The sequence below is a fragment of the Papaver somniferum genome, chromosome 2 (assembly GCF_003573695.1).
Source record: "Papaver somniferum cultivar HN1 chromosome 2, ASM357369v1, whole genome shotgun sequence".
NCBI classification, from domain to species: Eukaryota; Viridiplantae; Streptophyta; class Magnoliopsida; order Ranunculales; family Papaveraceae; genus Papaver; species Papaver somniferum.
The window spans coordinates 49,810,883-49,880,350 of NC_039359.1; the positions used below are offsets into that span (position 1 = coordinate 49,810,883).

Consider the following 69,468-nt stretch of genomic DNA (forward strand, 5'->3'; position numbering starts at 1 on the left):
TTTGGTTTGCTGGGGTGGAGATGAAACCCATAATCTTCTGCTAATTTGATTCATGTTCATGGAAGTGTTCTTGATGTGCTTAATTTCTTAAGGGTAGATTTAATCTTTGTACTACAACATATTACTTTCACCTTGTTTGTTATATGCAACCTAGGTAGTTGGAATACTTCTATGTTGATGTGCTGCAATTCAAGCTTAAATGAATAGATTTATTATTTGATTAGTTGTGCTTTAATCAGACAATTAATGCTTAGGATAAACACTTCAATTGTGATTATTTATCCATCTTCAGATCACCCTGGATAAATGGCAGACTTGTATCTTGTCCAACATCCATTACAAGGGACAAGAACATCACCATAACTGAATTACTTAGCTAAGATTAGGTGGTGGATTCAAAAACCCTAGTAGTGTTCCCACAACTGTTTACTTTCATCTTCTTTTATTCACTACACTAGTTCACTGCCTTTGGCTCAATGCCATTGTTTCACAGTTATTCCTTGGTTCACTATCTCACTGCCACTTAGTTACTTGTTTAGATAACTTTAGCTTAGGAAGATTTCAACACACACCCTAGTCCCTGTGGAATGACCCGTATTTGCACACACATACTACAATCGACACCGTGCACTTGCGGTATAACCGCAGGCCCTGCCATCTTTATCTTTGCTCTTCATTTTATACACCAATCCGGGCCTGCCAGTAAGTTACTGAAAACTTATTTGAGGTGACTAAAGATCAATACTAAAATATTTTTAAACTTACTTTATGATGCTAAAGTCATAATAAGTTTGAATTAATAAATTTGAGGTGAAACTTATTAGAAGATTCTCATATCTCGATTCCTTTGTTAGATTTAATCAATTTGATCATTGGAAAATCTTTAACCAAAAATTCACTTTATTTAAACAAGTACCCCTTCTATTCTTTCTTTTTAAGCTAGTGACCAGTTATGCTTTCGTGGTTCTTCGATTAAAATCGTGTTCCAAAGACACATACATTTCTTATGTTAAAATATTTATAATTTATGATTGGAAAAAACTCAAAATATCAATAGTGAAACTCAAGGTTTTTCAATGTTAATGCAAGACCCTTAACTCGTTGTCTAATTAAAAAAATTCCAACTGAAAAAGAACATTAATTATCAGTTTGAAACACCTTTAAAAATGTTTAAAGTAGAAGATGAAAGAATATAATGGCATTTTTATTGTAAGGCATCGCTCGGTCGAACTTACAAGTTTTAGTATATCAAGCTTGATGTCAAATTTAGTTGATCAAAACTATATCTTCATTTATAGTCTACTAAGGTAAGTCTCTGACTTAGAATATAGCATGGTAATTGATTATCAGAATTCACCAATCGACCTTGAAGATTGAATACCGAAGAACAACGGAGACGTCCACATCAACAAAGGTATATGTAAATAGTGACTATCCTATTTACTCATATTATCTATTATTTTATCTATTGAGACATACCGTATGACTTTATTATTATGATGAACATTGCAAAGAAGAATGCAAGCAGTATAGAAATTGTTGCATAATTTACTGAAAAATGCATTGCTCGAAATATCGCATTTGCATAAAAATTCATAAAGACTCGTCAAGTTAGTTTTTATGTTCACAAACTGGTTTTCTCAGTTCGGAAAGTTGAACTTGTAAATAATAAAAACTTGATGAATTACATCTCAATTAACTCGTGTACATGAACTAATTTCTCCAGTTCGTAAATTGGTCGATTTTAAGATGCTACTGGATACTTTTTGTATATCTAGTTAATTTTAAGAGTTCACTGCAGCATTTTTGTTATTTATGTAAAAGATCAGTTTTGGAAAGTTCGAGTACTTATTCGTATAAAAAGATCATGAAGTTACGAGACTCATAATTATTCATGAACTGTTTTGGGCAGTTCACAAACTGTTTCGGTCTTGTGATATTATACTCGAACTTATGCTTGTCGGTTACAGAACAACTTGAATATTGTTCTCTGGATAACCACTTGGTGCACAACGTGTATTTCAACTAATATACGGTTGCACATTTCTTCTTTGTGATTCAAGACAAAATTTTCACATGCTTACATGAACAACCTATATGGAGAAGTTAAGCTTGCTTAGTGACAAAGTAATTCGTAAACATGAAAAATACTTCACGATCTTAACTTTGTTTCTAAGCTACCAAGTCATATTCATCAACATAAATAAATGATGGCAATTTTTATAAAGTACCCTCGTTTGAAAAGTATAATTTATAAAGTACCTCCGTTTTTTTACAAATTTTATAAAGTACCCTTTTTTTGACCGTTTTTTTCATGTAACACTTTCCATCCGGTTAAATGCTAGGTGGCAGTTATCTCACCTATTGAAAGTCATATTTACCCCTGAACACATCTCCTTAGTAGGGAGGGTAAATGATTTGACGATCCTGAACCAGGCTCGACGAACCTGAAAGTGGTGTAACGACCCTAAACCGGGCTCGACTAAACTGAAAAATGTTGTAGAAGATTGATTCTCCACCAACCAAAAACCCCAAGACACATGGGAATGATGAACCCTTTTGGGAAACGATGAAACGAACTTGAAAATGATGACACGATCTTGAACTGAGCTCGGAAAATTGGAAAAATGATGTAGAATGTTAACGTACTAACAAGTAAAGGGTAGATAAGTAAACTAGTGTTGACTAACTAGGATGGAAAACTAAATTGTTGGGGCACTTTAGAAAATTTGTAAAAAAAAGGGGGTATAAAAATAACAAGGCCAAAAAAACGGGGGTACTTTATAAATTATCCCATAAATGATTCTCTACAAACTTAAATCTCAATCCTGCCACTTCTGGAAAATTGTATTAGATTACGACTTTTAAAATATTCACTAAAGGATTCGTGAAGCCCGATCAGACTATCTTTTACATGATAGATCTTTGTTATCCGGATCTTGTTCTTATTGATTATTAGAGTTTTCGAACTATAGATGAGGAACAAGATAGATAAAATTATAAAGTACTCTTCATCTCATAATTTTTTATTCCATAAGATGGATATCTAAAACACTTCTGTTTGACTCGTTTAGATTATTCTTCCGAGATATGATCGATTAGGAATTTCTACTACTTTTGAAGAGAGTAAGTTATCATAATTGTTTTGAGTTTTCCTTGATATATTCTTTGACTTGACGATCTCTCACAAGCAAACACATTTTCATTACCTTGATTGAATATCTCTTTAAAGAAAATCAAATAGGGTATTTGTTAGATGCAAATTAATTAAATCTTCACTTAGGTTGAAACATACTTTTGGGCGCATAGGAATCATATTGCGTAGGGTCTTGCGAAAACCAAAAGATTTAAGGAGTATAACCGAAGCTAAATTTATCGTAGGGTCGATTCAGTCTCAATTACATTCCATTCCGAAGTACGATAGTATACTAGCGTCTGTAGCGGCTTAATACAGTGTGGTAAAACATGTAACACTTTAATCTTGAGTCACAAATGTGATCAAACATGTCTAAGTAGTGTTTTTAGAGAGTTGTTCAAATATCGATTATCTCATAGAAATAATTCTGATGCATCTAAAAATATTCAACATGGTAAGTACGAGTACTGTAATCCTGTTCGTGACTATTTTTTTCATGGTACATGTACCGAGTTTGTATACTTTTAAGACAAAAACGGGTTTAAGAATCCATGGATCTTTTCTGGTTTGCATACTGGGTATGCATACCTTTTCGATTTGGAAACCAACAAATGTTTTTCGGTTTGCTTACTAGGTTTGTGTACCTTTCCTGTTCATACTTTTTATGGTATGGATACCGGGTATGTGTACCAAAAATTTGTTGGCGAACTATAGCCACGCCGGTACGTGTACTGGGTACATGTACTACGGGTCTGGACTTATAACAGTTACCTGATCGAATTTTAGATAGTGGTAAATAGAGTTGTCGTTCACTCGGACTTGATGAGATTGATTTTAAGTTTTAATAAAAGAAAATACTAAAAATAAGGAAAATATATACAAAAATGTTGATAAGATGAAGAGATGACCGGGACTCGGGATTCCACTGCTTTTCATGTTCATGGGTTCATAAATTAATCCTAGACATTTATATCTCAAAACAAAAGAATTAATAACTCTATCCTTTGCCAAAGTAGATTTCGTAAAACATTAGTTGTCAGTTGTGGTGAGCATGACGCATCAAAAGTAATTAAAACCAAGCATCCGACGTCAAACAAAATAACAAATAATTAATAAAAATCATACAACCATTAAATTCTATACAAATAGTTATAAAAGAATTATTTTAATTACCACATGAACGAAAAACAGCCTCCCCCGTCGCCCCAGTGATGGATTTAGCACCTCATGTTGTAGACACTCTCAAAAGATTATTTTTATGGATCGAAAAATGCTTACAATGGTGAAAATGAAGAGAAATAGCAAAAGCAGCGAGTTTCTTTTCTCTCCCCAAAACTCCCCCCAAATGTGCTCTCTAGCTCTCTATTTATACACACAAATACACATCACTCAAATATAATCTTCCATAACTCCAAAGTCTTCTTCTTTTTAATTAAAAATATCTTCAGGATTTTTTCCTTCTCTTTATTCTATGTATGTCTTTACTAAACCCATATCTTCTTTAATTCGCAGAATAAAATCCAAGATAAAATCTTCTAAGGATATCTTTCTTGTTTAATACAAGATAACTTCCTTTTTCTTCAAAACTTCATGTTTGTAAGGCAAGAAGATATTCTTATCTTAAAGATAATAAATCCTTTACCGTTGAAACCAAATTTCCCGCCAATTTTTCTTTTCAAATCAAGGAAGAAGATGGAGCCTCCTTAACCAGTAATGGGGTGCGACTAGCAGTTGGCTCCCTGGGATGCCCCTTATCTAAAACTGAGAGTCCGAATAACATGTGTCCTCCGGGTGCCTATACCAACTTTTCGAGCCGAATTTTCCAAAAATACCTACAAACACATAAAACACCATAATAAGTAGAAAATCGAGTACCAACAATGCTGAAAATTGAGGACAATTCGGTCACAAAAATGTGTATATCAAATACCCCCAAACTTATTATTTGCTAGTCCTCGAGAAAATCTAATCTAGAAAAATAAAAATGACTACAGTTAGCACGTGCAGCAAGCCGTTAAACCGCTAGGTGGCCCTAGCGGCGGAGTGTTGTCTCCGGAGGGTTTACTAGAGGTGTACCCACAAAAACTTTACTCCAGACCCTAGCTATCTACGCAGAACCTTGGAAGGCACTAAAGAATCTCCTTGTTGGCATACAAATATTGACTATGGGAGGAAGTACCCTGATGCGAAATTCCAATTGATGTACATGAGTTTGCACTCAACATACTATAATTCATATATAAGTGACAGATCTCTACTCAGATAGTTTCTAGACATCATAACCGGAGTCAACCAATCACATGGAAAGATTAAGAAGATGGATAAAGTGAAAAAATAGATGGTTTAAAGTGAACGGTGTTTCCCATATCTGTCTGAAGGCCTCTGCCAAGATGAACCTATCCTAATGGACTGAGATACCGGTCTAACTAATATCAACACAACTGGCAAATATAAGGGAACCAGTGGTCGATAAACCTAACTCTAGGTCAACATAACTGGCATATACAAGGGCACCAGTGGTCGATTTTATTTATTCCGGTTGGTCTGATGGTCTGGTCTCAATTTTTATTATTTATTTATTTATTTATTTGGTTCTCAATCATTATATTTCACCCTAGAAATGGTAACAACTTGAATCGTGTGCCCCACCAAATCACTTAAAAAAAATAAATACAGAAGGATTAGGATTCAACGAGATATGGCGAAACTACCATGTTTTTTTTAATTCTAACACCTAAGCTCTGTGCTTTTATAAATAGACTCTTTAGATGTTTCCATCTAATCAGATTGGTTCCTCAACTCCTATAACCAAGATGTTCCCATCCACTTAGATTGGTTAGTTCAAACCTTAATAAACATAAATTTCTAGGCTTTGGAGTTTATTTATTGCAACTAAAAAGTTTCTCCCATACCCCCAAACTTAAATCTAACATTGTCCTCATGTTCTAAAGATAAAATTAAAAGCATGAACAAGGAGAAACTGTTACCACTCGAAGAAAAAGAGTTAAGGAAAGATATTACCGTGTTGCATGAGATTGGGTTACATCCGAAGAAGTGCTAAGTTTAAAGTCTTCATCCAGACATCGGAAGGAATTAATCACCTCAAATAATCATAAAGCAGTATCCGGAATAACTGTAGGTCATCTGGATCAAAAAGTGTTAACCACAAGAAGAGGAAACTACAACAATCCAAGAAGACATCGAACATACCCTTGTTTAAGACAACTACATCTAGTTGTGGTTCAGGTTCAGGCTCTATAAAAGGGTCTAAATAAAAAGATTTCATCGGTTGGATTTCCTCAAAGGTATTCTGAAGATCAGGCTGAAGAGTCTGGAAATACTCAACTAAGAACTTAGAAGCGCATAACAAAAGCCTGAATAATTGGGGATCCTCTGAGTCAATCAGATTTGACTCACACAGCTGACCACAATGAAAGAGGTGGTCTTCCTTAAGAAAATGTGTCGACCCTATTTTCCTAAAGTAATTAGGTTTAGTCTCAAAACTTAATAACCGACACATCTGAAAATCATATGTTCCCACAAAAGTTCTTGGTGGGAAAACAAAGTCAATCTTGGTATCATAACCTAGGTTAACCACATCAACCAGAGGATGGGTTTCTAACAACCGATCTCTCTTATGGACACAACTAGGTTCAGGAAAAAGTGTATGAAGATAATCTTGTAAGATGGTTTAGGCACAAATGTCAAGTCCTACACGAGGGAACTTTCTAAGAGTTAAAGGTAAGGCACCAGGAAAGTGATAATTACCCTCAAACTTAGAGTTTTCAGTATCTCTAGGTAGACTAGTCACAATTTCCCTAATTTATAAATCATTAGATTCCTGAAAATGGTCAATTGATTCTTCTAAGTTGTAATCAGGTGCATCCTCACTCATTTTTACGAGTTCACTTTCTTTGTCTAAGACTGTTGTTTCTAAATCGCTAGACTCAAAATAAACTCGTTCCTCTAAACCATCATCACAATCATATAAAGGGTTATCAGATAAAGTTTCTAGTAAAGGATCATTAACTAAGGTGTTAATCAAAGTTACTTCCTCCGATTCACTGATAGGCACATATAATAGTGGATTATCCAACACACTGCATGCTAAAGGATCATGAACTAAAACGGTGGTATCCCTAGTCAAATCCTCATCCTTTTGAATAGGTGAATAATTATTAAAATTATTTGGATTTGTGCTAGAAACAAAACTATCATTACAAAGCTCAATCGGAGTAACAAATTCCTGATCACTATGCCTACATATTTCATGTTCTTCATCAATACTATCCTCATCATAATCATCATTATAATAACATGAAAATGATCGAACCTAATCTAAACAAGTAATGTTACCAATTCTAACCTCTTCATTTTGATTATTATAAAAATTATCCTCATTTTCACGGGTGATATAGGAAAGAATGTATTGGCAATCACGAGTAATTCGAGCTTCTCTTTCTTCCGTGTCTAATTCAAGCCTACGTGTTGACTCAGCAAACTCACGTGTTGACTCAGTTAACTTACATGTTGACTCAGCTAACTTCCTGAGGTTATCTTCTAAAGAAGCTTCACTCATTGTTACAGTTCTTTCTTCTATAACTAAGTCATCTGTGTCCGCTGACTTATGTGTCGACTCATGTAACTTACGCGTTGACTCAGGTATCTTACGTGCCTCATCTAGAGAAGAGGAATTATAGGAATTTTGCTCGTATGACCGGTGGGCATGTGGATAGTAATTGGGCTCACCATGGTTGATAGGTTGGGAAACCTACAATAAATATACTGCAAGTGCACAATGTCTAACTAGTAGAACAATGACAAGTACAGGTCGTTCCCACGAGGATTGCGAAATACTCTACCAACCAATACCAAAAGCTAAGTAATCAACAAGATGATGTTTAATGATTTTTCAGAAATTCGGAACAAAATGAAATAATAAATAAATTTAACGATAAAAAAAATTGGAATGGGTTATTAGGGTTTTTGGTTTCCACCAATTAACTATGAAAAATCTACTAATCTTTAAAAATATATTTCATGCATTTTTAAATATTGTTTCTCCGCAGTAATTTTCTTCGCTTCATGAATAGTGATTCTAAAGTATTACTTATCAATCCTAAAGCATATCACGTCAAAGAATTTAACCCAAGCACGCCATATCAATTGAAAAGCATAAATAATCAAGAAAATCACATGAGAAATTAAATACCAAGCTATATGAAGAAAAACTACTAATCAATCAACTCATTATTAAGCATATAAATGTAGAGTTTTCACAATAAAATTGGTTTCTACCTAAACCCTAATATGGCTCTAGCTAGACATGGCTTTCCCAAAAACCATAAACATATACCAATAAAACGAGCTAAGCAAAAAGGGATGAGAAGTAAAACTCCAAACCCTAGTCTTCTCCCTGTACGGCTCTCAGCCGCAGCTCCGGCTTTTTTTTTTTTTTTCGTTTCTTTCCCTTCGGAAAATATAGGTATTGTTGAAGAATTTTATCTGGACCTTACACAGGTGCTCAAGGCCCAATCATACACCATCTTTAGCCTCTATTAAGGCCAGTACCAAGTCCACTGATATCCGAGTCCCGTCTCTTGCAACAGCCAACCACTGGCACCGCCTTTGATCTCCGACCGTCTGGCCACTTCCCTGCCATATCCCTCCATTTTACTGCCAACAGTTACTTTGACTCATCCATTCTCCACTGGAGAATACCCATCTACAGTACCGTCCTTTGCCAGCACCTTAAGGAAGAACTCCATAGACGTTGCTGCTGTTCTGTCCATTCGGCTGCCTGCACTTCAACACAACAACACAATTCGAGTAATGACTCAGTGCAGTTTGAAGCTTGCACGAAACCAAGAGCTCGTAATTTAAACCAGCCACCACTACCGACAAAAACCCATTCAGTCGGCACTCAACAAACATTTTAGCTGATTTTTCTCTCAAAACGAATCCATTACCACAAGCAACCAACGAACGTATGAGAATATAAACTCCACCCTTCCAACACTTCAGCCATCTATCTTCTCCGAATGAACCAACTTCCGAACACTGCCTGACTCCAACATTTACTAGTTCTGTCGGTCTTCGAAATCGCAGCTTAAAATTCTTGTACACAACTTAAAACCAGTAGCTTCATACTAGTCGAAAGCACCACATTTCGTGGCCATCACGAACAGTTCTATTTAATCAGCAGCCATCATACAGTCCTTCTCAACACCCAACTCCACTTGTTTGAACTCCAGGTTCGGGTCCATCTGACCATCAACAACCACCAACCCGAGCTTCTTCCATCAGCAAACTTGCTGCTCAAAACATCATCACCCGGAAGTCCAGCCCGACTCCATTCTTCTCTGCAATGCAACCATCGACCAAACATAACCCATATGAATCTCGGACCAGCAACCATGTACCCTGAACTTTCTAAATATCCGAACACAGGTCCAGCTTTCCCTGAACTTCTTAATCAGTGTCAGCATCTTCTCACTTAGCCAAACTCCATTGTAGAACTCGTAAACCACCATCTGCACAACTCACTGCCTCGAGATAATACCGTCATTGCATATAAACGAGAACAACTACAACTGCAATCATTACCCTTCTGTTTCCTGTCCGTCTGGATATCAACCACAAACCCTTTCATACGACTCAAATTAATGACAGAGAACTATCTCAGTCACCTCCAAGCTCGATCAAACCCATTGTTGTTGCTGTTGTAAACTGCCGGCAGAAGTGATAAAATCCTTGTTTCCTCAGAAATTAAATTCAGGCCAAGCTAGCCAGACTCGAGCATATACCCCATACACTCATCATGTTCTTCCCTTCTCCAACCAGTTAGCTTCGAAACTCCATTTTCGTCTACGATCACACCCACCACTGACTGTATCTATGAAAATTTCCATTCGATCAAACAGCCAACTCAGTTCTTTGCTACTGCATTTCAGATTCACCACTGAACATGCCTTTTACTCTCCTCTCTACCCGCTGCTGTTTCCGCGACATTTCTATTAACACCCTCTGCCTAGTTTAGCCTGCAGCTGCTTGAACTGGGAAATGCAACTCTATTTTGATTTCATTTGATAAAGAAAAGAGTGCTAAATTCTTTTACTTTCCACTGAGAATGAGATAAAGATGAAGAGCAGGACACGTGGCTGTTAATCTCTTCGTGAATTACACGTACATAGAGGGAAATTTCTTCGGCTCACTCCATCATTCTCTAGTCGCGTATGTACCAAGCAGGTGGTGTCGAGCTGGCTTATTTGCTGCTGATATATAGAAAATACCATGCCAGCTACATTTTGTCAGTATAGTTGCTGATATATAGAAATACCAGGCCAACCCCATTTCATCATCGTGGTTACTGATACATGGAAATATCAGGCCAACCCATTTCATCATCGTGGTTGCTGATATATGGAAATACCAGACCAACCCGGCTGTTGATACATGGAAATACCAGACCAGCATAATAAGTGTTGCTGATATATAGAAATACCAGGCCAACATATTTGATCATTGTGGTTGCTGATATACATGGAAATACCAGGCCAACCATATTTCATCATTGTGGTTGCTGATATATGGAAGTAACAGGCCAACCACATTTTGCCATTTTCGTCCCAGAAACCATTAAGTCTCGTATTTTGTTGTTTATTCGCTGGATGATCGAATTCACTTGTACTTTCTACAAAAGCACTAACATAGTATTAGTAACTAAAATATTGTCTCCTAGCTAATATAAATATGGGTATAAAATGTAGCATTTACATGCTTATCAATGGTATGACCCATAACCTTCAAAAGTTTGGTGTTCCCAACCACTATTCACACTATGGTCATAAAAATAATAATGTTCATGTTGCTCAGTCGAATAATCATTGTATTGGCTATACCAGTTCGACATCCTAACTGCAAGGGAATTCTAAGCAAACACAAAGAAAGCTGACTCGACCACAACAAGCCTATTTTATCTAGCAAACAAAAAGCATGATGGCTCCCTTAGATTGTTTCTAGACCATCTTTTATTCTTTCAAAAAGGAATTCGTTACAATCTGAGCAAACCTCTCTGGAATCAATCCGAGTTAAAGTAAGTTGAATAGAGATGAGGGAAGCTCAGTGGATCTTTGATACCCAAGACCTCATCGGCGTTACAAGGCGGCGTATTCAACTCACAGAAACCATCATGAACTTCAAAGTATGCTCAAAAGAGTAACCAATATTTTCCGAACGACTTCCTAATAAGCTCGTTACCCTATAGGTCTCGTTCTAGTCAAAATTTTAGGCTTAAGTTCGCTTTTGGTTTCGTTTTCCTAAGGCGGGCAAGAAGAGAACGGTGATGAAATCCGAACCCTTATATTGTATGGCCAGTCCTGGCCCTTTACTAGGAAATTAAAGCAGCCGTTTTCAATTCCTCATCATATATGCAAACGAATGAATACAGTAACTCGCTGACAGGGGATTCGCGAGTGTTTCGAAAAACTTACATCCCGTACCAGACGAGGGATGAACCGCTGAAGTCGACTCGGGCCACGACTCCTATGTCATGTACGAACCCGAGGGGCCGAGGAAATATCGTAATCGTCGTCCTTCTCTGCAAACAGTTTATTTAAAACTACCCTTCCGTAGGGTTTTAAAAATAAAGTCCAATGTTCAACGTCCAAAAGAAAAGAAGAAGAAAAAAAAAATGTCCAAAAATAAAATATTATAAAAATAAAAACCTTAATTACAGTTTCTAAAAAAATAAAAATAAAATTATTTACAAAATCTTCTTCTTCACTCCTTTTGGATTTCTCTTTTCTTTTGGGCTTTTCCTTTCTTTTCAGCACTTTCTCTTTTCCTTTAGCTTAGCTCCAAATCTGAAAGCAAACAAAAATACCAAAACGCGTAAAAAAGAACAAATAAAATAAAACCTAAAAACAAATCTATAAACAAATCCGCGTCGGCGGCGCCAAAAATTGATCGAATTTTAGATAGTGGTAAATAGAGTTCTCGTTCACTCAGACTTGATGAGATTGATTTTAAATTTTAATAAAAGAAAATACTAAAAATAAGGAAGTATATACAGAAATGGTGATAAGATGAAGAGATGACCGGGACTCGGGATTCCACTGCTTTTCATGTTCATGGGTTCATAAATTAATCCTAGACATTTATAGCTCAAAACAAAAGAAACAATAACTCTATCCTTTGCCAAAGTAGATTTCGTAAAACATTAGTTGTAAGTTGTGAGCATGGAGCATCAAAAATAATTAAGACCAAGCATGCGACATCAAACAAAATAACAAATAATTAATAGAAATCATAAAACCATTAAATTCTATGCAAATAGTTATAAAAGAATTATTTTAATTACCACATGAACGAAAAATCGCCTCCTCCGTCGCCCTAGTGATGGATTTAACACCTCATGTTGTAGACACTCTCAAAAGATTATTTTTATGGCTCGAAAAGTGCTTACAATGTTGAAAATGAAGAGAAATAACAAAAGCAGCGAGTTTCTTTTCTCTCCCCAAAACTCCCCCCAAATGTGCTCTCTAGCTCTCTATTTATACACACAAATACACATCACTCAAATATATTCTTCCATAACTCCAAAATATTCTTCTTTTTAATTAAAAATATCTTCAGGAATTTTTCCTTCTCTTTATTCTATATATGTCTTTACTAAACCCATATCTTCTTTACTTCGCAGAATAAAATCCAAGATAAAATCTTCTAAGGGTAGCTTTCTTGTTTATACAAGATAACTTCCTTTTTCTTCAAAACTTCATGTTTGTAAGGCAAGAAGATATTCTTATCTTAAAGATAATAAATCCTTTACCGTTGAAACCAAATTTCCCGCCAATTTTTCTTTTCAAATCAAGGAAGAATATGGAGCCCCCTTAACCAGTAATGGGGTGCGATTAGTAGTTGGCTCCCTGGGATGCCCCTTATCAAAAACTGAGAGTCCGAATAACATGTGTCCCCCGGGTGCCTATACCAACTTTTCGAGCCGAATTTTCCAAAAATGTTTATTTTCCAAAGATAACTACAAACACATAAAACACCATAATAAGTAGAAAATCGAGTACCAACAATACTTAAAATTGAGGACAATTCGGTCACAAAAATGTGTCTATCATTACCCAGTATGTGGACTGTATCCATACTTTCATGTATCCAGATTTACAGTAGTTCTATATCTCTCTAATAATCAATTTGAAACATTCCCGAATATCATGAATGACACATAACACTGTTTAAGGATACTTTCAAATGATTAAATCTTGAATCATAATTTAGGTCATAAACAATAAATTGTTCTTAACAAAATTCATCAAGTATGAACAAATGTACTGAAGCTAAGCATATTTCGAGAACGATTGATCAAGATAAACTTGACTTGACTCGAAATTTCTGTTACGCATGTAATGTCTAAGTTAGTCATGCGAGATTGTCTCATAGATAGAAAGGTGAAAACTTGAGTAATAGTGGTTCAATCTTCACTTACCTTTTGTTAATGAAGTTCTCCAAAAGCTCCGATTGATCTAATCTTCAAACGGTAGAACGCAGTGATGTCTGGTACTCAACTACACACTTCTATCCTAATCCGAGACTTGACTAAATGTAGACTAGAAATAAAGATATAGTTTTGAAAACTAAATTTGACAAAAAGCTTGAGATAGCAACACTTGTGAGTTCGGACGAGTAATAGACACATTTTTGTGTTTAAATTGTCCTCATTTATCTGTATTGTTGGTACTCGATTTTGTACTTATTATGCAGTTTTGTGTGTTTATAGGAATTTTTGGAAAATAAACTTTGGTGGAAAAATCGGCTCGGAAAGTTAAAGGCACCCCCGGAAGACGAATGCTAAACGGATCCCCATTTTGGATAAGGGGCACACCAGCTGTTGGATAAGGGGAAACCCTTTCTTCTCCGTTTAAACTCATATTTTGGCGGGAAATTGGATCTTGAAAACCCGAGAATTTGCAGTGAAGTGTTCAACAAGTTTGAAGGAGATTAAACAGCTGGAATTGGAATCAAATATCTTGTTTTGACTGAACAGGGTTGGTACTTACATCAGAATCATCTAAATTTGGCTGCAATCACGCGTGGGAGAAAACAGGGAGTCCGTGTATGGTAGGATAGTCTCCATTAAACTGGAGAAGATTTGGTGAGATTTTATTGCCTTATTTGTTCGATATCCAGCTGTGACGGTGAACAGAAGGTGGTAATTGCTTCAGGATCGATAATCGTGAGATGATTCTTCGGTTGGAAAAAAACAGGGGAAGAATATTTACTCGAGGATATCACGGGATTTCTGGTTATGTTTGGGAAGAGTTCTTGTGGCCTGAGCGTGTTTGATACATGCTGGGATGTGTGGAAGAGTGTTTGGATAGAGGTTGACTACAACAGACGCATGAAGAAGACAAGAATGGGAAGAAAACTTCTCGGGAATATTTTCATTGACTGCCGAGTAATGGGAAGATTTCTTGTATTAATGAGGAGTTATTCTTGGTCCCAAGGTGTATAAATAGGTTGTTGAGGTCGAGCAGAAGGGATATGGAGTGATAGGGGAGCGAACAGGGGGTTGAGTATGGAGAAAAATCAAGTTGCAGAGATGAACCAGTTCTGTTGGTGAAGAAGAACACGAAGAACATTAGACCATAGAAGACAGTCGTTTTGCTACAGTGCCAGCGACACTTCATATTTATCGTTCTCTGTAACAGTTTGGTTTGTAACAAATATAATTGTTACAAACCCGGTTATATTTGTTACAAACCCGGTTTTAATTATTTCTTACATTTTCCATCATTTGTAAATACCTTTTTGAGCAATGAAAAATTCCTTTGAGTGTGTTTTCATCATGCTGAGCTAGACCCATCACTGGAACGACGGAGGAGGCTGTGTTTCGTTCATGTGATAATTAAAATAATTCTTTTATAACTATTTGCATAGAATTTAATTGTTTTATGATTTCTATTAATTATTTGTTATTTTGTTTGATGTCGCGTGCTTGGTTTTAATTACTTTTGATGCGTCATTCTCACAACTTACAACTAATGTTTTATGAAATCTACTTTGGCAAAGAATAGAGTTATTGTTTCTTTTGTTTTGAGCTATAAATGTCTAGGATTAATTTATGAACCCCATGAACATGAAAAGCAGTGGAATCCCGAGTCCCAGTAAATTCTTTATCCCGTGACATATTTTGTATATAATTTCTTATTTTTAGTATTTTTGTATTTTAGCCTAGAATCAATTCAACAAAGTCCGAGTGAACGACAACCTTATTTACCACTATCTAAAATTCGATCAATTTTTGGCGCCGCCGATGCGGACTTGTGTATAGATTTGTCTTTAGGTTTTATTTTTATTTTTATCATTTTTGTTCTTTTTTACGCGTTTTAGTATTTCTTGTTTTCTTTCAGATTTGGAAGTAAGCTAAAGAAAAAGAGAGAAAGTGCTGAAAAGAAAAGCGAAGCCAAAAAAGGAAGGAAAAGAGGAATCCAAAAAGAGTGAAGAAGAATATTTTGTATATAATTATTTTATTTTTAGAAATTGTAAATAGGATTTTATTTTTGTAATTTTTCTTTTTATTTTTGGACTTTATTTTTTGGGACATTCTTTTGGACATTAATTTTAAAACCCTAAGGAAGGGTTAATTTAAATAAAACTGCTGCAGGGAAGGACGACAGTTACGATATTGTCTCGCCCCTCAGGTTCGTACACTGGCATCGGAGTCGGTGGCCTAAGTCGACTTCAACGGTTCATCGCCCGTCTGGTACGGGAGGTAAGACTCTATCCACCCAAGAATCCCTGTCTGTGGGTTTATTTTGTTTTGAGAATGTCGAACTGGTATTACAATAGCTAAATATCCGACTAATTTTCAAAATGGACATTACTTTGACCATAATGTGAATAGTGTTTGGGAACATCAACCTTTTGAAGGTTATGGCTCATACCATATTGAGCCCAATTACTATCCACACACCCACCGGTCATACGAGCAAAATTCTGATAATTCCTCTTTACTAGAGTCAACACGTAAGTTAGAAGAAATAAATAACTTAGTCTTGGACGAAAGCAATGCAATGTGTGAACCTTCTTTCCTAGATAAAATCAGGAAGTCATGTGAGTCGACTCAGAAAATTTTGATAGAGGCCTAGAAAAGAACTGCTCGAAATAATCTAAATTTCCAATATAGTGTTTCCGATAGTACCCTTGAAAATGAAGATAGATATTCACATAATCAAGATGACGAGGTTATAATTGGTAACACTACTTGTTTAGATGAGGTTCAACCATTTTCATGTTATTATAATGAAGATTTTGATGAGGATAGTGTTGATGAAGAATCAGACACATATAGGCATAGTGATCAGAAATTTGTTAATCCAATTGAGCTTTACAATGATAATATTATTTCTAGTTCAAATCCAAATAATTTTAAATAATTATTCACCTATTCAAAAGTACGAGGATTTGACTAGAAGTATCCTCATTTTAGACGACGTAGTATTTCCTTATTACAAAGCCAATGATGGTTTAGAGGAACGAGTATATTTTGAGTCTAGCGATTTAGAAACAATAGACTTAGAAAAACAATATGAACCCGTCGATATGAGTGAGGCTGTACCTGACTTAGAAGAATCAATTGACCATTTTCAGGAATCTGATGACCTTGAAACTAGGGAAGTTGTGACTAGTCTTTCTAGAGACATTAAAAACTCTAAGTTTGGGGGTGATTATCATTCTCCATGTGCTTTAACCCTTATAAAGGTCCCTCACTTGGGACTTGATATATGTTCCTCAACCATTGTGCCAGATTACCTTCATACTAGATCTCCCGAACCTAATAATGTCCAGGAAGAAGTTCGGTTGTTAAAAACCCATCCTCTGGTTGATGTGGTTAGCCAGGCTACGATACCTCGATTGACTTTGTTTTCCCACCAAAAACTTTTTCTCCAATTGTGGGAACTTATGAAATTCAAATGTGTCAGATATTAAGTTTTGAGAATAAACCTAAAAACTTTAGGGGGTTATAATCGACACATTTGCTTATGATTGACCACCACTTTCATCGTGGTCAATTGTGTGAGTCAAAACTGATTGACTTTAAGGATCCGCAGTTATTTAGGTTATTATTATGTGCTTCTAAGTTTTTACTTGAGTTTATCCAGACTCTAATACCTGAATCGGATCTTAGCTATGAGGAAATGCAGTCCATGAAAATATTTTATCTAGACCCTTTCATAGAACCTGAACCTGAACCACAGCTAGATGTAGTTGTCTTAAACAGGAAACTAGACAAGGGTGTGCTTTATTTGTTAATTTTCTTGGCATGTTGCAGATTCCTTTTACTTGTGATGTCCCTATTTGGTTTTGGTAATCCGCAGTTATTCCGTCTATTACTTTAGGGTGATGCAACATGGTAATATCTTTCCTTAACTTTTTTCTTCAAGTGGTAACAATTTCTCCTTGTTCATGCTTTTAATTTCATCTTTAGAACATTGAGGACAATGTTAGATTTAAGTTTGGGGGTATGGGAGAAAATTTTTAGTTGCAGTATAAATAAATAAACTCTAGAGCCTAGAAATTTATGCCTATTAAGGATAGAACCAACCAATCTAAGTGGATGGAAGCATCTTGGTTGTAGGAGTTGAGGAACCAATCTGATTAGATGGAAACATCTAAAGAGTATATTCATAAAAGCACAAAGCTCAGGTGTTAGAAGAAAAAAACATGGTAGTTTCGCCATATCTCGTTGGATCCTTTTCACTTCTGTTTTTATTTTCCTTTCTTTTACATATGTTTCTAAGTGATTTGGTGGGACACACGATTCAAGTTGTTACCATTGCTAGGGTGAAATAGAGTGATTGAGACACACACACACAAAAAAATGAAAAAAAATAGAAAAGAAAAAGAAATTGAGACCAGACCATCAGACCAACCGGAATAAATTCAATAAAGTCGACCACTGGTGCCCTTGTATATGCCAGTTGTGTTGACCTAGAGTTAGGATTATCACCCGCTGGTCCCCTTGTATATGCCAGATGTGTTGATATTAGTCAGACTGGTATCTCAGACATTAAGATAGGTTCATCCTAGTAGTGGACTTCAGACAGATATGGGAAACACCGTTCACCTTAGTCAACATCAAAACCATCTACATTTTTATCTACATCCATCTTCTTAATCTTTCCATGTGATTGGTTGACTCCGGTTATGATGTCCAGAAACTATCTGAGTAGAGCTCTGTCACTTATATATGAATTTTAGCATGCTTGAGTGCAAACTCGTGTACAAGAATTGGAATTTCGCATCAGGGTACTTCCTCCTGTAGTCAATGAGAGTATGCCAACCAAGGATATTCTTTAGTGCTATTCCAAGGTTCTGCGTAGATAACTAGGGTCTGGAGTAAAGGTTTTGTGCGTACACCTTTGTTAAACCCTCCCGAGACAACACTCGGCCGCTAGGGCCACCAAGCGGTTTAATGGCTTGTTGCACGTGCTAAGTGTAGATTTTATTTTCTAGATTAGATTTTCCCGAGGACTAGCAAATAATAAGTTTTGGGATATTTGATAGACACATTTTTGTGTCTAAATTGTCCCCATTTATCTGTATTGTTGGTACTCGATTTTGTACTTATTATGGTGTTTTGTGTGTTTATAGGTATTTTTGGAAAATAAACTTTGGTGGAAAAATCGGCTCGGAAAGTTGATAAAGGCACCCCCGGAGGACGAATGCTAAACGGACCCCCATTTTGGATAAGGGGCACCCACCTGCTAAGGGCACCCCAGTTGTTGGATAAGGGGCAACCTTTTCTTCTCCGTTTGAACTCATTTTTTGGCGGGAAATTGGATCTTGAAAACCCGAGAATTTGCAGTGAAGTGTTCAACGAGTTTGAAGGAGATTAAACAGCTGGAATTGGAATCAAATATCCTGTTTTGACTGAACAGGGTTGGTACTTACGTCAGAATCATCTAACTTTGGCTGCAATCACGCGTGGGAGAAAATAGGGACTCCGTCTATGGTAGGATATTCTCCATTAAACCGGAGCAGATTTAGTGAGATTTTATTGTCGTGTTTGTTTGATATCGAGCTGTCACGGTGAACAGAAGGTGGTAATTGCTTCAGGTTCGATAATCGTGAGATGATTCTTCGGTTGGAACAAAACAGGGGAAGAACATTTACTCGAGGATATCACGGGGTTTCTGGTTATGTTTGGGAAGAGTTCTTGTGGCCTGAGCGTGTTTGATACATGCTGGGATGTGTGGAAGAATGTTTCGATGGAGGTTGACTACAACAGACGCATGAAGAAGACAAGAATGGGAAGAAAACTTCTCGGGAATATTTTCATTGACTGCCGAGTAATGGGAAGATTTCTTGGATTAATGAGGAGTTATTCTTGGTCCAAAGGTGTATAAATAGGTTGCTGGAGTCGAGCAGAAGGGATATGGAGTGATAGGGGTGCGAACAGAGGGTTGAGGATGGATAAAAATTAAGTTGCAGAGATGAACCAGTTCTGCTGGTGAAGAATAACACGAAGAACATTAGACCATATAAGACAGTCCTATTGCTACAGTGCCAGCGACACTTCATATTTATCGTTCTCTGTAACAGTTTGGTTTGTAACAAATATAATTGTTACAAACCCGGTTTTAATTGTTTCTCACCTTTTCCATCATTTGTAAACACCTTTTTGAGCAATGAAAAATTCCTTTGAGTGTGTTTTCACCATGCGGAACTAGACCCATCACTGGGACGACGGAGGAGGCTGTGTTTCGTTCATGTGGTAATTAAAATAATTCTTTTATAACTATTTGCGTAGAATTTAATTGTTTTATGATTTCTATTAATTATTTGCTATTTTGTTTGATGCCGCATGCTTAGTTTTAATTACTTTTGATGCATCATGCTCACAACTTACAACTAATGTTTTATGAAATCTACTTTGGCAAAGAATAGAGTTATTGTTTCTTTTGTTTTGAGCTATTAATGTCTAGGATTAATTTATGACCCTATGAACATGAAAAGCAGTGGAATCTCGAGTCCCAGTAATTCTTCATCCCGTGACATATTTTGTATATAATTTCTTATTTTTATTATTTTTATATTTAAGCCTAGAATCAATTCAACAAAGTCCGAGTGAACGACAACCTTATTTACCACTATCTAAAATTCGATCAACGAGCAATGCTCTAACAAGTACTATGGGCAAAGAGAAAATGGATGGTCTATAATTGAGCTGAAGGGAGACATCTTGAATGTTATTTCTACGCTAAATGGAAATGTGGGTGCTATGAAATGGACAACTTATAACACAGTTAATGATGCTCGTAGTATTTTAGATTCAGCAGAGTTTTGGAGTTGCAAATATGTGCATAGAGATGCAAATCACTTGGCAGATTCTCTTGTCAAGTTTGCAATACCTTAACTATTATGTTTTAATTGGTCAAATAATGGTCCTACATGGAATGAAGTCCTCATACAGCAAGACAAACTCACCATGTGGTTTTTGAGCATCTAATGAATTCGTTTCCTATTAAAAAAAATACCTCTCACATCCACTGATTATTTTTTTTATAACCCACCTTTGTATCAATTGATATCCCGATTTGATGAATGAAGAATACCAACCCAGATTCAACATACGTATGTCATCATATCCAACAATATTGTGTTGTTGTTCCTAAATTTTTCGAACATTTTTTTATGTTTTGATGATTAGTTAACACTAGTGAGTTTCACATCTAACACAGTTAATTAAAAACTAACACGATATTAATAATTGTTAATCAGGCGCACGTTAGTCATAATAAATGGTTTTTACAATTACTTCAAAATGACCCAACTTACAAAATGGGCATCAAAATGAGTATGCCTCAAATTAGCAATGTTTGCAAAAGCCCAGTGATCCCGGTAGCATAAACACAACTAAATACCAATCCATTAAGATCAACAGTGGGATATGATTGTCTTCCCCATAATTTTTCAGAATGAAAAATGTAACTGAGCATAGAGATGGATGAACCGGTTACCCTTCGATTCACGATTTAAAAACCTTGTTGTAAGGTATTGGTTTGACAAATAGTTGACTTTAACCCCTCTCTATCATTCTCATCAGAAAACTTTCAAACCAGCAGATAACAAATATGCTAAAGTGACAGAATGGTTTAAACTGGGTGATGAAATATAAAGCTACAAAAACAACCTAATGTTGTTGAGGTTGGGGATTTTAACTGCTCAACCTTCTAGGGGATCTACCTAACTTGGAAGATGAAGAAGATTCACTCAAGCACAACTCTGGTTCCAGCAATTCAAACAAAAGGTATCAGTGGTATGTAAGCAACAGTGGGTGAAACATGTGCCTCTAAAGTGTGGGTGTTTGTTTGGTGGATGTTGCAAAATGTTGTGCTAACAATGAACAACCTAATTATAAGAGGTTACGATATCATATCTACCACGACTTACAACATATGCAACAACAGATATGAAGATCTGGATCATCCGTTCTCCAGATTGTATATTTTCATGAGACATGGAGCTACTTATCTCAAGATTTAACATTGCATGGCTCTCACAAGGCAAATGTTAAGGAACTAGTTTGAAAACAACATGAAGAAGATAAGAAGGAAGGTCAGGCCTATCTCTGGTAGAAAAGAAACAACAGGGTCATAGTAAAAAAAAAGATGGCAAAGACAAGCAAACAATAAGTATTTAGGCCTAGTAATATATATCAGATTCAGGTTGATTCTGGTACTTCTATTTTCACTTTAATAAAATTGAACAGAAAATAGAACGAAACATGTGTAAGAGATAACAATATTAACCATGTTAAATGTCATGTCTTTTATAATAAGATTGAGATAACAATATTAACCATGTTAAATGTCATGTCTTTTACTCAAAATATGTAATTATTTTTTTTTGAACCTTGAATCAAAATTAGAGGTATAAGAAGCACATATTAGAGTTACTATAAAAGATCCTTGTTAACTTGTGATAAATATTGTTCATGTATTCTTGCGCGGTTCTTTTCCCGCCATAGTCTAACATGCATTTATCCAAACTTTTCTAGGCTGCACAGACAACAAATAAAAAAACAAAGTTAGCAGACCTATTGAACTTAAATAATGATTCGACCATAACTCGAGTTTGGTCAAGATTCAAAGATATAAAACAACTTTTTTATAACAAGGAATCGACTAAAGTCTGTGGGTTTGTTGTCTTGATATGACCATCTACTGTGACCAGATTGTATCATGATTTGGGACCCAGATCCTGAACAGGATTGGTCTTCTGAACCTTTATTAATTTATGTTTTTATGTTTACAGCTGTTTTGCCAAATTCTCAGTGAAATCTTATGTTTACAGTTGTTTTGTTGTAACTTGTGGAAGTTACTTATACATTGAATTTGTCGAGTGGGTCAAGATCTATGACAATGATACCCCTAAACTGCACCTAAATATTAATGTATATCCAGGGTTTGCAGCTCAACTTTGTGGAACTGTTTTGTCTTAGTATGACCATAATATTGTTATTACATTGCATCAATATTTGGGATCTATCGTAACAAAGACCCAGATCTTGAACATGATCGTCTTCTAAATGCTTTTACTATAAATTATTCATAAAAAATTTATGATTTAAAATTCTCAGTGAAATTTTATATTTATAGCAATTTTGTTTTTTAAAAAATAATAAAAAAAAAGAGGAAGTCTCCGAAAAGGTTATTATTTTATAATTACTTTATAATTTTAGGCTTTACACAACTAACTCAACTGGGAAAAAGATGGATAAGTTAATGTTAAAAAAAATCGTATTTTGAATCATTAGGGAAGGTATATTGCAAACTTAGTTGGGGTGAAAGCAAAGTATAACTCTAAAACCCAATTACCACATATTAAAAGTCAACATAAGCTTTCAACACATACGTTAACAACATATTAACAACGTGTTTGTTTTTGAAATGAAACGTCTAGTAATCCGATTACAATGTAATTAGACTAATTCTCCCGACCAAACACAAGCTAAAATCTCGTAACTTGATTTTATAGAAATTGGATTACCTTCAAAAGCCCAATTTGGATTGCATTATTCGTCAGACGCAAAGGAACCCTATTAGAGAGAAAACAATAATAAAAAACTCATATACCCTTTAGAACCCATTTTCATTAGAAAATACGATATCTTCTTCAAAGTTTTACCAAAACAATTTGCACTGTGCTTGCATATGAGGAAACCTTAGCTCTTTCATATTTTTTTACAAAAAATCATAAAAGAATAAATTGAGATCCTTTGTGATTTTGTTTTTGTAACTGATTCAATATGGGGTTCATGAATGTATTGATAATTATAAATTAGGGTTTGAGAAGACCAGGAAATATAGGGCTTGATAAATATTCGTTTTAACTTGCGAGTTGTACCAGTCGGTTAAGATTGAAGAATAATAAGCTACTACTGAAACTTATTTGAGGTGATTATAGATCAATACCAAAAGATTTTCAAACTTATTTTATGATGTTAAAGTCTTAATACGTTTGAACTAATAAATTTGAGGTGAAACTTATTTGAAGATTCTCATATCTTGATTCATTTGTTAGAATTAATAAAATTGATAATCAGGAAATCTTTAACCAAAAATTCACTTTATTTAAACAAGTACAACTTTTGTTATTATTTTTTTTGAGTCCAGTAGCCAGTTATGTTTCCATGTTTCTTTGATTGATCTCATGTTCCCAAGATATAAAGTTCTTATGTTAAAAGATTTATAATTTATGATTCAACCTCGATGCACATGTTTCACCTACTGTCGCTTGCATATTAGTGATACCATTCTTTGGTTGAATAGCTGGAACCAGACTAGTTGAGTGAATCTTCTTCATCATCCAAGTTAGGTGGATCTCCTACAAGGTTGATTAGGCTTGTAAAATCCCGTCCCAACCTCACAGCACTAGGTTGTTGCAAAACGTTGTGCGGTTATACGTAACTGTGTGTTATAGTTTTAAAAGTGGTAGTAAAAGTTCGTTGCTCGGACTTGTAAAGATTTAAAAATAAAAATATATGCACAATATTTGTCACAATGGGCGAGAGGTACTGGGACTAGGATTCCGCCAATTTCATTTCTTAAGGTTCAAATAATAATTCTTTTATCAATAATAGTTCGAAAAATATATTAAATATATCGACTCTAATTTATTGCCAAGATTGATTCTCAAAATATTAGGTGTAAATGTTAAGCATGGGACATCAAATCATCTAAGCTAAGCATGACCCATCAAATCAAATCACAACTAATTAATTTAAATCATAATTTCAATTAAAATTAATGCAAAAGTCATGAAAAGAATTAAATATAATTACCCAAGTGTGAAATAAGGCTTCCTCCTTCATCCCAGTATTGGGGTTTCGCTATTTATATCAAACACACACTCAAAATAATAATTCAAGCTCACAAGGTGTTCAAAAGATTGAAAAAGGATAAAAACAGTGGATCTACGACCAACTCTGAGCGTCCAGAAAACAACGACAATAATTTGATGTTGTAAACAATGACACATGCCTAGTGTTGTTGGTGCTGCTGAAAATAAGACTGTCCTGGATAGTCTGTTCTTCGTGTTCTTCAAGCTCTTTAATGGCAGAAGCAGCAGCAGAACCCGTTCCTGGATATCGATTGTTTCTGCTCCTCAGAGGCTCTGCTCGACCCCCAACTCTCGACAACCCTTCTACTCGACCCAAGGAGTTAATTTATACCCAACATCAGCATTTAATCCCTCGCAATAACTCCATATAATCCTTCATTATTCGGTTTAAAGAAAAATATTCTAAAAATATTTTCTTCCCTGTTTTGTTTGATCACGCGTCTGCAGCTGAAAAATCACCTTAATTGTCTTCTAAATGGTCCAAAAGTGTGCTAGAGTCCTCCATGCATCATCATAACACGTCCGAATCCCTCAAAAATCCTCTCAAACCCGTGACTGCCCTGTTCTCTGATGATGACTTGTTTAGCCGATTCTAGCCAAATTAGATCGACCAGAACGCTTGCAATAGGTTTATATATATCCTAGGAACAATCTCACCAAGTTTCAGCCATTTAATCACCCTAAAACACCTTCAGTTGAAAGGAAGCTTTTCCCGCCAATTTTGATTTTTCAAATAAAGAAGATGACCTCCCCCTAATCCTGTACGGGTGTCCCTTTAGCAATTTGGGCTGAAATAGTAATTCTTGGGTGGAAATAGTAATTTTTCTGGGTTCCTCCGGGACATTTCTGGGACGTTTCCGGTGCATTTCTGGGGTGCCTTTAATACTTTATCCTGGGGTGTAAATCATCACTTTTTGAGCAACTCTTTCCATACAAGGGTATTTTCTCCAAAAACACCTAAACAAACATAAAAACACAATATTAGTACAAAAATAGAGTTCCAACAATACAGACATTGAGGACAAATTAGACACAAAAATGTGTCTATCAAATACCCCCAAACTTATTATTTGCTAGTCATCGAGCAAATTTATTCTTGAAAAGTGACCGAGTTAATCTCGGGTGGGTTTATCAGAGGTGTACCCACAAAAACCAATACTCCAGACCCTAGCTATCTACGAAAAATCTTGGAAAGCACTAAAGAACCTCCTTGGTTGGCATAGTTATTAATTACAGGAGGAAGTACCCTGACGCGAAATTCCAATTGTTGTATATGAGTTTGCACTCAAGCATACTAAAATTCATATAAGTGAGAGAGCTCTACTAAGATAGTTTCACGATGGACATCATACTCGGAGTCAGACTAATCACATGAAAAGATTAAGAAGATGGAAAAAGAAAAATGTAGATGGTTGAAAAGTGAACGGTGTTTCCCATATCTGTCTGAAGGCCTCTGCCAAGGTGAACCTATCCTAAATGACTGAGTTACCGGTCTGACTAATATCAACACACTGGAATATACAAGGGAACCAGTGGTCAATAGTCCTAACTCTAGGTCAACACAACTGGCATATACAAGGGTACCAGCGGTCAACTTTATTGAATTTTATTCCGTTTGGTCTAGTGGTCTGGTCTCAATTTTTTTTTTTTATAACATTTTTTCTTTTTCTTTTTTCTCTTTTTTTTTTTCATAACTTTGTTTTTTTTTTTATTTTTTTATGGGTATCTCAATCACTCTATTTCACCCTAGCAATGGTAACAACTTGAATCGTGTGCCCCACCAAATCACTTGAAACAAAAGAAAACTAAAAATAGAAAGTGAAAAGGACTCGACGAGATATGGCGAAACTATCATGTTATTTCTAACACCTGAGCTCTGTGCTTTTATGAATAGACTCTATAGATGTTTCCATCTAGTCAGATTGGTTCCTCAGCTCCTAAAACAAAAATGTTTCCATCCACTTAGATTGGTTAGTGCTATCCTTAATAGGCGTAAATTTCTAGGCTTTGGAGTTTATTTATTGCAACTAAAAAGTTTCTCCCATACCCCCAAACTTAAATTTAACATTGTCCTCAATGTTCTAAAGATGAAACTAAAAGCATGAACAAGGAGAAACTGTTACCACTTGAAGCAAAAGAGATAAGGAAGGATATTACCGTTTCGCAAGAATATTGGGTTACCTCCCAAGAAGTGCTAAGTTTAAAGTCTTCAGCCAGACTTAGGAAAGGATTAGTCAACTCGAACCATAAAGTAACAGTCGAAATAACTGTGGGTCTTCAAAACGAAAAAGAGCTGACCAAAGGAAACTACAATAACCCAAGAAAGTGAACAAGAATAACATGCCCTTATCTAGTTTCCTGATTAAGATATTTATATCTAATTGTGGTTCAGGTTCAGGTTCTATGAAAGGGTCTAAATAAAATATTTTCCTCGGATGCATTTCCTCATAGGTTGGATCCAAATTATTAGGTCCTGGAGTTTGGAAAAACTCGAATAAGAACTTAGAATCACAAAATAATAATAACCTAAATAACTGAGGATCCTCTAAGTCAATCAGGTTTGACTTACATAATTGACCACAGTGAGAGTAGTGGTCATTCTTAAACAAATGTGTCGATTCTAATTTCCTAAAGCATTTAGGTTTAGTCTCAAAACTTAATAATTGACACATCTGAAATTTATATGTTCCCACAATTGGTAGAAAAGTTTTTGGTGGGAAAACAAAGTCAATCTTGGTATTACTTCCTGGGCTAACCTCATCAACCAGAGGATGGGTTTCTAACAACTGAGCTTCTTTCTGGACATCATTAGGTTCGGGAAAACGAGTACGAAGATAGTCTCGTAAGATGGGTGAGGCATTGATGTCAAGTCCCAAGTGAGGGATATTTTTAAGAGTTAAAGAACATGGAGAATAATAATCACCCCCAAACTTAGAGTTTTCGGCGTCTCTAGGTAGACTGGTCATAATCTCCCTAATTTCTAGGTCATCAGATTCCTGAAAGTGGGCGATTGATTTTTCTAAGTCAGGTTCATCCCCGCTAATCTCTACGAGTTATTCTAAGACTATTGTTTCTAAATCGTTTGACTCGAAAACAGTACTCTCAAGATAAACTGGTTCCTCTAAACCATCATCGGTTTCGTAATCATCGTCTAAAACGGGGGTATTTCTAGTCAAATTCTCGTCCTTTTGAATAGGTAAATAATTATTAAAATTATTTGGATTTGAATTAGAAATATCATTATAATCATCATCACCATCCTCCTCCTCATCATCATCACAATATAATTTTTGATATTCACGAATTCTCAAGCTTTTTTCCCAACTACATGGTCTATGTTTATAATATTTCTCATAGATCGTTAGAGGTGATTCCTTAATAAAAGTTGGAGTATCCATATATCGCTGCCCACGCATATATTCACCAAGAGTCATTTCCGAAGACGTCTCTTGATAACGAGAATTTCTAGACATATATTCTCGCAACGTCATCGCAGGTGGCGTCTCCTCAAAAGGATTCATCACCGAAGAAATATAAACTACAGAGGGATTCTATACAATCACAAACAAGGCCGACTCGACTCCACCAAAGCAAACCTAAATATTTCTAGCAAACAAAAAGCATGATGGCTCCACTTAGATTGTTTCTAGACCAGCTTCTATCTTTCGAAAGGGAATTCGTTTCAATTTGAGCAAACCCCTCTGGAATCAATCCGAGTCAACGTAAGTTGAATTGAGGCGAGGGAAGCTCAGTGGAGATTTGATACCCAAGGCCTCACCGCTATCACAAGGCAGCGCAGTCACACATTCAACTCACAGAAACCATCATGAACTTTGGAGTGTGCTTAAAGAGCAACCAATATTTTTCGAACGTGTTTCCTATTAAGCTCGTTACCCTATCGGTCTCGTTCTATTCCAAATTTTAAGCTTGGGTTCGCGTTAGGTTTCGTTTTCCTAAGGCGGGCAAGAAGGGAACGATGATGAAATCCGAACCCTTATCTTGTTTAGGCCAGGCCTTGCCCTTTACTAGGAAAATAAAGACAGTCCGGTTCGTCCTCAAACAATTATCATCTTAAGGCAGACAGTAACCCGCTTGCAGGAGATTCGCGGGTGTTTCGATTGGACTTACCTCCCGTACCAGACGGGCGATGAACCGTTGTCGTCGACTCGGGCCACGACTCCTATGCCGTGTGCGAACCCGAGGGGCCGAGACGATATAGTAATCGTCGTCCTTCCCTGCACACAGTTTATATAATATTTTTTTTTTTAATAACAATACCCTTCCGTAGGGTTAAAAAAATAAAGTCCAATTGTTTAAAGTCCAAAGTCGAAAAAAAAAAATTACAATTTTCCTCACACACTCTAAAAAAATTAAAAATTAAAAATTAAATCCTAAAATTGTCCTTTTTTTCCTTCTCTTTTCGCTTTAAGATTTTTCCTCTCCAAGTCATTAGTTTTCACTTTGAACCTGCAAAATAGAGACAAAAATAAACGTAAAAAGGAACAAACAATTCTAAAAAAATAATAAACCTAAAAAAAAAAATCAATCTATATACAAGTCCGCGTCGGCGGCGCCATTTTGTTGTAGTTTTGAAAGTGGTAGTAAAAGTTCGTTGCTCGGACTTGTAAAGATTTAAAAATAAAAATATATGCACAATATTTGTCACAATGGGCGAGAGGTACTGGGACTAGGATTCCGCCAATTTCATTTCTTAAGGTTCAAATAATGATTCTTTTATCAATAATAGCTCGAAAAATATATTAAATATATCGACTCTAATTTATTGCCAAGATTGATTCTCAAAATATTAGGTGTAAATGTTAAGCATGGGACATCAAATCATCTAAGCTAAGCATGACCCATCAAATCAAATCACAACTAATTAATTTAAATCATAATTTCAATTAAAATTAATGCAAAAGTCATGAAAATAATTAAATATAATTACCCAAGTGTGAAATAAGGATTCCCCATTCATCCCAGTATTGGGGTTTCGCTATTCATATCAAACACACACTCAAAATAATAATTCAAGCTCACAAGTTGTTCAAAAGATTGAAAAAGGATAAAAACAGTAAATCTACGACCCACTCTGAGCGTCCAGAAAACAACGACAACTCTCGCTATTCATGCCTACTGCTGTTGGTGCTGCTGAAAATAAGACTGTCCTGGATAGTCTGTTCTTCGTGTTCTTCAAGCTCTTTAATGGCAGCAGCAGCAACAGAACCCGTTCCTGGATATCGATTGTTTCTGCTCCTCAGAGGCTCTGCTCGACCCCCAACTCTCGACAGCCCTTCTACTCGACCCAAGGAGTTAATTTATACCCAACAGCAGCATTTAATCCCTCGCAATAACTCCATATAATCCTTCATTATTCGGTTTAAAGAAAAATATTCTAAAAATATTTTCTTCCCTGTTTTGTTTGATCACGCGTCTGCAGCTGAAAAATCACCTTAATTGTCTTCTAAACGGTCCAAAAGTGTGCTAGAATCCTCCATGCATCATCATAACACGTCCGAATCCCTCAAAAATCCTCTCAAACCCGTGACTGCCCTGTTCTCTGATGATGACTTTTTTAGCCGATTCTAGCCAAATTAGATCGACCAGAACGCTTGCAATAGGTTTATATATATCCTAGGAACAATCTCACCAAGTTTCAGCCATTTAATCACCCTAAAACACCTTCAAAATTGGATCGAAAATTCTGCCAGTTGAAAGGAAGCTTTTCCCGCCAATTTTGATTTTTCAAATAAAGAAGATGACCTCCCCCTAATCCTGTACGGGTGTCCCTTTAGCAATTTGGGATGAAATAGTAATTCTTGGGTGGAAATAGTAATTTTTCTGGGGTTCCTCTGGGACGTTTCCGGTGCATTTCTGGGGTGCCTTTAATATTTTATCCTGGGGTGTAAATCATCACTTTTTGAGCAACTCTTTCCATACAAGGGTATTTTCTCCAAAAACACCTAAACAAACATAAAAACACAATATTAGTACAAAAATAGAGTTCCAACAATACAGACATTGAGGACAAATTAGACACAAAAATGTGCCTACCACTGTGCAATAAGCCTTTTAACCCCTAACGACCCTAATGGACAAGTTGTGTCTCATGAGATCACATAGTGATTATCCGAAAAATCTAATCAATGATACCATAAGTCTCAATCTTCACTAGACTCTTCGTCCAATCATTGAATGACATATAGTCCGAGTTAATCTTTGAGTTTTTGACTTCATGAGTCCATAGCTTTCCTTTTTCATCGGAGTATAGTAGTGTATTTTTGCGAGCCTCTCCTATAAAAACACAACACCAGCTCACTTTTTTAGTGTTTAAGTGGAACAACAATAATTTAGTTCACATAAAAGTAATCAAAAATTACTTATAAATTCTGCAACCAACATTGTAAAAGTGTTGCGGATGTAAATCCTCTCTCGTATGCTTACATAATCAACTATTTTATTTTTGGTTAACTTGGTGCCTATTATGAATTTGTAGCAGAGATCTTACCTTTGCATTTTTCGTAATTTTGCAAAAATTGATTCCACACTCTCCTCCAAAATGTTCCGGGTAAAATACGTTTAGCTTAGACACTTCTTGTGGGTTTCATTATGCCAAGTTTTAATTGTGGAACAATTTTTCAGCTGGGTCAAACGATGTCATACTTGTAGCGGTATGAAGTAAATCAGATAGAGTAAAAATTAAATAATATTTGTAGAATATAGGAAATTAGATATGTGTTGTTTGAGTAGCGGATGGATTAGTAGTTAATAAAAGATGCAACATTGGGGCAAACTGGGTCAGGGAAAGAGCTCATTCTTATATATAGAAGTTTTCCTTGAATCACAAAGAAGAAATATGCAACCCTATATTAGTTGAAATACACGGTGTGCACCAAGTGATTAGACAGAGAACGATAGTTAAGTTGTTCTGGAACCGAGAAGCATAAGTTGGAATATAATGTCTCAGTAGATCAAGTTCTATATTACTTGAATTCTTCTTTGCAATGTTCGTTATAATAATAAAGTCATGAGATTTGTCTCAGTATACAAAATGATAGATAATATGAATATAGTAGTCAGTATTTACATACTTTTGTTGATGTAGACGTCTCCTTTGTTCTTCAAGGTCGAATTGTGGGTTATGATACTTAACTTCCATGCTCTATTTCCAAGTCCGTGGATGACCTTAGTAGACTTTGAATCAAGATGTAGTTTTGATCAACTAAATTTGACTACAATAAGCTTGATATACCAAAATTTGTAAGTTTGACCTAGTGACGCTCTAATAGTAAAAATGTCATTATATTCTTTCGTATTATAATTTAAACAGTTTTAAAGTTGTTTCAACTGATAATGTTCTTTTTAGTTGGATCTTTTTTAATTAGACATCCAGTTAAGGGTCTTATAATCAACATTGAAATTTTGTTTTAATATGCCGATTTCCACTAGACATTCGGTTAAGGGTCTTGTAATAAGCTATTCCCATAGATAGCAGGTGTTTGTACGTGTAGTCGATGTTGCAAAACATTGTGCTAACACGATATGACATATCTACAACAATTTATAGCCTATATGCAACAATAGAGAAGAAGATATGGATCATCTGTTCTCCAGCATTATATATATTCAAGAGACATGGAGTTACATAGCTCAAGATTAAACATTACATGGCTCTCACAAGGAAAATGTGAAGGAACTAGTTTTAAAACAACGACAAGAAGATGGGAAGGAAAGTCAGGCATATCTCTGGAAAGAAAGAAACAACAGGGTCATGGTGAAAAAAAAGGGTGGTGGAATCGAGCAAACAATATGGTTGCGTTTTTTTTTTCTAAAAGCACTTTCGAAATGCATTTATGGTAAAAATTTTAATATTGGTGTTTGGTAAAGTAAAGTAAAAAGCACTTCCAAAAATTCCTCAACTTCGAAAAGCTTGGGAGAAGGAGCTTTTAAAAGCTACAAAAGCATAAGCTTTTTGTTCCACCTAATTTTAATGCTTGATTTATCTTTTTTATCCCAATTTTATTTTATAAATGACAAAAATTACCATTAAATTTAAATACAATCAATTTTTTTTATTATTTCTCATATTTTATTCTTTAAAGATTATAAGTTTTTCTTTTCAAATAAACTTTTGTTTTAATTATCAACAATAAAAACAAGAGCAAATATTAAATAATTTTAATTTGATTTTTTGTTTGAAAATTATATTTATAATAAAAAGTGTGCACCTAAAATAATCTTTTTTAACAATAATATAGTAATAATCCTTTAATTTTTTTTCTGTAAGAGGAGATTGATTAATCGATTTTCAGATATAATATAGTAATAATAGTAAAAGATTAATCTTTATTTTGAAAAAATATCCAAACTACAAGAAATTGGAAGGAATTCTAACAACATCCTTCTGAATTAGAATCCCTAATTTATAACATCAACAGTTTGAATCTGATATTTTACCAAATATAATTTGATTGCTTTTTTAATCAGCTTTACCTTTCATTTATTTATGAAATGTTCAACCGCTTTTTTCACACAGTACAACATAATCCACACACATCAAAAAACGCTTTTATAAAAAGCACAACAACACCAAACTAAGCCTAATTATTTAGGCCTGGTAATTTGGATTCAAGTTGAGTATGTTACTTCTATTTTTACTATAATAAAATCTTAACCTGTTCTGAAAAAAATAGAAAGAAACTTCTGCGTAAGAGTTAATAAAATTAACCATGTTAAATGTCTTTGTCAATTATTAATACGATGATCTACACAATAATGACCCAAAAATATAAAAAAAATTGAAACGAATTTGTGGTGCCTTGAATCACAGATTACAGTTACTATTAGAGAGTTCTTGTTAACTTGTCATAAGTATTGCTCATGTATTCTCGCGCGGTTCTCTTCCCACCATAGCCTCGCGTGCATCTCACCAAACTTTTCTCGGCTACGCGAAACAAGTAGAAAACAAAGTTAGCAGACGTATGGAACTTAAACAATGAATTGACTGTAACTCAAGTTTGGTCAAGAATACTAGTGATGGATAACAGAAGTTCATTTACCTGAACCTTACGCGTCTGAGCTCCCTAAGGCCACCTGGTAAGGCTCTGATGGTAATGTAGACTCCTGGTTCATCTTGTTGAACCCACTCACTCTCCATATCACTTGCATTGCTCATAGAAAGTTCCCCTGAACGATCAGCCTCTGAACTCGTTCTTGCAGAGCCATCAACGGAAGATGTTTCAGTCTTTGAACAGCTTATATTTGATACTTTTGGAGTTGAACTGAGGGCCGTGTCTTGGTAATGGCGAGAATGCATGGGTTGGTGATCAAGTGAATCAGATGGCGAATGACCCTTCCCGCTAGCTAAATGATGGAAATTTCGAGGAGGACGTTCTTTGCTTAATGGTGGTGTCACTGGGCTGTCTTCAGCTGATTCAACCTTTGAGCTCTGTATGAATGAATAGTGAATTTCAGCATGTAAACAAAATTACCAAGATGCAAATTCGTTCAAGAACCACAAATCAACATATACTTGACCGTCTAATTTGACTGTGATTTTTCAACTAACTTCTGACGGGAAAGTTTTAGAACAGTGTGACTGTTGTGAGGATTTACATGGTCATAGCCCAGGAGGTAAGTTCTCCAACATAAGGTGACCATTACCATGTGAGTACATAGCTGTGTGGACTCCGAGTAAATTGGTTAATAACTAGCAAGACTGAGAGGTGCTTACCTGATCTTCAGACCTTGGTGGTGTTGCATGAGGTACTGACTCTCGGTTGAACTTCTGGACGTTGTATAGCTCCATTACTTTATCATAGTTTTCAGACCACCACCTTTGAGCTTGCCATTTATTAAACATCTCTCGACTAACGAAACAAAATAATATCTTAGTTTGGTACTCAAAACTACACAACATAGACGAGTCCGCAAAGTTTTAACAAAATTAAAAGCACAAATTTCTAATTGATCACTTGAAACTAATGAAATCCCCTGCTCATTGTTCAGAACACCAATCCAAATGTTCCAAATAGATGACCATGTAATCTAACTTTCAGATCTGTGAGTTTTTCGATGAATATCAATTTACTGGAATTTATGTTTGAAAGGTGACGAGTGATTCTGTCTTTATCTAGCAACCCGAAGGTCACCACTCATCTAGAAACGAATTTGAGTTTCTCTTTTGAAGACACTATAGAGTTTCCCAATAAAACATTTGAGTTTATTATAGTTACGCAAACGAATCAGGAAGACAGTTGGGGACAAATAAATGAAACAAAAGAGATCAAAGAGAAAACTAGATATGTATGTAAACTTCAGCATTTCTCACTCAATTAGCACTAGCAAAGGTTGAATTCATCTTTCTATTTTACCATCAAGCTGTTTCGAATCTAACTGGTATTTGGGACCTTGGAGTAGAAATGAAGAATTATCCCGGAGCTGTTGAACTTCTTAACAGGCAAGACTTTTTATTAAGAAAATTTAACAAAACAGGGTATTAAAGGTTTTAGCCGAACTTACAGATGTTGAGGTTTATTTAGTAATCAAAATCCAGGACACATGCATACATTTTCTAACATTTGACGATGCTTAAGAAATCAAATACAGGACAGAGGCATACGTTCGACGATGCTTGCAATCAGGACTAGTCTAGTATTCATATATTAGTCATTGAAATACAAAAAATGTTCAAAAGTCACAAGTTATAACCAAACTAGACATTTGGTTGCTGGTTGCCCACAATCGGATAAACTGTCCATGTTCTGACCAGATTCAATAGGCATCTGAGGTTATAAAGGCTCATAGTAAAGCACAAGTAAAATCCAATAACGAAAAATCAATCATCCATATGGGAACTTCATACGGAACCATATAGCCTAGAGACTCGAACTTTGTTTGAACAATGACCTCATTCTTATTGTGAAATTTTGGAACTACCAAGTGTGGAAGCTGAAATCGATATATATGGCGTGCATGCCTCTACAATGATTGTATGAGCTAATGGCAAGGGGGATGAATGCGAACTTATATTTCAGAGAGAGAAGTACCTGAAGCGTATTCTTTTGAGATCATTCCCTCCCTCAGGCATAGAGACAAAGGTAATAAGAACACCAGGCTCAACTTGTGCCACCCATTCCTTAGGCTCTTCCTCATCCATTAACACAATCGACTCTGTCCTCCCACTTCTAGAAGGCGGAGTTCCTTCTCCACTCGAAAGCCCCTTCAACCTTGCTTCCATTTCTTTACCCCACTGCCTAGGCGTCGAACTTGAACTTCCACTTCCTGGACGACGATACGTTCCATGAAGCCTCTCAGAAGCAGAACCATTATCAGAATCTGCATAGTTCACATGTTGATTCGACCCAGAACAAGGTTTGCAGTTTTTATATGCCTCCGACGCCTTCAATGCAATGTCCTTGATCTAAAATTGAAAACCCCAATCTCTTATCACAAACCATAACACCAATCATTCATTTCAAAATTGCAAAATTGTTCTAACCCACCCGAACAATAAACCATCAACAACGAAAATTACATTCAAACGACACTCGCGAATCATTCTAATTGAAAAGAACAAAACAGAAACACTTAAACAGCACTTACTTGAGCACTGAGTGTTTTAACAGCTTGTTTAGTTCTCGGCGTTTCGGTTGTATCATCATCCTCTTCCTCATGAAGTGTTGTTGATCCGGTACCACCACCAGGAAGCTGTTGCTTTGAACAAGCTATACAAGTCAACATCCTCTTCAATTAGTTCCCAACAATCTGTCAACAAAAACAACAGTCAACTTTCAGACCAATAGATCCATTAAATCCTGAAATATCAAAAGTACAAACACAATAAATCAAATCAATCAAAATCTCAAGAATCAAACCTTTATACAAGCAAAACAAGAACTGGGGCAACTTCAAAATTGACAGTTCACTGAAAAACCCAAGAAAAAATAAACTAAGTAAAAAAGAGATCTGCTAGTGGAAGAAATGAAATGAAATTTAAAACCTCATTTAATTAGATTCAACTAAGTATGGATATAAAATTATTTCCAAGATAAAAAAAAAATTAATTAACCAAACCTTGAATTCCAACACCACCCCACCAAATTAATCAGCCTTCTGAACAAACCCTTTACTCCTACTGCAGTTGTTGCTGTCTTAATGCAGTCAGTCAGTCAGACTCTTGAATGCCCTTTCTTCATCTTCAGATTAAAGAAAAACCGTGTATTGAAAACCATGAAAAAAATTAAAGAAGGCTTGATACTGAAGAGACTTACTGTATACTGTATAACACAGTAAGAGACAGAGAGGAGGTAATGGTGGAAACAAGTTAAGCTAGGGCTTGAGCCCCCGATCAAGAAGGCTTTTTAATTTTTATGTTATTTTATTGGGAGAGCCAGGCAGTATTTGAGTAAGAAATGAATATTGAAATACACTCTCACAGTCTCGCTTTGTTTTACTGTGTTTTTGGAAGTCGAGCTGCACTAATTATTTGTCCATGGAGAGAAGTGAGAGAGCTGGGGGCTGCTGGCCCCTTTCTGTATCTGTTTTGTCTCCCTTTATTGTCCTTTGAATGGGAACTGGGGTCCGTGGGTCCCGCTTGGAAAGGTTTTGAGAACGATGCTCTGGTGGTGGCGAAAGTGAGATTTTGAGTGGTGGTGGTGCTGGAAGTACGATCGAGATTGTGTCACTCGAAAGCTATATTTGGTGTGCTGTTCAATGTGGTTCGAAAATGATTGAATCGGCGCAGTTTGACAGGCACTTGTGTTCCCTGAAAGGGACATGGTATATTTTCTTCCACTATTTTCTTTGGCCTTTTCATTTTTCTAATTATTTCTTTTTGCATTTAGTTCGGCCATTCTTTTCCTTAAAACATGATTAAGGTGTCTAATTAAAAGGATGCATTGGCTTAGAGATGTAAAACGTGTCGGCCCAGCATAGCCCAGCCACAAAATCACGTGCTTAGTGTGTTGCGTGTCGTGCTGTGTCGGAGATTAAGACGTGTCATGTCGTGTTATAAGGCGTATCGTGCTGTGTCAAAACGTGTTGGGCCGTGGTGTGCTGTGCTGGGCACATTTATTTTATGTTTTCGATATAAATATTTTCTAATTGGTATTATACGTGTTGTTATGAAAATAAGTCAACATTACGATAATAAAATGTCAACAATTCGTTAGAGAATAAACATTTTTTTGTGAAATATACATAAAATATGATGCATTGTGTCGTATTTTATACATATCATGACGTGTTTTCTGAACGTGTTGTGCTGCGCCGTGCCACGTATTTATCCGTGTCACGTGTTGTGCTGGGATACTGTGTCAATTAGTCTAGCCCAGACATTCCATGAAACTAATGTGATGTGCCGTACTGACCGAAATCATGTGTTGGGCTAGGTTGTGCCCAAATTTTAACGTATTGTGCTCGTGCTGGCACAATCCAATTTACACCTCCACATGGGCTTATATTGAAAATGATGTGCAAAAAAGCATGTACCATATTATGACTCAGTTTTGTACATTTTTCTTTTTGCTTTCTTAAATGTAACACAACTTGTGAGCTATGTGGCATGGACGTACTTGGAAATCTTCTCATGATGGGACGAAGTGTTACTGTTGTCGTTGCCTCGAAGGTTGCAAGTTTTTTAGATTGATACGAATGAATAGTTAAGAGTTAAGATTTGCTTATAAAATACTAATCATATGGACAAGTATAAAGATCAAAATGATTTTTTCTCTTACCTTATGAAAAAACAGATAAAAACACATCAACTTCTTCTTCCTTTGCTCAGAAGGACTAGATCGGCTTTAGGAATTGTTTTTGTTGTTTGTTGTTAGAGCGATTTTTATCTTTGCTATTTGGACAATTTTATCTACGCTTTTCTAGTGTTTCTTTCTAACGATTTGTTCGTGATTGGTTTTTTTGATAAAAGTACATCGGCGATTCGTTACGGATGAGATCAAAATTTTCTTTATCAGAAAAATAAATCTAGGAATTCGGGTTAGTCGCTGCACATGAAGAATTTTTGGGCGAAGCATTCCTCTGTCATAGGAGCATCTCTTTTCCAAGAAGAGAATCTATCAAAATGGTTGAATTATATTTTCGAGTATCATTTCTTCTCTGATCTCAAAGTACAAGATTTAGGTGCTATCGTAGTAGATCACTCTTTTTCCTCGCAATTTATTTACGTTTTGTATTTTTCTATGTATTTGTTTCATGTTACGATGTATTGCTTCTCTTTAAAACCATCAGGTAAACGTTTCCTGTGGAATGAAATACTTAAAGTTTGATAATAAAAAAAAATCAAAATGAATACTATACGATTAATTGCAAAATATGGTTACGAGAATTGCTTTTTTTATGTTGAATGGAAGAAAAATGGGAGAATAAAGGAAGTGAGAACAAAAGAATTCATGTTTTAGTGTTATTCCGGGCTAAATATTAGTACTTGGTTGAAAACTACCATGACAGATTCAACTTCTAAACGAAGTGAAAACAATAGATCCCAGTTCCACTTTATGTGATTAAATTAAAATGGAAAAGTGAACAAAGGAAAAGGGGACAAATGAAGCGGACACTCTTCTTAACTTTCCTCTCTGTAAACGTCACCTAGTAGTTATGATGATGATTTGACAACCAGTGAAGCTTCTTCATGACAATAAGTTCGTCTGACTATTGTGTGTGTTTTTTGCTTAAATTAAGGACAAATCGTCAAAAAGACGGACACAAGAGAGATGGAAGTGCTGTTGACCATTCTATGTGAAAAAGACGGGCAGAAGGGACGGAATGCTCGTATTAAACTAACTTCACCCGACCATTTGATTGATGATGCTAATATTGGGCGAGTCCACAGTTTCTTCCCCCGAACGAACTCAGATTTTCCATTTTTTACTTAAATATGCAATTTTGTGTTTCAGCACGTGCATCTTTGATGATTTACTTGATAGCTCAAATGTTGCCATTTATGTATTTTTTTTCCCCACGATTTGTTTGCTCTGCACTCTCTCCTCTCTCTAAATCTTTGTAAAGTCAACGTAAACTAAACAAAAACAACCTGAAAAGATCCAAATATTACCGTTAGACTCTCTTTTCCGATTTTAACGGCTATTTTAAGCCGGAATCAAACCGAAAAATTATGTAATCCTCCGAAATTTATGAACAAATAATCTTCGAGCCAATCTGTAAACCTCTTTTCAACCAGATAACAATCAATATCATTCATAGATGAGTTTATGAACTCATTTAATCAGATTATAGACTCTAATTAAACCTTTTAACCCTCTCATAGTCTCTCAAAGTCTCTATTCAATCCCCTGAACTTGAGTAAATGAGCTAATAAACTCATCTACTCAGATTTCATAATACATTCATCCTTAACCATTCGGCTCTCTGACGCCCAAAGACTCTTCTCAATCTACTTTTAAAGACACTCAAAGACTTTCAAAGACACTCAAAGACACTTACTGATATCCCTAGACCCTATTTTAATTTCTTCTTCTTCTTCCCTGCTTTCTCTCTTCTCCTTGATTTCTCCCTTCCTATTTTTTCTTCTCGTCTCTCCTCTGTCGTGTGTTCCTTACTCGGTTGGTGAAGAAGTTATAGAACTCCCATCATCATCTGAAATCTGCTCGACAATCCACTTGGCAACCTCCTCCTCATCGTGAATCTCAGCTCCTTCATTCTGATCCCCAGCACCTTCCTCCCATAGATTCTCAAATACAAATGATGTATGCTGAGTAAAAGGCATTTCTCCAACCTCTCCAATAACCATATTCATATAGTCATCCCCGGGTTCATCAGTCTCCCAGCCCAATCCATATTTTTCTTCACGGGTTATATCCCGAATTTGATGAACACCTCTCTCTAAACCTTCTTCCCTCCTTGTGATTGTATGCTTTCCTTCCCCTGAACTATACTCATAATATCCTTCATTATAATAATAGTTTCCATCTGCGTCATAATGCGCAGGATCATTTTCATCATCTGACTGGCTTCCATACCCCATTTGAATATTTATTCATAAAAAAGTCCTCAATTTCATCTAGCCCTGGTGGATTAACCAAGTCTTGTTGAACAGCTTCAAAATCTTCGTTAGCCTGAACGGGTACTTCATACAAGTTGAGCTGATCAGGCTCATCATTCTCGAGTGATTCTTCTTCAATCTCTGGCATCTCCCTACTGTCGGCTTCTTGATACTCTATACCGGGCTCAATCGAATGTGCAGTAGTATCCTCTTCTGAAGACGAAGTTGAACTACTAATCATTATTACATACTTATCAGTAGGTTGTTCATCTGAGGGTTCCACTCCGACCTTGTATTTCTTCTTTTGAGGAGATATTGGACTCTGATCTTTGCTATCCAAATGAGAATACCAGAGTTCAATTGTTTTCCTATCCAGAGGAAAAGAAAATGGAAATAAGTTTTGAATCCAGGCAATGTCTTACTCAATCAATCTCTATCTTGAAAAACCCATGGATCTCTAACCCAAAAAAACTTTCACCCACACTTGATATGTACCGAAGAAGGGGAACAAAATTTACTCAAATCTTTCTGCATTTGGAAATAGAGCATTAAATTAAAACTCAAAAGTCATTTTCTCAACAGAGCGCTTATCTCAACTACTTCTACCTCAAAAGTTTCTAACACATACCCAAAGGAAAAAACCCTTAAACCAGTCAAAAAACCACTGAATAATACAATCTCTCTTGCTTATCCCAACATAACTGAATTGAAACAAACAAAAAAAAAACAAAAACTCCCACAACGTTTTCTGTACATCTGACCTCCTTTTATCATCAAAACTATAGACAAGCACAACTCAGCCCATTCTATAATAATAGACTTAAACCTATGACCAAACTTTTCAAAATAAAGTTTGACTATCAAACTAGAATTCTCATCGACAAAAGATATCAGTTATCCAAAAAACCTTATACCATCTACAAGCCTCAAAACTTAAATTTCACCCAAAACCTCAACTACACTATCCTACAATTTAAAGTTCACAATCTTTCCCAATAACCAACAAGAAAAATCATGGCAAACAACCGAGCTTCCACCCCAAGTAATGAAATCAGTATTGAAGACCTTACTAGAAAAATGAAACACAAATTGATTATACCTCCAAACCTTAACCCAAAAGTGTACCTAAAACCAGAAAACATTGATCCTCTTCCAAAACAAAGATGGAACCAAACTGTCATTGGTAGACTCTGTAACAAGTTATCTTTCGACATTGGGAGAATTACCCAATATATAAGATCAAACTGGAATCTCAAATCTGAAGTTATAGTCAAGTTGTACAACCACAAAAGAAACTACTATCAATTTCATGTAAAAGCTAAAGATGGTTTTAATATAGTGAAGGGAGGTGGAGCTTGGTAGCTTATGTGAACTCTAGTTGTACTAGTGGAATGCCCTGTTGAAGGTCCACACCTAATCAAAGAGGAAGAATTCTACAAAATAAAAATATGGATGCACATAAAAAACTGTCCTACAAATTTCATCACACCCACAAACCTAACAACCATCGTAAGTCCAGCTGGATCTTACATCACTCATAAAAAGCCCTATGGAGAGCACACGAAGAGAAAAATATTGAATGCCTAGTTAACATTTGGGTTAATGAAGCACTTCCTTATGTGCGGAGGTTTACCCAACTCCCTAAAATCCTTCATGGGTGGAATTCTCATACAAACTCTTCAATCTCCCCCTTTGCAACACTTGTAGATGGGTTGATCATTCAACAAAGAAATGCAATGAAATAATCAAAGAAATTGAAGAAGGAAACATTACCACTCAAAACAAAGAAAAAACCACACCTACACATAGTGAAAATCTCCCTAATCCCACAAAATCCCCCATCCAAAATATCATCACTTTCTCAGCAGGAGAAAACAATAAAAATCTAACTCCTCAGACCCTTTTTTTGAAAGCTTGCTCGGATTTCCAAAACCCGACAATCCAAAATCCGAAACAACTCTCAACTCCAACAAAAACCAGATCCCACCAAAACAAAACCCAAACCCGAGTCCAAAACAAAAAACCCACAAATACTAAATCCCTAAAAAATACAGAAACCAATTTCAAAGTTTTTGAGTTTAACAATGATCAAGATCTCCCTTTCAATCTCAACGATCCTGCTCCAAATCTCAAAATCAATAACAATAGAAAAAAGGGTTCAAAACCAGGACATTGGTCCAGGAAAACTTTCTCCCAAAATATCACAAATGTTACAGAGAAACCTGCTAGTATAGAAGAAACCAATTTCGAAAATCTAACAAGCTCCAAGAAGAGAACCCAATTGATAGGAGAAGATAATCTCAAAAGAAACAAAACTTTTATGGAAATCAAGTCGACTGCTGCTGTTCTCAACGCAAACCCTCTCAGCCAGAACCAAAAGAGCTTCTCTCAGGTAAATCCCAATTCTAATGGAGACTTGAACAGTCAATCCAAGGAATCCCCCCAACTCCTTATAGAACCTGAAGAATTAATTCTAAATCAATAAGACTCTATCATGTTCAACTCGAACGAGGTAACCCTAAATCTCCCAATGTTTAAAATTGTTTTTTTTTTTGTATTCATCTAGAACTAAGCATGAAAAATAGTATGTATGTAGTAGATACTAGCTATACAATTACCATAACACTACATGTTTTCCAGGATAGAATATCGATTAGGAATGATCCTTTGAAAAACATAGGTAGAAAAAAACAAAAATCCTTCTCATTTGATATTCTTGTATCTCTGAATTTTTTCATTATAAGCTCTGGAATGTTTCAATTGAATTCTATACACATTGTTATGTATGCTAAACTCTTAGAAAACCAAATTAAAAACTCTAGAGACCAAAGGAATACCCACAACTACATGAACCACAAATAAACCTACAAAAACAACAACCTAGGAAAATTTTCATATCCCAAAATATCTTATTTCTGGCAATGTATTAAGACCATAGAGTGGAACTGCCAAGGATTAGGTAACCAGTATAACCCTGCAACTTATTCTAGCTTAAATGATATTCTTAACAAAGAAAATCCAGATATCATCTTTATCTCAGAAACTAAACAGCAAACCCAAAGTGTTGAAATAATCCTCAAAACTTAAAATTCACAATTACTGGATAGTACCTCCCCGTGGAATCGCATGGGGTTTAATTCTTGCTTGGAAATCTAACATAAACCTTACCATTCTATATTACAACCACAACCAAATCAATGCTAGAATATTTGACCATACCATTAATAACAGTTGGATTCTTACTGGTTTTTATGGAAACCCCTACAGAGACTTAAAAATTGACTCTTGGAAAATGATTAGAGAAATGGCTTCTACCATAACTAAACCATGGGTCATTACAGATGACTGTAACGTAGTTTCGTACGATTATGAAAAACAAAGTAGATGTCCTCTAAACCAAAACGAAGCCGATATGTTAGATAACATAGGTCTCCAAGACTTAGTATTCAAAGGTTATCCCTTCACCTGGAACAATAAAATACAAGGATTAGAATTTACAGAAGAAAGACTAGATAGAGCTTTAGGGAACAATGCTTGGTTTAAAACCTTCCATTTAGCACAATAACACACTTGTGTCCTCTTATCTCTGATCACATTCCTATTTGCCTCAATAATCAGAATATTTGGAATGATGGTCCCAAACCCTTTAAATATTTTGGTCCATGGATAGATCACCCCAAATATAAACCCCTCATTGAAGAAGCTTGGAAATAATGTTATAGGATCTTCTGCATTCTGTTTTACCAAAAAATTAGTCAATGTTAAACATACCCTTAACAAATGGAATTAAGAGTCTTATGGAAATATAAACACTAATATATCAAAAACTAAGAAAAAACTAGACATAGCTAATAAAAACTTACCTTCTACCATAAAAGCCAGAGAAATGGCTAAACTCACTGTTGATCTAAACTACTGGTATAAAACAAAAGAAGAGTTTTGGAAAATAAAAAGTAGAGAACAATCCTTAGCTCTAGGAGATAGAAACACACACTATTTCCATGATTCAGCCAAACAAAGATATAGGAGAAATAGAATATACACCCTACAAAACAAGAAAGGCGAGCGGATTAATACTAAAATTGAAATCACAGACTGCCTTAATGAACACTTTAAACAAATAACAACTACTGTGAACCCTGAAATTTACGAAAATATGCTGAACCTCATACCTACCTGCATAACTGTTCAAGACAACAATATGCTACAACAAATCCCAACTTACGATGAGATCAAAAACACTTTATCCGCAATGGAACCTAATAAAAATCCGGGACCAGATGGCTTCCCACCTAATTTCTACCAAAAAAATTGGAATACTATCAATGAAGACCTTGTGAACATGGTTCATACTTTCTTCAAAACTAAACACATCCTGAAAGAGATTAATTCCTCTTTCATCTCGCTTATCCCTAAAACTGAGAAACATCTAACCCCAGCTGAATTCAGACCCATCTCCCTTTGTAATACCTCCTATAAACTTATTTCGAAACTCATAGCCAACAGAATAAAACCTCTTCTAAATAAAATGATTTCCCCTTTTCAATCTACCTTCATCCCTGAAAGACAGATTTCCGACAACATTGCTGTGGCTCACGAAATGATCCATAATATGAGAAAAAAAACCAACTTAATGGGTTTAAAAATTGACATGTCTAAGGAATTCGATAGAGTCAAATGGCCTTTCCTCATTAAAATCATGAGAAAAATGGGATTCTCAAACAATTGGTGTGATATTATTCTTCAATGTATATCCACAATAAATCTAGCTATCCTCCTCAACGGATCTCTGTGTGCTTTCTTTAAACCCACAAGAGGTTTGAGGCAGGGGGATCCGTTATCCCCCTACCTATTCTTAATCTTTATGGAATCTTTTTCTAGAACCATTTTCCACGCTGAAAATTTAAACCTAATCCATGACCATAAAATATCTATCCAATCCCCTTCTGTCAGCCATCTGCTATTTGCAAATGACTGTCTTATCTTCTGTGAAGCTACCCCCAAACCAGCACTAATCTCTTAAAAATTCTCTACGATTTTGGAGAAACTTCTGGGAAACTCATTAACCTATCTAAGTCAGGCATCTTCTACAGCCCACTCCTAGATCCACACACAAAAAACCAAATACAAAATATCCTAAATGTTCAACCAATTCCTTTAGAGGATAAATACTTAGGATCCCCTGTAGCACCCCCTAAGCTAGCAGCTGGCTAATCCAAGAGTTGAACTAAATAATGGGGCATTACGAATCTAAATCAAATACTTAAACTTTCAATTAAGAAATCTGCTACAAAAACTTAACTCAAAACTAGCCCCCGCTCATAATTATATATATACAAGGACTTCTCTCAAATGATACAAATACAATAGTCGTTTGGTTTACAATTATAATATGCAACATAATAAACATAGCAGAAGTAATCTAACAAACGGACTCAACTCCTCGAAACTTCCGCTGAACAACTTTGATCTGTCTCTGAAACTGAAAGTGGGAATAGGTGAGCACATCATCCCTAAAAGGGATGCCCCGCAGGAATAACATTTAACTTTCATGCAATCATTGGAAATGATTCGAGAATAATTCATGTTTTCTCTAACACTAAACACAACCAAATCGCAGAGGTAAACAATCATGTATATGGAACTAACTCCTTCCAAATAATATATAATATGGTGACTCGTCCCGCACCTAGATAGCTATATGGTGAACTCATCCCGCACCTATTAAGCATAGCTCGAAAGTGAGTAGTATAAATGAAGGAGCAGTACCTATATACCACAGATGGAAATTCTCATTTCCAAACAATCAAATGGATACTTATTTCCCAAACAATTCATAAAGACAAACAAACCATTGCAATACCTTTCCAAGCAGTGGAAAGATTAAAAGAAATAACAAAATTTTCGTAAATCAAAGTTGAACAATGCATGGAAAGCACAATTAGACAATGCATGAATTTGTTAAACATAAACTTTTGTAAAGAAAACAACAATAATCACAGAAGAGCTAAATATAGATTCCCACCTCTTTTGATGACAAGCCACGCCAACCTCGAGATCCGCGATCCATTGGTTCATCCTTTGAATCGAGCATTGTTAATATAGACTAACTGTTAATCACACAAGAATCTAACCAAAGTGGCTCATACAAGAATCATATAGTTCTATCTAATGATTCTAAGCCCATTTATTCTTCTACATCATTTTATTATCTATCTTTAATATATCTAAGGTTTACTAATTAAGTTAGGTTGGTTCTATAGTCTATTAACTATGTCTTATGAATACCTACAACTTTATAGAAGAAACGAAAATCTAATTCGGACCACAAGAGGTCCAAAACATCTAATTAAAGCCCAAGTCCACTAAACAAGCCCATTACACAAGGTCTGATCTAACTGGGTCAATCTAATGGTCACTGACGGTCAAAGGTCAACTATCAGACAACGTCAAAGTCAAGGTCCTGGTCAAACAGTCAAGGTCAAGTCAACTCGACCAAGGTCTACCGAGTCAACTCGGTCAAGGTCTACTGAGTCAACTCAAAGTCAATCCGATCCAACTCAGATTAACTGGGTTAACTCAGTTCAGTCAGACTGAGTCAGCTAAACAAACGAGTCAGACTGAATAAGTTCAGTCAGACAAACCAAAGGTTCTTACCCAACTACAATTCTAACATCAGTTCAATTTCAATCTATTTCGTTGCATCAAATCATTCATTCAAATAACTTCAAATTCCAATTACAATTATAAATTCTAGTTACCTGCAATTGCAGCTTTAAGCTTTTCACAGCAAGACTAACTATAATTCTACAACTTCAATTATCCACCCTTCCTTGCCTGCAACTCTTGTTCCATACACAACATTCATACCATCACCAGACACTCATATTCATTATCACCAACAAGAAAATACTCATCTCATCTTCTTTTCATACCCTCAGATTCACACACAGCTCAAAACCCTGCACCTCAGCCCAATTCAAACAAACAATACACAACAGCACCATCACCCTATACATTCTGCAACACCTTCAATTCTCTCGACAACGTATATGCTCCTCCACAAGATTCTTGCAAACAGCTACAACAATCTTCTCACTCCCCGCACCACCAACACAACTGCAATCAAAACTACATACATCTATTTCAGTGACTACACTGCCAACCCCATGAACTGTACATCAACACACTTGTCTCGAACCTGAATGCTGGTTCAAAGTTCTGTAACACAGTCAAGCACCAATATCTCTTCCTTATTCTAATCAGCACAACCAATTGCTTGTTCAGATCATAACAATTCTATTTAAACCTATGTAACTCAACAATAACATCCACATCAACAATATAAGTCTAAACTACATGCTATAGCTCCATTATCAATCACTGCTTTAATCAATAACACCCACAACAGCAGAACAAACCTCTTTTCCTAATGCCAATTCTTCAATACAACAAATATACTCATCTTAACCATTTTTCACCACCAGTTCAACATAGCTGTTTCAAATTCACCTTCCTATCTTCAATCCATACATATTTTACAAATTCTATCAACCCACACATCTCAAATTATCAACATTCCTCAATTCAGAACTAAAACAATGATTACTTAAATTTGATAAAATCTTAATAAAACTCAATTACTGAAGAAGATTTACCTTGGAAACAAACCATAATCCTTTACAGTTGCTCCACCTCCATCTGATTCAGATTCAGCGCCATGTTCTTATTAACTTAACTCAACCGAGCAAACATCTCCAACTAACTATACCCATCAGTTCAATTAACTAAAACTCTATAGTCTTCATCTTCGATTCTCAGAAACCCTAAAACCAATTCTCAATCCTCTATTTTCTAATTCGAGTTCACAACATCAATGCAGTCCTCAAATTAAGCAAACCCATCTTCTACTTTCTCCTTATCCAAAACCCTCAAGAACGAAACCCTGATTTCTCAATTACTTGAATGATATGCATCTCGGTAACCAAATCTTCAAATCATTCAAAACACCATCTCTAATCAGTCACATAATAAACACCCAATTTCATCTTCCTTGATTCAAACCAACAGGTAACTCAATTTAAAATCCACGAACCCTAATTCTTATCTCCGTTGTTTCTTTAATCAACACCATCATGCAGACTTCATCTTTTGTTCACCGTTGTCAACCTCAGCTACTTTGTTATTCCACACAAACCCTCAATCAAAACAAGAACTCTAAATACTCAGCTGATTTCCTATTCTTCTCCACCTTAATTAACAGCAGCACCATCTCCGTCGTCGCCTAAATAACTTCCTCAGTAATTTCTCTCAATCGATTCTCACGATTTACTCTCTGGTGAAAAGCAGAGAAGGAGCAGAAGAAAAGAAGAAGAATGAGAAGAGAGAAAAAGAAAGAAGAAGAATGAGAAGAAGAAGAAAAGAAGACACGAGTTAATCTTCTCGATCGGCTAGGGATAAGTCTATGAAACACCCATTGAATTGATAAGGGAAGTCTCAGACTATCTAATGTCAAAAAGACGTTTTTGCGCTCCTCACTATTATGACGTTTTCTTCTTTGTCTGGCATCCGATCGACACGTTCGAATAGTCCATTCTACATAACTTTTCGAGATCTATCAAACGATACTAGTTTCGTATCTGAATCGTTGTTAGATTAATTTCTATTAATTAATGTTCGCATTAAACTAATCGAGATACTATTGTCGAATATGTCTCTTGACTAGTCTAATAGCGTTGAAGAGCTTGAGGGTCCTTACACCCCCTTTTACTAACATATCAAAAATAAAATGTTTCGAACCCTTAGTAAAGAACATGAAAAACAGATTAATTGGATGGAGGAAAGAAAACCTTACTACGTCTGGGAAAACAATCATCATAAAACATGCCACTTCCACCATGAGCATATTTCAAATGAATTGTTTTCGTATCCCAAAACAAACTTGTAAAGATCTAAATAAAATCCAGAGTGATTTCTGGTGGGGCAAGGATATCGAAACACCTAAAGGTGTTTACCTTAAAGCCTGGTATTCTTTTAGCAAATCTATGGAAGATGGAGGATTAGGACTTCAGAATATTCAACATTTTAACTCACTATGATAGCTAAAAAAGGTTGGCGTCTTAACGAAAATCCTGACTCTCTTTGGGGATCTATCTTCAAAGCTAGATACTTCCCAAACACAGATATAATGCACTTAGACACAAAAAATAAACAAACCGACAACTGTGTTTGAAAAGGAATAAAAAGTGGTATTGAAAAAAATCCAAAAAAACAGTTTTTGGGAACTAGGAAAAGGAGACAAAATCAACATCTGGACTGATTTTTGGAATCCAGGGGTAAAACCACCAATACTGAAACCAAATAATAATATTGAGAACATAAACTTTGTAAAGGTCTAATCAACCAAAACCAGACATGGGACAATAACAAACTCAGAAGATGTTTTGACCTAGCTACAGTTACAAAAATCCTGCAAATAAAAATTACCAACATATAATAGGGAAGACAAAGCCGTATGGAACTTAACTAGTAATGGTAGATTCACAGTAAAAGCCCTCTATAGAAATCTTAACACCTATGAAACATATGGAAGAGACTGGACAAGAATATGGAATCTAAAGGTTTCACTTTCAATCAAGATGTTTGTATGGAAACTAGCATATTCCATTCTACCTAACAGTATGTGTGTTGCTTCAATATTACCAAACATAAATAAAACTTTCCAGATGTGCAATGAACAAAATGAAACTATGACACACATGTTTTTAGAATGTAATTTTGTCACTCAAGTCTGGAACCACCTAAATTTCAGCATTCACTATGTAAGAAATAATGCAATCAACTTCCATGATTGGATTAACGATTGGTGCATCTCCATCGAAAAAACTGGTACTGAAATGAGTTGGGCTGCCTTATGCAGCACAATAACTTGGCACATCTGGAAGGCCAGATGTAACAAAGTCCTAGATAAGAAGGATCAAAATAGTTGGCAAACTGCCACAACCATTGTCAAGTACATCAACTCTTATTTGGATGTCAACAACAAAGATTACAATATTGTTCAAACTCTGTATTATGACCCACTCAAAGATCAGAACCTACATATCACCAAATGAACAACTTGGCATTACCCTGGCTTCATGAGATATAGGATAAACATTGCAATATCAATGATGTCCGATATTTGTGATTTTCCATGGCCCTAACACTTGTTAATGATACAGGAACATGTAAATAAGCAAGAGGGGAATCATCAGGATGAAATTCCAGGGATCTTCTAGAACTAAATGGAGCTGAAGCAACATTCCAGTGGGAGACAGAGTTAAGTGGACACAACATTGAATTCCAAAGCGATTCAGAACCAATATTGCTGCTGCTAGTTGGAATGTACGCTAAATCCAGAGAAAAAAGATTCAATGACAGTTCTTTTTTTGGAAGCCAAAACAACAAGCCTCTTAATTTTAAAGCTATGTCTTTTATCTTAATCAACAAACAAAACAATGCTTTGACTGCAAACTTAGCTGTTTTTTGTAACAAATCCATCACCTTGGATAGATGGAAAAACAATGAGCATAGAAATCTGATGAATCAACTCAATATCCGAGATGATAATGTCAGAAATATAAGCCTCAACTAGTCCTTTTGTGATTGTTTATTGTGAAAACCACAGTCACACCCATTTTTTCAGATTTCTCCCACTATTAAACCCACCGACAAAAAACTACATGCTCGCCCTTTTTTGGAAGAAAAACTAGGCGTAGGCCCATATTTTCTGAAATTATGCTTTCGCTTATGTTTGTGTTTGTTTCTTTTTTTAGTCTTCAATCATTTGATTTTCTCCGTCGGCTGAGAGTTCGATTTCTTACCGAATAAACAAAACATTTCTCTAGGTTTTCCTTAAATCTAGTTACACATGCTGCTTAGAGAAGAAAAATAAAATCTTCTACTGTCCAAATCGAGAACACAAAGAGGATGAAGTTCAGAGATGAATCTGAGATGGAGACGATGATGCTATGACAATTGAATCTGGTTAGGGTTTACTGTGAGATTGAGTAATTGATTCACATAGATGAGGAAAGGGTTTGTTGTGGTTATGTTGGTCGAAGAAATTAGGGTTTTGTTCTGTGATTTTGAGAGAATAATGATGTTACAGACAATAAGAAAGAACGGATTTGTATCAATTCGTGAAGGCAGTAAGGATTGAAGAGGGTTTTGATGGAATTGATGATGGAAGAAGTCAGTGGTACGGAGTTCATGGAGATATGACAGTAGCAGGAATGAATGGGTTTGTGGTTATGAATGACTACAACAGAAGCTAGGGTTTGACATGGAATCGACCATGGAAATGGGTTTTATGGCAATGATCAAGATAGGAACACAGAGTTGGTGATTGAAGCTGTTTCCCTCGGAGGAGCTGAGAGATTCAGATGGAGATCAGATGGAGCTGACTTATGAACCGGTGATGTTTGAGATGACAGATGCTGCTGAAAACAGCTGATGTTGTTTATTGGTTGAAGTTTTAGTGATTCAATTGAACGGTATTGAGAAGGGTCTGAAGAGCCAATAGAAGGCGGTGGATGTTTACAAAGGGTGTGTGTTGGCTGAAGTGGTTTATACTGGCAATGCTTACAGAAGATGGAATTGAAGAATATTGATTGTGCTGTCGACGGGTGTGTGCCTATAAGGTGACCTGGTCGGGTGAGTCTCGGTGTTTCCTATGGTTTTGATTCGAACAGGAAATTATATATCAGATGTTTCTACCGGTACAGGTGATGTGGCAGGGGTTAGATGAAAGACAAGATGCTGAAGATGAAGATTTAAATGGCTCACTATTTATGTTGTTGTCCGGTGATCATGGTCAGTATTTGAAACAGAGATTGAAATGGCATAGCTGAGAACAAATGAAAGAAAACTGAAGCTCTTATTGAGAATTGGCTGAGGAAGAAATGTAGTTGCTTCCAAGGAATGGTTTTCTGCATAACATGTTATGCAGATTAAATTAGATGCATAAGTTGTTATGCAACAAACTAAAAAGGTGCATAAAATGTTATATAGCCATCTTTAAAGGGTGCATAATCTGTTAGGCAGCAGAGAAAATGGCATCATATTGTATTATGCATCCCTTTTGTTTCTATCACTGCTATCAACCAAAAAATGGTTGCATAATTTATTGTGCAACTACAAAAATGACTGCATAATCAGTTATGCAAACGATAAAATGACTGCATAATCTGGTATGCAGCTACAAAAAAAGTTGCATAATTTGTTATGCAATCGAGAAAACGACATATATTTTATTTTTAGTACTATTATTAACCAAAAAATGGCTTCATAATATGTTATGCAGCTCCGAAATGACTGCATAATATTGTTTTTGTAGTTGTATAACCAAATTAGTAGATGCATACGCCAATAAAATTTTTTACATAATGTGTTATGCATCCATTTAGGTAGTTACATAATGTATTATGCATCTTTTATTGTATCTGCATATTATGTCATGCATCATTTTCGGTGGCTGCATAGTGGTGGTTATGTATGAAGTTTTCGAAATTTTTGCGTAGCTTTGACATTTTCATAAAAAACTTAAATTTGATATTGTTGTTGTACTCATTGCGTAGATCTCTTTATGCGAAAATACGGCTGCATAATGCATTATGCTTCGATAAAATTGTTGCACAATCTTTTATGCATCGAGAAAATAGATACATAATGCATTATGCATCTATTTTTTATGCACGCACTAATACAATGGCTACATAACTAGTTATAGATGCATAACTTTGTTATGCAGATGCATAATTTTTTATGCAATGAAAAAATGGTTGCATAATTCGTTATGCGTCTGCAGAATGTGTTATGCTTCTTTTTTGGTGGCTATATAATGGTTATGTATCAAGTTTTCGAAAATTTTGCCTAAAATGATGATCACCTCCGATTTTTTTGTGAAAAACAAAAATTTGATATTGTTGTTTGTACTTGTTGCGTAGCTCTCTCAAAAAGATTTCCAACGATATAAAATTTGTAAAATTCCAAGGCGCGTATTTTTAGATATGTTATATCCAAGTTGTGTTTCCAATTATACCCCTGATGCGTAACCCGTCATACAAATATTTTTAATAATTTCATATAATTATGGGTGTCACGAAATTAATTATGGATGTCACTGTACTTAAAATTAATTGTGGGTCTGACAATGAAAATATTTTTTTTTTTGGCCTGCGTCTAAGTTTCCCGTTTATTCAACTTTCTTATAAAAAAAAACGATGGTCCATGGACGGTATCCGGAGATGTGAGCTGCCCATGGATTAGAGAGGAAATGGGGCTGCTGGCCCTTCCTCTCTATCTTTTTTGCGTCTTTATTGCCTTTTCGATGGGGTTGGGTCTGTGGGGCCCACTTGAATAGATTTTGGAAAGGAAAATTTGTTGATTGGTCCAAAGCCCATATAGTTATTTATAGTAAGGTCCAAACAGAATTTTTTTTTATCCGGAGGTCCAAAATTAATAAAAAAATTGAAATGACCATAATACCCCCTACTACCAAACGTGTGTGTCTACACTGCTTACAAATTTGAGTACATATCTGGCACACTGCTCACAAATTCGAGTACATATATATGCTAACAAATTTGAGTACATATATGCCGCACTGCTTACAAATCTGAGTACATATCTGTCGCACTGCTTACAAATTCGAGTATATATCCGCTGCTTACAATTCGAGTACATATCTGCTGCACCGCTTCCAGGTAAAGTACATATCTGTTAGAATCAATTATAAATAAATTATCACATATTTCAGTATTGCGCATACGTACTCATGGATCAAACAAAAAAAAGTGACAAAACTCTGAATAAAACAGAATCGAAAGAAGTTTCTATTAGTACGCCTTATACGTACTGCGTATTCATGAAATAAAAATGAACTGCCTGTAAAAAAAAATTGATGAATCCATGAATAATAAATATATAACATAACAAAGCACATATTTCAGTATTTCACATACGTACTCATGGATCAAACAAATAAAAATGTGGCAAAAATCTGAATAAAACATAATCAAAAGAAGTTTCTATCAGTACACCATATATATACCGCGTATTCATGAACTAAAAATCAACTGCATGTAAATAAGAATTGATGAATTCATGAATCCTGGAAACTAAAATTCATAGCTACCAAACCATGTGCAAATGGATTTTTAAGAAAATCAATCTCCTAATTAGCAACTCACTTCTATGTTCTCAATCTTTGCAAAAATCTGAGTCTGACTAAGTTGACCCAGGGTAGACAGGAACTCACGAGCCTATAATAAAAGAAGATAAACATGTTAGATACACACAGTAGATCAAAAGTGCTTCAAATGGGTTAACACTTCAATCGTCAACCATAACTAGAGACTGATGAACCATGTTATACGGTATTAGTAACAAGAGAAATCAATTATTTAAAGTTCTTACTTGGCGAACATCCTCTGCATGCCGGGTATATGATAGGGAGAGAAAGTCAATTTCGTTTCTGACACCCCAGGTGCTTATCACCTAAAAGAAGGAAAAACTTATCATAAGAAAAAGAGCACAAAAACGTATAAGAACATGAAGGCTTCTGTGATTATTGAGAAGTGTATAATCCCTCTGTTCATAAGATCAATGACACACGACATCAGTAACAACCATTTCACTACTATGAGATGCTAACAGATACTTTTGAAATTAGTTAGACATTGAAGCACATGAAAGAGAGAGATATCCAGACACTTGCAATTAAACAGATACGTACTGCAGCATTCTTAAATGTGAATTTGAGAGACGTGCAAAGTGAACAATGATCCAGACAGTACTGCAGCATTCTTAAATGTGCAAACCACATCTACTTCTTTCACCGAGGATACCTAAAGTCAAATATCAAGATTCATATAAGATATCAATGGGGAATACCCTAAGAACTCCTCCAAATGTCAGAGTTCAGTGCCTTACCTCAAGCCAAACTGATGTAGTTTCACTTCCTGTGAACAGGTATTGACCTAGAAAGATGGTGTCTCCTTTCTTTACTGCCTGCACAGAATCATATAGCTTAGGATAACATAGTCACACAGGTATCGCAAAGACAACAATTTGAAGGTTCAAGGGAACATCTACACTGTCATCCTTCTTCCTAATCATTGTTTTCCAATTTTACGATATACGTCAACAGAACGCAAACATATTCGAATTATGTGACAACAATTCCCAAGCCCAAACTGAAATTACACTATGATTTAACCAAAATTTTAGCACACCTTTGCTAATCCATCATAATTGATTGGCAATACATCTGAAGTTGCTTCTTTATCTTGATCCGAAGTCAAAACAACCGATGATTCAGCCTTCAGTGCAATCGATTTTTCACTTTTATTAAGAACTTGCAATTCAGGGCCTATTGTATCTAGCATAACCTGAAACAAGTGAACCACCAGATATGCACATTTATTATCAATTTTCACTCTATAATCCATAATAGAAATTCCAAAAAAACGATTCAAAAACTGCAACAACAACGAAGATCATGACAATTCCTAAAACAATCCAATTCAAATCAACAAAACTTACAGCACAGAGTTTCTTAGTACTCTTAACAAGTATGATTAGTATGATTTTGAGAAAATAAAGAAAGAAAATAACTAGAAAATCAAATTGAGAGTTCAAATAAGCTAAAACCATCAAAATCTAACCAAAAAATCGAATAATTACGATCAAGATTCATAAAAACAGTACGTCATATACGTACTGATGTTTAATACACAAGCAAAAACTGAAACCAAACATATAGAAGCATAGTAAACACAGAAAAATCAGTACGTCATATACGTACTGATGGTTAATACATAAAACTAAACTGAAACCAAACCAAAAGCCAACAAAATGAAACTAAAATTCTAGATCTACAAACGAAACAAACGTAAAACATGATTTTATAACTAGATCTGGACTATTTTCATCAAAAACCTTCAGTACATCATATATGTACTGATGATTAATACACAAAAGCAAACTAAAAACAAACCATAGACCAACAAAACCGAGTTAAAACATCAGATCTAATAATGAAATGAACATAAAACATCAGTATCTATCTAGATCTAAAGTATTTTTACCAAAATTGAAGTAAAAAATTAACGAATCAAGCATGAAGATCATAAACACAAAAAAACTGAATTTAATTCCTCTTTTCGGAACCTTAAAATCTGAATTTTGAATTCTTTTTCCCATGAAATCAAGAGATTTGGATCTCAGATTAAGATAGAATCAATAAAAAACTTAAAATAAAGATCAGTATAGGTAAATCAACTTACGAAATACCTCAGAATCAAAACAAATATTTCAGTATTACATATACGTACTCATGGATCGAACCCAAAAATCAATTAAAAAACGCTGATAGAATCCAAAATCAATGACAAAACTTTGAATATAACCGAATCAACATCAGATCTAATACCTAAACATTAGATTTTTCTATAAACATAAAAATTTCTCTAATCCGAGAAGAAAAAAAACCTAAATTAAAATTAGCTTTTGAAGAAGAAAGGAAAAATGAAAACCTAAACTATACCAACAGTAAGGAAGTAAACCTACCGATTAATCTTATTTTGAATTCACGAATTGATCAACACCTCAGAAGATCTTCATAGCCGGAGCTTTTCACCGAACCACAAATGAGAAAATGAAGAAGAAGAAGAAGAATAAATCGAGAAATGAAGAAGAAATGGATTTGGTTACTGCTTTATATACTTAAGGGTGTTTTCGGTATTTAAAAATACGTCCTCATATGTTCCACACGTGTACAGGAACTGGGCTTAAAAAATATGGTCCATTTTCATGTTTTCTTTTAATTATGGACCTCTGATTAGTGGGCTTTAATGGGTGGACCTGCCACTAACTAAGAACACTATAATGGTACCTATTGGTAATTCCTCGTTTTGGAAATGATGCCTTGGTTCTGGTGGTGGCGAAAGTGAGAGATTTTGAGTGGTGGTGTGGAAGTAGAACGGATGGTGTTGTTGGGTACTTGGTCAAGAAAGTATATTTCGTGATGCGCCTTCGCTCGATAGCTACTTTCTCACTTGTAGCGTTGTCGTAAATTTTGGGCTCTTGTTTTTTGTAGTTCCACCTCTGTCAAAATTCATACCAGACTATTATCTCTTTTATTATTATTTTTTTTTAATGACAGAATGTACATCCAAACCTTTTTGGTGAAATCTTTGAGGCTTTGATCGGCTAGCGTGGTAAGTTATTTTTTTTTTTAATGATAGAAATGTACCTTCATTTATCTGTTTCAAGTAAATAATTCATATTTTGTTCAGAGCACGGTTCAACTTAATTTGTTAGATAAAAAAGTTAACTGCCATCTTTGACGGGTGACATTCGCGTTTAATCAGTTGGCACCATTTAGTTATCCTGGAATCAATGAACCGACTACATAAAAGATTTTTTTTTTAAAATCGTCATTGGTGATACCTAGATAACATAAACCAGACAATATCACCTGGATAACAACTATATTATTGATATTTTATAATATTCTAAAAGCAAAGTATTATACAAACTGTGATGTCCTGAATTCTAGTTGTCCTGATAAAGCTTCATGGGTATGGAAATGCTTTCATACCACAATCAACAAAATAAAACCTTTTATTTCATGGGTTGTGGACCCTTGGTGTGATAATTGGATACCAGGGAAAGGAGTTGCTACACCAAAAGAAAACTCAATCCCTGACAAGAAACTAAAAGTGAGTGATCTAATTAATCATGACAAGAACATGGGATACAGCAAAATTAAGTGTTGTTTTTGATCAATCTTCAAAAGAGATGATTGAAAAAATCCCACTTAGCTCAGATTCCTCTATTGACATAAGAATTTGGACTCCTTCAAAAGATGGAGTGTTTACTATAAAGTTTGCCTATTCATCCCTAAGTGTGAGGGGATGACTCTAACTCTGACTTATGGAAAGCAATTTGGAGACGAAAAGCCCCTGCAAGAATCCAATTTTTCGTGTGGAAGGCTCTAAAAGGTGCACTACTAGTGAATGAAATCCTATATGATAAAATTCACATCTCTGAATACATTTGTCCTAAATGTAAATTGAAATCAGAATCAATTATGCATGCGTTAGTAACCTGTAAAAAGTTAACTAAGGTGTGGCAATTTATAAATATCCAAAGTGATCAATTCCAAGATTTTACCTTTATCCAATGGGTCAAATTCTGGTTGCAGCTGAATCCTTATAAAGATCAATCTTCAAGATTGGAGCAGTTTCCTTTGATTGCTATTGTTACATGGTTAATATGGACAAACCGAAATGGAATTGTGCATGGTGATAATCAAAAAGAACCGATCACAATAATTTCAAGATCCAAATCTATGATGTTAGATATCCCTAAAATACCTTTCATCAATCGAACCTCTGCAATAAATCAAAATCAATCAATACCTACCTACTGGATGAGTCCACCGAGAAACTGGCTAAAGATTAACACTGATGGTGCTTGGGATCCTAATTCTGAAATTGGGGGTATGGGTTTCTTAATTAGAGATTCCTCTGATCTGTTTATATATGCAGAGTCGAAGAATTTAATTTGCTTTTTAACGGAAGAAGTAGAGATATATGGAATTAGAGAGGCATTAAGAGCTGCGAAGAGATTGAAGATGGATCGAATCATCATCGAAGGGGATGCTGCAGAAGTTATTGAGAAAATAAAGAGAGAAAATTTCCTAGGAGACCAAAGAACATATTACTTGTATCAAGATATCAGAGTCTTAATCCCTAGTTTTCAATCAATACTCTTTAACTTTGCTAATCGCACCTGTAGCGGGGATGCCCATGAGTTACCCCAATGGGACAAGAAAAATGTAAACCAAATGGCTTGGTCTATGCCACCAGGTTGGCTCATTCCTGCCCTGTGTGGCGACTTCAGGAGGGAACTACCTAGTGGTCTGTAAGTTTACATTTCTTTTGACTATATAAAATAAAAAAACTATGGGTCCAATACTGAAGGCTACATGACGCTTGACACTGATCAGAGGTTGAGCCGGGGCCGTAAGGCCCCGGTGATACCTAGTACTATATAAATAAATAAATTTTTGTAGTAGGATTATAGGAAAAGAGAAAGAGGCAGAGAAGAAAAGGATTCTATTGATTTGAATTGTCTGTTTACATGGATACAATATACTTTACATACATGAAAAGAAGAAACCCAAAAGACTTCTGTTTTGGACCACACATCCATGGGCATGGGCCCTTTAAAACTCCCCCTTGTGTGGTTCAACAACAAAACTTTATACATAGTGCTTCACATATAGTGCTTTGAATGTAGTTCTTCAAATGTCGTTCTCTCCTTGATGACTTGTGCCGAAATCAATTGCCTTACTTAAAATTTGACAAGGAAAGACCCAGTGGGATAAAACCTTGATACAACTCTTCACATGTTGTCTCTTACTTTACATGTAGTTCATCACATGCAATACGATCTTCACAGATCGATGAGTCTATGTTAATTGCATCGTTGAAGCTTCGCTAGGGAAACCCATAGGGACAAAACCTGAACTAAAGAAAAAGAGTACAATATTAAGAAAACTTAGAACATAGTTGGACTCGAATATGTTGCCTTATTAAAACCTTGAAAAGGAAAACCCATTGGGATAAAACTGATGAGTGCTAAAAAGTGCATATTTCTATATATTTTTCTTGGCATTTAACTCATCTTTTGTGCATTAATTCTACATTTTATCCCATATTCTGTGTTTTCGTTGTTTTCAAGAATAAATACTTTTCTCAATTAATTTTGCATTTTTAGGTACTAAATAAAGCCTGGTTAATTCACGGAGCGAAAAGAGCAAAGAAACGGCAAAGACTCCCGCAGAAAGGCAGCGAAGAATGATGTTTGGAAGAGCCGGATCAACTAGAAGTGGGCTTGAAGAGAAAGAATTGTCCTTAAAGAAGATATGGGCTTGGCATACCCAAGGCCCAAAACCCTTACCCAAATCCATTTCCAATATCCATACCCATTTTCATGAGAGCCGTCAGATTGGATCCATCACATCATCCAACGTTCGCCTCATCATCGTGCATCAAACTCTGAAGCTCCTGTCAAATATCATAGTACCTAACTCCAATCTAAGCCGTCAGTTTTGGTGTATCACACATCCAACGGTCGCTCCATGCCTGCTTCCATCTTGCTGTTAGATTCATTTCGGAAGTGACAATCCAACGCTCATCCTCGCTGTTCATCAAACCCTGCTGCTCCGCCCAACACTATAGTACCTAACCCTATACCCAAAACAGAACCAAACAGCCCCTACCCCAAATTTCATCGATCCCATCTTCTCCCTCACCGTCTGCAGAGAAAACTCTGCCATCGCCACCATCCCTAGCCTCCTTCTCCTCTGCCATACCCACTCTACTTCACCAACTACAGAAACCCATCATCACCACCAACCTTCCCTACTAACTATCAATCGATTTCATCGATTTCACACCCCTCTTCTCACTGTTGGCGTGTGAAAGTGGTGAAATAGGATGATGGCTATGAATCTAGAGCATGGAGAGGAAGAGGAGCAGCAACATCAGTATGGGTAAGCAATTGTCCCATGAATTTCTCGAATTTTGTTGTAACCCTAACCCTAACTGTTGATTTGGGAATTTGGGGGAAAATTGTAAACCCTAATTTTGGGTATAAATAGAAGGCTTGTGTGTTGTGTTAAAGATATGCCTGGATTATCCAGAGCACCACCTTAGAGGCCTGGACTAGCCAGTGCTCTCTACTGTTACTTCTTGTTTAATTTCAAGTTCAGTAATTTCAATTGTATTTGTTCACCATGTCTAGTATGTTCTAATTACTCTTGCTAGGGTGTAGATGAAACCCTTAGTCATATGTTGAGAAAATTTCTGTTCAATTTAATGTTCTTATGATGTTCACTGTTGTAGGATGATTACTAGCTAAAGCATTCAAATGCACTTGTGATGAGTTGTACTGTGAGAAGACAGTTCATGCTAGGAGTGAATTATATAACATAGCTAGAATTATTATCCATTTTATCCTGTTAGGGATGATAGTTAGCTAAATTGATCAAATGAACCTGTGATAGGCTGTACTGTAAGAAGACAGTTTATGCTAGGGGTGAGTTAGTGAGAATGGTTGGCATATTATCCATTTTATCCTTCCCTGGAAAGGAACAAGAACATAAGTTGAATATGTATTGACTTAGCTTAGGATTATTAGGTGGATTCAAATGCCCTAGTGCTTTTAGTCACTGTCACTAGAAATAGTTAGGAAACTTAGAAATCAGTAGAAAGATTTAGAAAACAACACCAGCTCCCTCCTTGTCCCTGTGGACTTCCCCTTATTTGCTCACTCACTACTTTAGATCCTGTATACTTGCAGGTTTAGGTTAAAACATAGTTTTAGGACTTATTCCTTTTGCTATCAAAAACCTTGACGAAGGGAAAAGAGTACAACGTGACAGGTGAAAGTAAAGGTGATCTGTTGCAGATGATCACTTTGTTCCGTTGAAGTTGACTAGTTGCTTCACAACTCCTAAGGCAGAAAATCCTTGTGGAAAAGACAATAGCCTTAGTTGGGAAATTACTTCCCGGTGTTTGTTGTTGTCTCATTAAAAACCTTGCGGAGCAACAAAACCCTGTGGGAAAAAGTAACCTCGGTGAAGGAAAAGAGTTCAACACACCATTAGATGCTCCTCCTGATGTCATACAATTTTCATTAGTCTAGTGCAGTGAAAAGGAGTTTATCACACTTTATTTTGGTGACTTGGATGTTTATAGAACCATGTTGTTGATTATGGAAGTTACGTTTCTTAACGGACTATCGTGTTTCATTTCTTTGATTCAGATATTTTCAATAATACCAACGCGATCTTTATGTCTTCAACGTTCAACATGCTTGATGCTTTTAGTATTGTCTCGCTAAAAAACTTGTCGAGTAATAAAACCCTTTGGGAAAAACTATTCTCGATCAAAGGGAAAAATAGTACAACACAACTTCAATTTCGAAGTAAATTATGTCGACATCATATCCTTGGATCCTCCCCCTGATGTCGGCATTCCCCCTGATTACTTTCAGAGTTGTTCCAACTGTTCTTTTAGTCATGTACTTTTCGAAACTGAATACCGGTAATGACCTAGAAACTAGTCCACCGTATCTCCCCCTGATTACTTTCGTTGGAGAAGAGATTATTGTTCCTTCATAATCAACAACTTTTGGATTGCACTTTCATTAGCATTCCTTTTAATGTCTTTGTAGGGATAAAAAAAATTTATGTCGATGGTTACTTTTAAGTACATTATTACAATTACTATACCATTCCAATGACGTTGCGTTGGCGCGGAGCTATATCTAGCTAACAAGTTCCCTGAGGATGTAAAATTTAACCGAGTACATTATTATACTAAGTACAACAATACGTCTATTGTACTTATATATAGGAATTTCATCTCCTAGCACATCTTCGTCATATTCCTTTGGACAAAATGGTTACTTACTTACATTTGAACCTCGACTAATCATCAGAGTGCTATCAGGATGCATGTCTTTGTTAAATTGCCTGACAACTTTAGACATATGCAAACTGGTGGAATAATATACCACAAGCTCAGTATTCGATCGATCTTTCCTTGATTTTTCATCTCAAATTCGGATTTTAAATAGCTTTTAAGATCTCTTATTACATCAAGAATACACATCATGTTTGTACCATCAACATAGATAGATACAATTCCAAATCAGGAACTTTCTTATGAATACGCAAGGAAAAATAACTTACTTTTCTATCCCCTCCAAATCAAATAACCACTTAGACGGGTATACCACATCCACCTGATTGCTTGACTCTATAAGTGAGCGTTCTATATAACTGTAAACACACTCTGTGGTTTAGAGTCATTTGATTTGGGCAACAAAAGTCTATCAAGTACTTTTGTAAATATCTTCTATCTCTTGATTTTTTGAGAGATACGTAACAACCACATACATATGCTTCATTTCAAGTCCTTTTGAAATTACCAAGCTAACTAAGTAGCGGAACTCTATAACGTTCATTACAAGAGAACAATTTCAGGGCTTTGTGAGAAACCTCGCGCCACAAGGCGAGTCTTTGTACTTTAAGACTAATTTCTTCTCATTATGCTTTATGATAAATTAATTATGTATGTCCAATAGGCTTTACACTTGGTTGGTTAACACTACCACACCAAATACCCGTATATTTGCCAAAGACTAAGTTCTACCTAGATTGTGTAGGCAAAATATGCTATTTATTTGAAATTAATCAAAATAAAGCATGGTTCGATCTCACTTGCTCTACTTCTGGAGCAACTATTTATGGGTTATATCATTATTGCGCAAGCATGATCCTTCCATTGACTCATATGCATTCTCATAATCCGCCAGGATTTCATTGTTCTCTAGAATCATTTAAAATTTTGGAGCGTCCTCCAGTTTGATTCATGGACATATTCAGAGACAATCTTATGAGATGATTTCTGATGATATAAATAAGTTGTGCCTTACTCACCTACTTCCTTTCTAGGTGAGGATTGATCGAACCAAGTGGTCTCTCCAACTTCCTTTATGAAGCCACGGCCCCAACCACACTTCTACTTGCAACACCTTAGTCTATGGTGTATATCCCGTATTGAGGATTTGTAACTTTGCAGGTAGGTTTGCAGCTGGTATGTGTGATCTCATCACTTTAGCAGCATCAGTGTACATTCTGAAAATCGAATATTCTTTATCACTTCACATTTACATTTGTGGAGTACAAGAATCAATATGAGACACAGTGGGAACACACCACGACAATTCCTGTCGTTCTCTTAGAAAATACTTTTTCTTATCTCCCCTTAACGACGGGAAGACTGTCTAATTAAAGTGATAACCCGCAAATCTAGCGGTAAGAGATCTCCTGCCAAAAGTTTTAAAATTCAGATAATTGTTGGGAACTCATTTCCAACATAACTACTTAACAGTTTTGAAGACCCATCATAGTACGATGTGGAGTCATAATGGCACATATATAGTGCAACCAAAAATGCGTAAGAACACGAATGTCAGACTTAACTCCAGTTACCAACTGGTACGCAGAAAAGGTTGACTAATATTGGATTCTAAAAACGAATTAATTAAGATGCGTGTAATATTGCATATCCCCAAAGCAATAAAAGATAGGTTGGTACGCATAACCTATTCCTTAGGCACCATCTGTAACCTTTGATGGTAGCCTCTACGAGACCATTGGTATATATAAGATGCTTTATATTGATCCTATTAAACATGCAATATTCATCAATTCCTTTTAATGTAAATTCTCTAGCATTAATAAGGGTGGTGAGCCTTTGCATTTTGTATTGTGTAATATGTGCTAGGAGTTTTTAAACGCAAATTTCTTGGGAACTATAACTAGTCCAAAATGTCAAAACATTCACCAGAGCCATAAGTCACTTTAATGGTCCACATTCTGCATGAATATTTTTTCTAAATTTCACCTTGTTATCTGTGTAATATGTATTTTTTACCATTTGCATCTTAGGATGGTCTCAATCCTGTTTTACTGAAGACTTTGTAAAATGAATGATATGCTTTCTTACTTAAAAGCATAATGGGAGGGAGGAGGGGGTTGTGCATCTGGTATTTTAGAAAACACTTATTGAGAGATATGCTGCTACTTCGCATTCTGTCAATCTTTTTCCCGTTGTCTTGTCCACTCAAACACAACGATGTACGTATGAGTCATTTCAAAACGAAACATCATGTCACAATCAAAGTGCCTTTATGGTTATGTCAAAGTATGTATGAGTCAATTTCCAACATTTCATCGTCGGAGTCAATATGAATTCAATAATCAAAATTAATACTATAATGATTTACATTTCACTAAATTGACTCATTAGTCTCTCTAAATTGACTCATTAGTCTCTCTAAATTATGTTTCCTTACAAATACATTAGTGACTATAAAAGATGCAATCAATTACATTATCATCACAGTCAGGTTCCACATGATATCCATTTGCATGGGTTTCTTTGGAATCTAACAAGGTGTGATTATCCCTCGGTACGTACAGAGATTTTGTGACGTTTTTGTTCTATTTTGAAAACAAATTTTTGAGAAATGCTGCGCTCGGTGATCCAATCCTCGTAGTCACATTATAAGGAAATAGTTCAACAACTAGTTTAAATTCCTTAAGCTAGTAGAAGAAAAACAACTATGAGTTAGACACTTGGGTCTTGAGAGTTTTAATAAGTGGTGTGGCCTTATTACGTAATAAAAGTGAGATTCAACTCAAGTACTTTAGAGTGAATATATATTATGTGTCACCAAATATATCTCAAGTGCTTTAGAGAATTTATGTCTCGTTTTTTCATTCCATAAGTGCAGAAATTGGATCTCGTTCAACTCAATAAGATAGTCGATTGGCCCGGCAAAGTTCTTGTTGCCATTAAAGTTGATGTAAAAATTGGTTGCTACTATGATACACACATTAAATTGTATATATCAATACCTATGATCAAGTGCATTTCCAACTCTTTCATTTATGATGGAAGCTAGAATTACATTTTAGCTTCATCCAATGATATATATGTGATGAGTGCTAAAAAGTGCATATTTATATATATTTTTCTTGGCAATTAACTCATCTTTTGTGCTCTAATTCTCCATTTTAACCCATATTCTGTATTTTCATTGTTTTCAAGAATAAATACTTTTCTTAATTAATTTTGCATTTTTAGGTACTAAATAAAGCCTGGTTAACTCACGGAGTGAAAAGAGCAAAGAAACGACAAAGACTCCCGCAGAAAGGCAGCGAAGAATGATGTTTTCAAGAGTCGGACCAACTAGAAGTGGGCTTGGAAGAAAGAATTTGTTCTTAAAGAAGAAGCGGGCTCAGAATTGTCTAAGCCCAAACTCTAACCTAAGTCCAAGACCAAGCCCAAAGCCTGCCTAAGCTCGTAGCCGTCAGATTGGATCCACAGATGCATCCAACGGTCGCTTCATCACAGTGCATCAAATTCTGAAGCTCCTGTCAAACATCATAGCACCTAACTCCATCTTGAGCCGTCAGTTTTGATGTATTATGCATCCAACGGTCGCTCAAGATCTGCATCCATCTCGCCGTTAGATCCAACTCATCTCATATCATCCAACGGTCTATCTTTGTGAATCATCAAAACTTGATGAAACACTCAACACCCTAGCATCTAGGTTTATAACCCAAAACCAAACAAACCCTTCTCTCCATCGTGTTTTTTTTTTCTTCTTCCCCCTTCTTCTCTTCTGCAACTCCATGTCCAGCGCCACCAACTCCACTGCCCCGCTCAACCACCACCTCAACCACCACCATCTCCTCTCAAATCAACCAAACACCATAACCCATCTCCACTACCATCATTACAACCTATCTAGCCACCTAATTTCCCATTTTTATACACGTTTTTCTCAAAACCCTAACGTGTGAAAAATTGGTAAATTAGGTGAGTTAGGAGAGCAATTGGAGGCGTGGGAAGCATCAGGAGAAGAATTGGAAGCATGGGTGAGAGTTATCATTCGTTTTCAGAGATTAGGTAAACCTAATTTCACTTTATTCGAAACCCTAGTTTTATGAATTGGGGATTTTTGGGGGTCGAGCTAGACACAAATTGGAGGTATGGGAAGCAAGAGAAGATGACAAGGAAGATTGGGTCGAAGATATTGAGTGCTATCAGTGATTAGGTAAAACCTAATTTCATTTTTCTATGCAAACCCTAATTTCATTGAATTGGTAATTTTTGGGGTTTTTGATTGTTGTATAAATATGATGCGTGGGTGTGTGTTAGAGACTATGCCTGGATTAGCCAGAGCACCACCAAGAGGCCTGGAATAGCCAGGACCTCAACTGTTAATGTTGTTTCAATTTCAGTTCAAGTTCAGTTCAATGTTTTAAACAATTTCAATTCCATTGTCATTTAATTTCATTATGTTCTAACTCCATTTGCTATGGGTTAGATGATACTCTTGAATTGTAAGCTAGGATAGTCCTTGTTCATGTCACTGTTCTTGTAGTGCTGAAACTAAGTAGGATTGATAATTGGCTAGTTGAGTGAATGCACCTGTGATCAGCTGTGCTGTAAGAAGACAGCTGATGCTAGGGGTGTAAGAGTGAGAGTAGCTAAGGATTCAGTCCATTTGAAGGACTGTGCTTAATTGAAGTAGGGAAGTCAGTAAACTTAGTGATCAAATGCACCTGTGATTGAGTGTGCTGTAAGAAGACACTCAATGCTAGGGGTGAACTAGAGAACTTAGGGGATTAACCTTCCACTAATGCGGATTGCTAGATGACTGGTTGAGCAAACAAGCCTGTGATCAGCTGTACTGTGAGAAGACAGTTGATGCTAGGGGTAAGTTAGTAAGATTAGTTAAGTAAATCATCCATAATCTTCCCTGAGATGAAGCAAGAACATGATTTGATTAGGATCTGCCTTGGTTTAGGATCAAGAAGTGGATTCAAAAGCCCTAGCATGTTCCTGTTTACTTGCTTTACATTCTACTGTTTTTCAGTTCAGTCACTGCCATCATCTCAAGTGTGTTTTAACACAACCAAGACTCTTTGTTACAACTCAGTTTTAGTGAAACCTTAAGCTTCAACTACACACACCTTGTCCCTGTGGATCGACCCGTATTTGCATTGTTCTACACCTCGACACCGTGCACTTGCGGTATTAGTTTGTGACTCTTTTAGAGAGCCACCAATATGTCCCCTTTCTCATGCTTTATATGAGTTGGTACGTCTAACCCTCATTCCTTCGGGGTTCTTTCCATTTTTAATTTTGCTACATTTAGCTTAATTTGAGAAATTTCTTTATCTCAACAAGCTAAGAGAATCTCACTACATATGTCAACCAATTACTTTAGGTTGAATAGATTACTAAAAATAATTCTCTTGTTGTCATACTTAAAAATATATTGGTTCGTTAGTATCATGGATGAAGTACATAAATGAAAATTCTGACTCATATCATCTTTAGTGAGTTCTTCCACAAAAATTGGAATACATGTGATTTTATGTGAACATATCGTTTGAAACTACTGACAAATTAATACTCCAGTAAGTGGATTACATTCCACGGAACATTCAAATTTTGGGAGGAAAATATCAGGTACGCAATAATGGTGCTCAAATACTTCTAAGCCCCAAATGAATACATTTGAATCGAGTTGGTACAACCAATTTAACTAAAGACACCATTCAACTATGGCCAATATCATACTCAAGAGAACAAAATAACACTAAGAGCAAAATTCTTAATAATCGAGATCAAAAATCACAATTTAAATTGATCATTCAACTTAGCCAATATTATATACTATGGACTTATCTTAAGAAAGAAAAAAGAACCAAACACGGGCATGTTCCAAAAATAAATAAATAAACCCATACGATATACAATGTTAAAACTCGCAATAGTTACATACCTCAAATCCAGCTTTGATTCCATCTCTATATACACGAAACCATAACGCCTTTACTCGCGCACAGCCTGGATCCATGACCACGACATAAACTGGATGACAGCTGGAACTGCCAGGCCTAGACCAAACCGTGGGTGGGCCGAACCGGTCGGACCGAACCTTGGATGGACCGAACCGTGGGTGGGTTGAACCGGGGTGGATGGACCGGACCCATTTTCCATTCTCCTTCCGTCGTCTACAGAAACTCTTCCCATTCCTCGGTTTTACAAAAAAACGACAGATTCATTGTCAAATTCAATTTCTCATTCCTCGTAATCAAATACAGATGTAATATGTATTAACATATTATAAAATCTAAACCAATTATACTAATTACAGATGTAATATGTATCAAATC

General features: G+C 35.8%; 3 protein-coding genes and 1 long non-coding RNA gene across 4 annotated transcripts; 1 reads left to right on the forward strand and 3 right to left on the reverse strand.

The window, feature by feature from the left end:
* Positions 1–33,270: 33,270 nt before the first annotated feature.
* LOC113353225 (protein Brevis radix-like 2) lies at positions 33,271–36,967 on the reverse strand. Its single transcript, XM_026596902.1, has 7 exons — positions 36,632–36,967; positions 36,433–36,482; positions 36,161–36,322; positions 35,605–35,978; positions 34,290–34,425; positions 33,616–34,004; positions 33,271–33,500 (listed from the first exon to the last, which is right to left on the reverse strand). The coding sequence occupies exons 3-7, from the start codon at positions 36,296–36,298 to the stop codon at positions 33,422–33,424; spliced, it is 1,116 nt and encodes a 371-aa protein (XP_026452687.1). The 5' UTR covers positions 36,299–36,322; positions 36,433–36,482; positions 36,632–36,967; the 3' UTR covers positions 33,271–33,421.
* Positions 36,968–45,874: 8,907 nt separating this feature from the next.
* On the reverse strand, positions 45,875–48,953 carry LOC113347599. Its single transcript, XR_003359123.1, has 3 exons — positions 47,336–48,953; positions 46,600–46,653; positions 45,875–46,056 (listed from the first exon to the last, which is right to left on the reverse strand). It is a non-coding gene; the product is annotated as an uncharacterized LOC113347599 (long non-coding RNA).
* Positions 48,954–50,485: 1,532 nt separating this feature from the next.
* On the reverse strand, positions 50,486–57,242 carry LOC113350965 (pyruvate kinase 2, cytosolic-like). Its single transcript, XM_026595058.1, has 6 exons — positions 57,189–57,242; positions 55,853–56,008; positions 55,551–55,628; positions 54,263–54,335; positions 50,796–50,965; positions 50,486–50,536 (listed from the first exon to the last, which is right to left on the reverse strand). The coding sequence occupies exons 2-6, from the start codon at positions 56,003–56,005 to the stop codon at positions 50,486–50,488; spliced, it is 525 nt and encodes a 174-aa protein (XP_026450843.1). The 5' UTR covers positions 56,006–56,008; positions 57,189–57,242.
* A 1,813-nt stretch (positions 57,243–59,055) lies between these two features.
* On the forward strand, positions 59,056–59,553 carry LOC113350966. Its single transcript, XM_026595059.1, has one exon. The coding sequence runs from the start codon at positions 59,056–59,058 to the stop codon at positions 59,551–59,553; it is 498 nt and encodes a 165-aa protein (XP_026450844.1).
* Positions 59,554–69,468: the final 9,915 nt, after the last annotated feature.

Bases quoted from the DNA above. Each gene is read 5' to 3' on its own strand.
- LOC113350966 (XM_026595059.1), top strand. From the start codon at position 59,056: ATGAGTCCACCGAGAAACTGGCTAAAGATTAACACTGATGGTGCTTGG.
- LOC113353225 (XM_026596902.1), bottom strand. From the start codon at position 36,298: ATGTTGACTTGTATAGCTTGTTCAAAGCAACAGCTTCCTGGTGGTGGT. The intron at 35,979-36,160 runs GTAAGTGCTGTT...TTTCAATTTTAG, and splicing joins TTAAAACACTCAGTGCTCAA to ATCAAGGACATTGCATTGAA. The intron at 33,501-33,615 runs GTAAATGAACTT...TGTTTCGCGTAG, and splicing joins CTCAGACGCGTAAGGTTCAG to CCGAGAAAAGTTTGGTGAGA.
- LOC113350965 (XM_026595058.1), bottom strand. From the start codon at position 56,005: ATGCTAGATACAATAGGCCCTGAATTGCAAGTTCTTAATAAAAGTGAA. The intron at 54,336-55,550 runs GTAAGGCACTGA...TGATTCTAACAG, and splicing joins CTACATCAGTTTGGCTTGAG to ATATGTACTTTACCTGGAAG. The intron at 50,966-54,262 runs GTAAGCAGTGCG...CTCTGGATTTAG, and splicing joins GCGGATATATACTCGAATTT to CGTACATTCCAACTAGCAGC.